Below are 72,089 nucleotides of genomic sequence, written 5' to 3' on the forward strand. Positions count from 1 at the left end.
TGGCAGCAGCATGAGGAGTCGGTACAGGGGCCCATGACAGATTACGGACCTGGCAGCAGCATGAGGAGTCGGTACGGGGGCCCATGACAGATTACAGGCCTGGCAGCAGCAATGGGATGCCCGTAATCTGCCAGCACCCTATGACAAAATGGAACCCACCAGCAGTGTGAGGAGACCTGAAAGTGGCACATGGCAGAGTGTGGCAATGGAGACAGCAGCAATAGGAGGCCGTACAGGGACCCATGAGACACTCTGGACCTGGCAGCAGCATGAGGAGGCGGTACAGGGGCCCATGACAGATTACGGGCCTGGCAGCAGCATGCGGAGTCGGTACGGGGGCCCATGACAGATTACAGGCCTGGCAGCAGCAATGGGATGCCCGTAATCTGCCAGCACCCTATGACAAAATGGAACCCACCAGCAGTGTGAGGAGACCTGAAAGTGACACATGGCAGAGTGTGGCGATGGAGACAGCAGCAATGGGAGGCCGTACAGGGACCCATGAGACAATCTGGACCTGGCAGCAGCATGAGGAGTCGGTACGGGGGCCCATGGCAGATTACGGGCCTGGCAGCAGCAATGGGAGGCCCGTAATCTGCCAGCACCCTATGACAAAATGGAACCCACCAGCAGTGTGAGGAGACCTGAAAGTGGCACATGGCAGAGTGTGGCGATGGAGACAGCAGCAATGGGAGGCCGTACAGGGACCCATGAGACACTCTGGACCTGGCAGCAGCATGAGCAGGCGGTACGGGGGCCCATGGCAGATTTCGGGCCTGGCAGCAGCAATGGGAGGCCCGTAATCTGCCAGCACCCTATGACAAAATGGAACCCACCAGCAGTGTGAGGAGACCTGAAAGTGGCACATGGCAGAGTGTGGCGATGGAGACAGCAGCAATGGGAGGCCGTACAGGGACCCATGAGACACTCTGGAATTGGCAGCAGCATGAGGAGGTGGTACAGGGGCCCATGACAGATTACGGGCCTGGCAGCAGCATGAGGAGTCGGTACGGGGGCCCATGGCAGATTACAGGCCTGGCAGCAGCAATGGGAGGCCCGTAATCTGCCAGCACCCTATGACAAAATGGAACCCACCAGCAGTGTGAGGAGACCTGAAAGTGGCACATGGCAGAGTGTGGCGATGGAGACAGCAGCAATGGGAGGCCGTACAGGGACCCATGAGACACTATGGACCTGGCAGCAGCATGAGGAGGCGGTACGGGGGCCCATGGCAGATTACGGGCCTAGCAGCAGCAATGGGAGGCCCGTAATCTGCCAGCACCCTATGACAAAATGGTACCCACCAGAAGTGTGAGGAGACCTGAAAGTGGCACATGGCAGAGTGTGGCGATGGAGACAGCAGCAATGGGAGGCCGTACAGGGACCCATGAGACACTCTGGACCTGGCAGCAGCATGAGGAGTCGGTACGGGGGCCCATGGCAGATTACGGGCCTGGCAGCAGCAATGGGAGGCCCGTAATCTGCCAGCACCCTATGACAAAATGGAACCCAGCAGCAGTGTGAGGAGACCTGAAAGTGGCACATGGCAGAGTGTGGCGATGGAGACAGCAGCAATGGGAGGCCACACAGGGACCCATGAGACACTCTGGACCTGGCAGCAGCATGAGGAGGCGGTACGGGGGCCCATGGCAGATTACGGGCCTGGCAGCAGCAATGGAAGGCCCGTAATCTGCCAGCACCCTATGACAAAATGGAACCCACCAGCAGTGTGAGGAGACCTGAAAGTGGCACATGGCAGAGTGTGGCAATGGAGACAGCAGCAATGGGAGGCCGTACAGGGACCCATGAGACACTCTGGACCTGGCAGCAGCATGAGGAGGCGGTACAGGGGCCCATGACAGATTACGGACCTGGCAGCAGCATGAGGAGTCGGTACGGGGGCCCATGACAGATTACAGGCCTGGCAGCAGCAATGGGATGCCCGTAATCTGCCAGCACCCTATGACAAAATGGAACCCACCAGCAGTGTGAGGAGACCTGAAAGTGGCACATGGCAGAGTGTGGCAATGGAGACAGCAGCAATAGGAGGCCGTACAGGGACCCATGAGACACTCTGGACCTGGCAGCAGCATGAGGAGGCGGTACGGGGGCCCATCGCAGATTACGGGCCTGGCAGCAGCAATGGGAGGCCCGTAATCTGCCAGCACCCTATGACAAAATGGAACCCACCAGCAGTGTGAGGAGACCTGAAAGTGGCACATGGCAGAGTGTGGCGATGGAGACAGCAGCAATGGGAGGCCGTACAGGGACCCATAAGACACTCTGGACCTGGCAGCAGCATGAGGAGTCGGTACGGGGGCCCATGGCAGATTACGGGTCTGGCAGCAGCAATGGGAGGCCCGTAATCTGCCAGCACCCTATGACAAAATGGAACCCACCAGCAGTGTGAGGAGACCTGAAAGTGGCACATGGCAGAGTGTGGCGATGGAGACAGCAGCAATGGGAGGCCGTACAGGGACCCATGAGACACTCTGGAATTGGCAGCAGCATGAGGAGGCGGTACAGGGGCCCATGACAGATTATGGGCCTGGCAGCAGCATGAGGAGTCGGTACGGGGGCCCATGGCAGATTATGGGCCTGGCAGCAGCAATGGGAGGCCCGTAATCTGCCAGCACCCTATGACAAAATGGAACCCACCAGCAGTGTGAGGAGACCTGAAAGTGGCACATGGCAGAGTGTGGCGATGGAGACAGCAGCAATGGGAGGCCGTACAGGGACCCATGAGACACTCTGGACCTGGCAGCAGCATGAGGAGGCGGTACGGGGGCCCATGGCAGATTACGGGCCTGGCAGCAGCAATGGGAGTCCCGTAATCTGCCAGCACCCTATGACAAAATGGAACCCACCAGCAGTGTGAGGAGACCTGAAAGTGGCACATGGCAGAGTGTTGCGATGGAGACAGCAGCAATGGGAGGCCGTACAGGGACCCATGAGACACTCTGGACCTGGCAGCAGCATGAGGAGGCGGTACGGGGGACCATGGCAGATTACGGGCCTGGCAGCAGCAATGGAAGGCCCGTAATCTGCCAGCACCCTATGACAAAATGGAACCCACCAGCAGTGTGAGGAGACCTGAAAGTGGCACATGGCAGAGTGTGGCAATGGAGACAGCAGCAATGGGAGGCCGTACAGGGACCCATGAGACACTCTGGACCTGGCAGCAGCATGAGGAGGCGGTACAGGGGCCCATGACAGATTACGGGCCTGGCAGCAGCATGAGGAGTCGGTACGGGGGCCCATGACAGATTACAGGCCTGGCAGCAGCAATGGGATGCCCGTAATCTGTCAGCACCCTATGACAAAATGGAACCCACCAGCAGTGTGAGGAGTCCTGAAAGTGGCACATGGCAGAGTGTGGCGATGGAGACAGCAGCAATGGAAGGCCGTACAGGGACCCATGAGACACAATGCACCTGGCAGCAGCATGAGGAGGCGGTACGGGGGCCCATGGCAGATTACGGGCCTGGCAGCAGCAATGGGAGGCCCGTAATCTGCCAGCACCCTATGACAAAATGGAACCCACCAGCAGTGTGAGGAGACCTGAAAGTGGCACATGGCAGAGTGTGGCGATGGAGACAGCAGCAATGGGAGGCCGTACAGGGACCCATGAGACACTCTGGACCTGGCAGCAGCATGAGGAGGCGGTACGGGGGCCCATGGCAGATTACGGGCCTGGCAGCAGCAATGGGAGGCCCGTAATCTGCCAGCACCCTATGACAAAATGGAACCCACCAGCAGTGTGAGGAGACCTGAAAGTGGCACATGGCAGAGTGTGGCGATGGAGACAGCAGCAATGGGAGGCCGTACAGGGACCCATGAGACACTCTGGACCTGGCAGCAGCATGAGGAGGCGGTACGGGGGCCCATGGCAGATTACGGTCCTGGCAGCAGCAATGGGAGTCCCGTAATCTGCCAGCACCCTATGACAAAATGGAACCCACCAGCAGTGTGAGGAGACCTGAAAGTGGCACATGGCAGAGTGTTGCGATGGAGACAGCAGCAATGGGAGGCCGTACAGGGACCCATGAGACACTCTGGACCTGGCAGCAGCATGAGGAGGCGGTACGGGGGCCCATGGCAGATTACGGGCCTGGCAGCAGCAATGGAAGGCCCGTAATCTGCCAGCACCCTATGACAAAATGGAACCCACCAGCAGTGTGAGGAGACCTGAAAGTGGCACATGGCAGAGTGTGGCAATGGAGACAGCAGCAATGGGAGGCCGTACAGGGACCCATGAGCACACTGGACCTGGCAGCAGCATGAGGAGGCGGTACAGGGGCCCATGACAGATTACGGGCCTGGCAGCAGCATGAGGAGTCGGTACGGGGGCCCATGGCAGATTACGGGCCTATCAGCAGCAATGGGAGGCCCGTAATCTGCCAGCACCCTATGACAAAATGGAACCCACCAGCAGTGTGAGGAGACCTGAAAGTGGCACATGGCAGAGTGTGGCGATGGAGACAGCAGCAATGGGAGGCCGTACAGGGACCCATGAGACACTCTGGACCTGGCAGCAGCATGAGGAGGCGGTACGGGGGCCCATGGCAGATTACGGGCCTGGCAGCAGCAATGGGAGGCCCATAATCTGCCAGCACCCTATGACAAAATGGAACCCACCAGCAGTGTGAGGAGACCTGAAAGTGGCACATGGCAGAGTGTGGCAATGGAGACAGCAGCAATGGGAGGCCGTACAGGGACCCATGAGACACTCTGGACCTGGCAGCAGCATGAGGAGGCGGTACAGGGGCCCATGACAGATTACGGGCCTGGCAGCAGCATGAGGAGTCGGTACGGGGGCCCATGGCAGATTACGGGCCTGGCAGCAGCAATCGGAGTCCCGTAATCTGCCAGCACCCTATGACAAAATGGAACCCACCAGCAGTGTGAGGAGACCTGAAAGTGGCACATGGCAGAGTGTTGCGATGGAGACAGCAGCAATGGGAGGCCGTACAGGGACCCATGAGACACTCTGGACCTGGCAGCAGCATGAGGAGGCGGTACGGGGGCCCATGGCAGATTACGGGCCTGGCAGCAGCAATGGAAGGCCCGTAATCTGCCAGCACCCTATGACAAAATGGAACCCACCAGCAGTGTGAGGAGACCTGAAAGTGGCACATGGCAGAGTGTGGCAATGGAGACAGCAGCAATGGGAGGCCGTACAGGGACCCATGAGACACTCTGGACCTGGCAGCAGCATGAGGAGGCGGTACAGGGGCCCATGACAGATTACGGGCCTGGCAGCAGCATGAGGAGTCGGTACGGGGGCCCATGGCAGATTACGGGCCTGGCAGCAGCAATGGGAGTCCCGTAATCTGCCAGCACCCTATGACAAAATGGAACCCACCAGCAGTGTGAGGAGACCTGAAAGTGGCACATGGCAGAGTGTTGCGATGGAGACAGCAGCAATGGGAGGCCGTACAGGGACCCATGAGACACTCTGGACCTGGCAGCAGCATGAGGAGGCGGTACGGGGGCCCATGGCAGATTACGGGCCTGGCAGCAGCAATGGAAGGCCCGTAATCTGCCAGCACCCTATGACAAAATGGAACCCACCAGCAGTGTAAGGAGACCTGAAAGTGGCACATGGCAGAGTGTGGCAATGGAGACAGCAGCAATGGGAGGCCGTACAGGGACCCATGAGACACTCTGGACCTGGCAGCAGCATGAGGAGGCGGTACAGGGGCCCATGACAGATTACGGGCCTGGCAGCAGCATGAGGAGTCGGTACGGGGGCCCATGACAGATTACAGGCCTGGCAGCAGCAATGGGATGCCCGTAATCTGCCAGCACCCTATGACAAAATGGAACCCACCAGCAGTGTGAGGAGTCCTGAAAGTGGCACATGGCAGAGTGTGGCGATGGAGACAGCAGCAATGGAAGGCCGTACAGGGACCCATGAGACACAATGCACCTGGCAGCAGCATGAGGAGGCGGTACGGGGGCCCATGGCAGATTACGGGCCTGGCAGCAGCAATGAGAGGCCCGTAATCTGCCAGCACCCTATGACAAAATGGAACCCACCAGCAGTGTGAGGAGACCTGAAAGTGGCACATGGCAGAGTGTGGCGATGGAGACAGCAGCAATGGGAGGCCGTACAGGGACCCATGAGACACTCTGGACCTGGCAGCAGCATGAGGAGGCGGTACGGGGGCCCATGGCAGATTACGGGCCTGGCAGCAGCAATGGGAGGCCCGTAATCTGCCAGCACCCTATGACAAAATGGAACCCACCAGCAGTGTGAGGAGACCTGAAAGTGGCACATGGCAGAGTGTGGCGATGGAGACAGCAGCAATGGGAGGCCGTACAGGGACCCATGAGACACTCTGGACCTGGCAGCAGCATGAGGAGGCGGTACTGGGGCCCATGGCAGATTACGGTCCTGGCAGCAGCAATGGGAAGCCCGTAATCTGCCAGCACCCTATGGCAAAATGAAACCCACCAGCAGTGTGAGGAGACCTGAAAGTGGCACATGGCAGAGTGTGGCAATGGAGACAGCAGCAATGGGAGGCCGTACAGGGACCCATGAGACACTCTGGACCTGGCAGCAACATGAGGAGGCGGTACAGGGGCCCATGACAGATTACGGGCCTGGCAGCAGCATGAGGAGTCGGTACGGGGGCCCATGGCAGATTACGGGCCTATCAGCAGCAATGGGAGGCCCGTAATCTGCCAGCACCCTATGACAAAATGGAACCCACCAGCAGTGTGAGGAGACCTGAAAGTGGCACATGGCAGAGTGTGGCGATGGAGACAGCAGCAATGGGAGGCCGTACAGGGACCCATGAGACACTCTGGACCTGGCAGCAGCATGAGGAGGCGGTACGGGGGCCCATGGCAGATTACGGGCCTGGCAGCAGCAATGGGAGGCCCGTAATCTGCCAGCACCCTATGACAAAATGGAACCCACCAGCAGTGTGAGGAGACCTGAAAGTGGCACATGGCAGAGTGTGGCAATGGAGACAGCAGCAATGGGAGGCCGTACAGGGACCCATGAGACACTCTGGACCTGGCAGCAGCATGAGGAGGCGGTACAGGGGCCCATGACAGATTACGGGCCTGGCAGCAGCATGAGGAGTCGGTACGGGGGCCCATGGCAGATTACGGGCCTGGCAGCAGCAATGGGAGTCCCGTAATCTGCCAGCACCCTATGTCAAAATGGAACCCACCAGCAGTGTGAGGAGACCTGAAAGTGGCACATGGCAGAGTGTGGCGATGGAGACAGCAGCAATGGGAGGCCGTACAGGGACCCATGAGACACTCTGGACCTGGCAGCAGCATGAGGAGGCGGTACGGGGGCCCATGGCAGATTACGGGCCTGGCAGCAGCAATGGGAGGCCCGTAATCTGCCAGCACCCTATGACAAAATGGAACCCACCAGCAGTGTGAGGAGACCTGAAAGTGGCACATGGCAGAGTGTGGCGATGGAGACAGCAGCAATGGGAGGCCGTACAGGGACCCATGAGACACTCTGGACCTGGCAGCAGCATGAGGAGGCGGTACAGGGGCCCATGACAGATTACGGGCCTGGCAGCAGCATGAGGAGTCGGTACGGGGGCCCATTGCAGATTACGGGCCTGGCAGCAGCAATGGGAGGCCCGTAATCTGCCAGCACCCTATGACAAAATGGAACCCACCAGCAGTGTGAGGAGACCTGAAAGTGGCACATGGCAGAGTGTGGCGATGGAGACAGCAGCAATGGGAGGCCGTACAGGGACCCATGAGACACTCTGGACCTGGCAGCAGCAAGAGGAGGCGGTACAGGGGCCCATGGCAGAGTGGCGAAGCGTAATCAGCTTAAATTGAAGGCCATACAGAGGCCTATGTTAAAAATAATAAGATGTTTGGGGCATGATTCATGGCGGATTTAGTCAGTTGTGTCAGGAACTGGTGGTTTGAAATCCAGACTAATCCATGCCTGATTCATTTTCACAAACGTGAGTCTCTCCACACTTTGGGTGGAAAGTCGTGTCCTCCGCGGAGTTACAATACCTCCTGCCACTAAACACGCGCTCCGATGCCACGCTACTGGCCGGGCATGACAGCCTTTCAAGGGCAAATTCAGCTAGTTGGGGCCAAAGGTCAAGTTTCGTTGCCCAGTAGTCAAGGGGATTGTCTACCTCGGTTGGCAGGGTGCTGTCCAAGTAGGCCCAAGCCTGTTGTTTGAGGTCCTGCTCCAGGTCCACCTGCTGCTGCTGCTGCTGCTGCGGCTGGTTAGTAGTTTCCTCACTGCGCTGGTGAAGAAAGCTACTCATCATCGACTGCAGACTGAGGCAGCCGCTGCTGGTGGAGCTGCCACTGCTCCTACCACCCCACCCCTCCCCTGCTGCCATGGCAGCGGAACGCGAGCGCACAGGGCCCACAGTGTCTGAGGATGGACGTTGGCGCAGAAAGGCAGAGACCAACTGACTACATAGGTGGTTTTTATAGTACGTTATTTTGGCCTCCCTCTCAGCAGGTGTGAAAAAGGCCACCATTTTTGAACGGTAGCGAGGGTCCAACAAGGTGGACAGCCAAAAGTCATCCCTCTGTCTGATGGTTATTATTCGGCTGTCGCTACGCAAGCAACCGAGCATGCTATGGGCCATTTGTGCCAAGGAATGCGAGGGACTCCCTGCCTCCATCTCCACAGCATACTGCCACGGTGCGTCTGGGTCCTCTGTCTCCTCCTCCTCCTCTACCAGATGCTCCTGCTCCTCCACTCCTGTCCGCTGAGTGGAAAAACCACCCATTTCACTCAATAATTCCTGAGCACCAATGTCCTCCTCTACCTCCTCCTCTTCTTCCTGTCCTGCCCCCACAGGGGTCATGTGGCATTGAGATCTGTGCGCCACGTCTACCGCACCCTGACCAGCCATTGTTAACAGCATTTGTTCCAGGACGTGCAACAGAGGAATGACGTCGTTCATCCCATAGTCCTGCCGACTCACGAATAGCGTGGCCTCCTCAAAGGGCCTGAGCAAGCGGCAGGTGTCACGCATGAGCTGCCAATGGCTGACATCTAAGTTACACAGGGGAGTACCTTTATCCGGTTGTAACATCAGGAAATCGGTGATGGCCTTTCGCTGTTCGTAAAGGCGGTCTAACATATGTAGGGTTGAATTCCACCTTGTTGCAACGTCGCAGATCAGGCGATGCTGTGGAATTCCGTTCTGCCGCTGCAGCTCAAGGAGGGTGTGCTTTGCGGTGTAGGAATGGCTGAAATGCATGCAAAGTTTACGTGACATTTTAAGGATGTCTTGCAGTGGGATGGTGGATTTTAGGAACCGCTTGACAACCAGATTGAACACGTGAGCCATGCATGGCGCATGGCACAACCTTCCTTGACGCAGAGCAGACACCATGTTCTTTCCGTTGTCGGTCAACATGGTTCCGATTTTCAGTTTGCGCGGAGACAGCCATCTGTCGATTTCTCTGTTCATTACACTCAGAAGTTCCTCCCCTGTGTGACTACGTTCGCCAAGGCATACCAGGTGCAACACAGCGTGACACCGTTGCGCCCTGCACATGTGATATGCCGGTCGGGTAATGGGACTTGGCACGGGGGTGGCGGCTGAGGACACGGCGGAAGAAGAGGTGGTAGAGGCGGACATCTTTTCTGGACCAAGGACGTGCAAACGTGGAGGCAAAAGTGGCGTGACCTGTCCAAGTTGCTGGTGCGGCTGTGCCGGCACCACGTTCACCCAGTGGGCCGTAAATGACATGTACTGTCCCTGACCGTAGTTACAGCTCCACACGTTGGCGCTGCCGTGCACTTTGGCAGAGACCGACATGCTCAAAGACTGGCCCACCATCTCTTCTACATGTGAATGCAGGGCTGGCACTGCCTTTTTGGCGAAGAAATGCCGGCTTGGCACTCTCCACCGCGGCGCGGCACAAGCCATCATTTCTCGGAAAGGTGCTGAGTCCACCACTTGGAAAGGGAGGGACTGCAGCACCAGCAACTTGGACAGGAGGACGTTCAGCTTTTGCACCGTCGGGTGCGTGCTCGCAAACTGTTGTCTCTTGGAAACGGATTCCAAGAAAGACTGCTGACGGAATCCGTGAAGAGGAGTAGCAGGAGAAGGAGCATCTGAACGAGCGGAAGATGCCAACGAGCGACAACTCCCCTCAGCAGAGGTGTTGGAGCCTTGACTGGCTGATAGAGGGCGATTGACGTCGGGTGACGGAGCAAGTAACGGAGCGGGTGATGGAGCGGAGGCTGGGGCAGGCAGAGCCGCCGTATCTTTATCACGGTTTTCCCAGGCCACCAAATGGCGACGCTGCATATGCTGACGCAACGCTGTAGTCCCAACATGGGCCCCCTGGCCACGCTTGACTTTCTGGCCACATAGTCGACATATGGCTACGTTTACTTCCTCGGGCGGCTTGACGAAAAATTGCCACACCGCCGAGTAGGAAACTTTGCCCCCGCTACTCCTCACTGGCTGACTGCTACTTCCTCCGTGCACACCGGCACCACTACTGGCCGTGGTGGTAGGCTGCAGTGGAGCTGGTGCTCTACTCCGTGGCCGTTTGCCTCCACTGATACTGCTGTGACCCTGCTGCCTCCTGGGCAACCCACCGACTGTTTTGCTCGCTGGCAAGCTGGCACCCTCTTCTCGTGATCATGCGGAAGCAATAGCCTGATGACGACGAGGCTGCCAAGTGCGATCAGCCTCATCATCATCAATTAGGGTCTCCGCCTCACTACTAGCCCCCTCGGCTGCGTGTGGGTCAGGAGACAGACCTGTCTCTAGACCGGCTACCGAGCCACTCTCCTCGCCAGTACTTCTTTGCCTGGCTGCTGAAGAGGCGGATGTCTCCCCCCGTTCCTGACCGCCCTCTGTTAGCTCTTCCTCACTGTACAGTGGGGCTGAGCCCACAGCATGCGATACTTCGCTTGGTGAGGGAACACCAAAGGACAGGGGCAGGTAGAGGACACGTGAATTCAGTGGGCTTGCTCCCGGGCCATGCCAACTAACGGTTGTGTCTGACGTACCCACCGACCGTTGGCTGTAGGTGTCAGAGGTGACCTGGGAAGAGGAAGACGACCGAGCCAACCAATCGATGATGGCAGGGTTGTCGGTGGAGACACGACCGCTGGATGACACCGGGAGCACTGGCCTCTGGCTGCGACTAGTGCTGCCTCGATCCCTTCCTCTGCTGCCACGTCTGCTCGCTCCTGAAACATTGCCTCCTCTGCCACTCCTCTGCGTGTTGTCTGACATTCTCTTTAATTCAACGATTCTGTGTCCCTGAGTAACGATTCTGTGTCCCTGAGTAACAATTCTGTGTCTGTCCCTGAGTAACAATTCTGTGTCCCTCAGTAACAATTCTGTGTCCCTGAGTAACAATTCTGTGTCTGTCCCTGAGTAACAATTCTGTGTCCCTCAGTAACAATTCTGTGTCCCTCAGTAACAATTCTGTGTCTGTCCCTGAGTAACAATTCTGTGTCCCTGAGTAACAGTTCTGTGTCCCTGAGTAACAATTCTGTGTCCCTGAGTAACAGTTCTGTGTCCCTGAGTAACAATTCTGTGTCCCTCAGTAACAATTCTGTGTCCCTCAGTAACAATTCTGTGTCTGTCCCTGAGTAACAATTCTGTGTCCCTGAGTAACAGTTCTGTGTCCCTGAGTAACAATTCTGTGTCCCTGAGTAACAATTCTGTGTCTGTCCCTGAGTTACAATTCTATGTCCCTCAGTAACAATTCTGTGTCCCTCAGTAACAATTCTGTGTCTGTCCCTGAGTAACAATTCTGTGTCCCTGAGTAACAGTTCTGTGTCCCTGAGTAACAATGCTGTGTCCCTGAGTAACAGTTCTGTGTCCCTGAGTAACAATTCTGTGTCCCTCAGTAACAATTCTGTGTCCCTCAGTAACAATTCTGTGTCTGTCCCTGAGTAACAATTCTGTGTCCCTGAGTAACAGTTCTGTGTCCCTGAGTAACAATTCTGTGTCCCTGAGTAACAGTTCTGTGTCCCTGAGTAACAATTCTGTGTCCCTGAGAAACAATTCTGTGTCCCTCAGTAACAATTCTGTGTCCCTCAGTAACAATTCTGTGTCCCTCAGTAACAATTCTGTGTCTGTCCCTGAGTAACAATTCTGTGTCCCTGAGTAACAATTCTGTGTCCCTGAGTAACAATTCTGTGTCCCTCAGTAACAATTCTGTGTCCCTCAGTAACAATTCTGTGTCCCTCAGTAACAATTCTGTGTCTGTCCCTGAGTAACAATTCTGTGTCCCTGAGTAACAGTTCTGTGTCCCTGAGTAACAATTCTGTGTCCCTCAGTAACAATTCTGTGTCCCTCAGTAACAATTCTGTGTCCCTCAGTAACAATTCTGTGTCTGTCCCTGAGTAACAATTCTGTGTCCCTCAGTAACAATTCTGTGTCCCTCAGTAACAATTCTGTGTCTGTCCCTGAGTAACAATTCTGTGTCCCTGAGTAACAGTTCTGTGTCCCTGAGTAACAGTTCTGTGTCCCTGAGTAACAATTCTGTGTCCCTGAGTAACAATTCTGTGTCCCTCAGTAACAATTCTGTGTCCCTCAGTAACAATTCTGTGTCCCTCAGTAACAATTCTGTGTCTGTCCCTGAGTAACAATTCTGTGTCCCTGAGTAACAATTCTGTGTCCCTCAGTAGTAACAATTCTGTGTCCCTCAGTAACAATTCTGTGTCTGTCCCTGAGTAACAATTCTGTGTCCCTGATTAACAGTTCTGTGTCCCTGAGTAACAATTCTGTGTCCCTGAGTAACAATTATGTGTCCCTGAGTAACAATTCTGTGTCCCTCAGTAACAATTCTGTGTCTGTCCCTGAGTAACAGTTCTGTGTCCCTGAGTAACAATTCTGTGTCCCTGAGTAACAATTATGTGTCCCTGAGTAACAATTCTGTGTCCCTCAGTAACAATTCTGTGTCTGTCCCTGAGTAACAGTTCTGTGTCCCTGAGTAACAATTCTGTGTCCCTCAGTAGTAACAATTCTGTGTCCCTCAGTAACAATTCTGTGTCTGTCCCTGAGTAACAATTCTGTGTCCCTGAGTAACAGTTCTGTGTCCCTGAGTAACAATTCTGTGTCCCTGAGTAACAATTATGTGTCCCTGAGTAACAATTCTGTGTCCCTCAGTAACAATTCTGTGTCTGTCCCTGAGTAACAATTCTGTGTCCCTCAGTAACAATTCTGTGTCCCTCAGTAACAATTCTGTGTCCCTCAGTAACAATTCTGTGTCTGTCCCTCAGTAACAATTCTGTGTCCCTGAGTAACAGTTCTGTGTCCCTGAGTAACAATTCTGTGTCCCTGAGTAACAATTCTGTGTCCCTCAGTAACAATTCTGTGTCCCTTAGTAACAATTCTGTGTCTGTCCCTGAGTAACAATTCTGTGTCCCTGAGTAACAGTTCTGTGTCCCTGAGTAACAATTCTGTGTCCCTGAGTAACAGTTCTGTGTCCCTCAGTAACAATTCTGTGTCCCTGAGTAACAATTCTGTGTCCCTCAGTAACAATTCTGTGTCCCTCAGTAACAATTCTGTGTCTGTCCCTGAGTAACAATTCTGTGTCCCTCAGTAAAAATTCTGTGTCCCTCAGTAACAATTCTGTGTCCCTCAGTAACAATTCTGTGTCTGTCCCTGAGTAACAATTCTGTGTCCCTGAGTAACAGTTCTGTGTCCCTGAGTAACAATTCTGTGTCCCTGAGTAACAGTTCTGTGTCCCTGAGTAACAATTCTGTGTCCCTCAGTAACAATTCTGTGTCCCTGAGTAACAATTCTGTGTCCCTCAGTAACAATTCTGTTTCCCTCAGTAACAATTCTGTGTCCCTCAGTAACAATTCTGTGTCTGTCCCTGAGTAACAATTCTGTGTCCCTCAGTAACAATTCTGTGTCCCTCAGTAACAATTCTGTGTCTGTCCCTGAGTAACAGTTCTGTGTCCCTGAGTAACAGTTCTGTGTCCCTGAGTAACAATTCTGTGTCCCTGAGTAACAATTCTGTGTCCCTCAGTAACAATTCTGTGTCCCTCAGTAACAATTCTGTGTCTGTCCCTGAGTAACAATTCTGTGTCCCTCAGTAAAAATTCTGTGTCTGTCCCTGAGTAACAATTCTGTGTCCCTGAGTAACAGTTCTGTGTCCCTGAGTAACAGTTCTGTGTCCCTGAGTAACAATTCTGTGTCCCTGAGTAACAATTCTGTGTCCCTCAGTAACAATTCTGTGTCTGTCCCTGAGTAACAATTCTGTGTCCCTCAGTAACAATTCTGTGTCCCTCAGTAACAATTCTGTGTCTGTCCCTGAGTAACAATTCTGTGTCCCTGAGTAACAGTTCTGTGTCCCTGAGTAACAATTCTGTGTCCCTGAGTAACAGTTCTGTGTCCCTGAGTAACAATTCTGTGTCCCTGAGTAACAATTCTGTGTCCCTCAGTAACAATTCTGTGTCCCTCAGTAACAATTCTGTGTTCCTCAGTAACAATTCTGTGTCTGTCCCTGAGTAACAATTCTGTGTCCCTCAGTAACAATTCTGTGTCTGTCCCTGAGTAACAATTCTGTATCCCTGAGTAACAGTTCTGTGTCCCTGAGTAACAATTCTGTGTCCCTGAGTAACAGTTCTCTGTCCCTGAGTAACAATTCTGTGTCCCTGAGTAACAATTCTGTGTCCCTCAGTAACAATTCTGTGTCCCTCAGTAACAATTCTGTGTCTGTCCCTGAGTAACAATTCTGTTTCCCTCAGTAACAATTCTGTGTCCCTCAGTAACAATTCTGTGTCTGTCCCTGAGTAACAATTCTGTGTCCCTGAGTAACAGTTCTGTGTCCCTGAGTAACAATTCTGTGTCCCTGAGTAACAGTTCTGTGTCCCTGAGTAACAATTCTGTGTCCCTCAGTAACAATTCTGTGTCCCTGAGTAACAATTCTGTGTCCCTCAGTAACAATTCTGTGTCCCTCAGTAACAATTCTGTGTCTGTCCCTGAGTAACAATTCTGTGTCCCTCAGTAACAATTCTGTGTCCCTCAGTAACAATTCTGTGTCTGTCCCTGAGTAACAATTCTGTGTCCCTCAGTAACAGTTCTGTGTCCCTGAGTAACAGTTCTGTGTCCCTGAGTAACAAGTCTGTGTCCCTGAGTAACAATTCTGTGTCCCTGAGTAACAATTCTGTGTCCCTCAGTAACAATTCTGTGTCCCTCAGTAACAATTCTGTGTCTGTCCCTGAGTAACAATTCTGTGTCCCTCAGTAACAATTCTGTGTCCCTCAGTAACAATTCTGTGTCTGTCCCTGAGTAACAATTCTGTGTCCCTGAGTAACAGTTCTGTGTCCCTGAGTAACAATTCTGTGTCCCTGAGTAACAGTTCTGTGTCCCTGAGTAACAATTCTGTGTCCCTGAGTAACAATTCTGTGTCCCTGAGTAACAATTCTGTGTCCCTCAGTAACAATTCTGTGTCCCTCAGTAACAATTCTGTGTCTGTCCCTGAGTAACAATTCTGTGTCCCTCAGTAACAATTCTGTGTCCCTGAGTAACAGTTCTGTGTCCCTTAGTAACAATTCTGTGTCCCTGAGTAACAGTTCTGTGTCCCTGAGTAACAATTCTGTGTCCCTGAGTAACAATTCTGTGTCCCTCAGTAACAATTCTGTGTCCCTCAGTAACAATTCTGTGTCTGTCCCTGAGTAACAATTCTGTGTCCCTCAGTAACAATTCTGTGTCCCTCAGTAACAATTCTGTGTCTGTTCCTGAGTAACAATTCTGTGTCCCTGAGTAACAGTTCTGTGTCCCTGAGTAACAATTCTGTGTCCCTGAGTAACAGTTCTCTGTCCCTGAGTAACAATTCTGTGTCCCTGAGTAACAATTCTGTGTCCCTCAGTAACAATTCTGTGTCCCTCTGTAACAATTCTGTGTCCCTCAGTAACAATTCTGTGTCTGTCCCTGAGTAACAATTCTGTTTCCCTCAGTAACAATTCTGTGTCCCTCAGTAACAATTCTGTGTCTGTCCCTGAGTAACAATTCTGTGTCCCTGAGTAACAGTTCTGTGTCCCTGAGTAACAATTCTGTGTCCCTGAGTAACACTTCTGTGTCTCTGAGTAACAATTCTGTGTCCCTGAGTAACAGTTCTGTGTCCCTGAGTAACAATTCTGTGTCCCTCAGTAACAATTATGTGTCCCTGAGTAACAATTCGGTGTCCCTCAGTAACAATTCTGTGTCTGTCCCTGAGTAACAATTCTGTGTCCCTCAGTAACAATTCTGTGTCCCTCAGTAACAATTCTGTGTCTGTCCCTGAGTAACAATTCTGTGTCCCTGAGTAACAGTTCTGTGTCCCTGAGTAACAATTCTGTGTCCCTGAGTAACAGTTCTGTGTCCCTGAGTAACAATTCTGTGTCCCTGAGTAACAATTCTGTGTCCCTAAGTAACAATTCTGTGTCCCTCAGTAACAATTCTGTGTCCCTCAGAAACAATTCTGTGTCTGTCCCTGAGTAACAATTCTGTGTCCCTCAGTAACAATTCTGTGTCCCTCAGTATCAATTCTGTGTCTGTCCCTGAGTAACAATTCTGTGTCCCTGAGTAACAGTTCTGTGTCCCTGAGTAACAATTCTGTGTCCCTGAGTAACAGTTCTGTGTCCCTGAGTAACAATTCTGTGTCCCTGAGTAACAATTCTGTGTCCCTCAGTAACAATTCTGTGTCCCTCAGTAACAATTCTGTGTCCCTCAGTAACAATTCTGTGTCTGTCCCTGAGTAACAATTCTGTGTCCCTGAGTAACAGTTCTGTGTCCCTGAGTAAGAATTCTGTGTCCCTGAGTAACAATTCTGTCCCTAAGTAACGATTCTGTGGCCCTAAAGTCTCTTTGGCCCTAACTCTGTCCCTAATACAGACAGGTCTGTCTCTCTTGAATGACCGGAGGCTAATGGAGAATTCTAAGATGGCCGCAATTTATAGCTCAACCATTACACAGTGCTGGCTGGCTGGCTGGCTGCTGATTGGCTAATGCGATCACATGTCATGAATGAATGCATTATGGGTCAGCGCGCCTTGTCTGCGCGCCTTCCCAGAGATCCCCGCTCCGTCGCCACACATGTCGCCGCCATTTTTGGAAAATTTCGATTCGCGCATCCGAAGTCTGCTAATTTTCGGATTAAAATTTTTCCTAATCTTCGAAAACGAATTCCACTTCGCCAAGTTCGATTCGCTCATCTCTAGATACAATGTTGGAAGCTATGATTATTGTGCCTTACTTCTTCGCATCTTTTCTAACTTTTCAAATAAAAATGTATGGTAAATAAGAACCATTCAGACTGAAGGGAGAAGAAAGCAAAGGGCATTGTCTGGCAACTAAGATATTAAGGAACTAAATTGCAAGCATACCATCCAAATGCAAGAGCCTGTGACCAATGGGGACTAGGAGGAGTCTGAGGTATGGTCACATTGCCTGGAAAACAGGGTGTCAATTGGTGCAGCTGCATGTGTCACTAGTACTGAGATGTCAGATGGGTGGACCAGCATGGGACGTAAGATTGTTGAAAGCCCCTCGAAAAGGGTAAGGCTTCACAGCAGGGAGAGCACAAGTAGTGCAGGACCTGGTTATGCTCTCTGCCTAAATCACAGCACTGGTTATACAAAATTGCAAACCCTTTGACAAGGAAAGCCGTTCCCATGTACCATATATATCTTTCAGTCCTCATTCTACCAAAGAAATCTGTCATAAAATGATTTTAATTGAATAATTGATAATTATTTTGATATATCTGCCTCCAAAAGGATAGGCATGACTGCCAGGAGAATAGCATTTTCAGAAGGAGGTCAGCCTATATATTTTTTCTCATTGCAGGTGTCCTTGAAGAGATTTTGGGGTTGGTGTGCTAAAGGCAAATAGACTGTGCACTTTTCAAGTGCAGTTGCAGAAAGTGGCAAAAAGTATTACCACTAATACAACGAGGATCTAGGAACATATGACTGCAATAAATTCAAATTAAAAATGTGAAGGTTAAGTATGATGCGGGGATGGGGGCAGAGAGATCGGAACCTCCATTTTCCCATAGTCCATATACAGATATGGAGTCCATGATGCTGTAGATCACAGACAATAGATTGCTATGACCAGCGCGAAAATTAAAATGGCGTTGCGATTCTGCGCATGCGTGAACAGCGCTATTTATACCTCTTCACTGGCTAATGGCAGGTCCCTTTGAAAATGTGCTATTGCACGTAATGCATCAGGGAGAAGCCAAAGCCAGTTATTTATACACTGCCTGAGCCACGAGGGAGGCTGGCGGCCATCTTGGTCCCGGATTACATTTCATATTCCTGTACACCATAATTGCATTATGGTCCAGATGTGAGTTCACTTTGTTTTCATCTACAATTTCTTCTGTTCATTCAATAAACCTACTACACTATATAGCACTTTCTTCTCTGGCTCATTTATTTTGAGCCACTAAGGTGGAGTGCCTACCAGTGGGTGCGTATTAGTGAAGCGAATCTTCCCATTAATCCAGAGAGTGTCAGTGGAGGAGAGGCTGTATGCAGACCTGGTGCCAGTGATGTTCCATGCATTCCAGGATGATGATGACCAGGAGTGGTGATGATCAGGGGCGGACTGACCATGTGGGAATTCGGGCACTGCCCAAGGGCCCGGGGTCAGTAGGGGGCCCCATGAGATGCCTCTGGTACCTTTTATAGGCTTTTTTGGGTATGGTTTGAGTGTGGGCGAGGACACGGGGGCCCCAATGGTCCCCTATTGCCCGGGGACCCCATGAGTTGTCAGTCAATCCCTGGTCCTGTTTACTCAAAAGCGCTATAATTTGCGCCATCTGGTTAGTGCAACTTACTCTCTTTTCCACGTACACCTGAGACACGGATTTGCACCTTTAGAAGATTTATTGTGTCACTAATACACTTCTGGACGTTTTTACACGCATTTGCACTTTATGTAATGTTTTTTATGATTTCTTTCAGATATTGACGTGATTTTTATTGGACTGATCATTAATCATATTTTCATATGCGTTTCTAATACGCCATGCGTTGATGCACTTATGTTTGTGTGATGATATTGTTATATTGTTTTATTTGAGCGCTGCATTTTTGTGTAATATTGTTTAAGAGGGTTGGAGGTTTAACCTATTTATGCAAGCTGCTATCTACAGTATACGTCTATTTCTAGTGCTCGTTTACCATTTTTTCTTATTGTGGTCAGAGATAGAGAAATTTTCTTTCCTGCAACCACGTGTTGCAGGAAAGGAAATTGCTCAATTCCTCCATCAATATAGTCAGTGTTAATGGGGGAATCCCTCCAAACCGGGAGAACACAGTGATTACTGCTAGTGGCTATAATAGCCACTGGCAATAACCGCATGTAGAATCCAACAGACTGATTGTACCAAAGATGATCAATCAATCAACTTGGGTACATTCAGCCTGCCCATATATGGTTTGAATCTCGGCCGGTCCCTGCATAAATGGCCAAGATTCGAATTGTCTGTGGTCGGCTTAAGTTCTGCCTGCCAGAAAATGTAAAATGGCAGTGAAAACAAATTTAATCTATCCGCCAAACATTCATCTTTAAACTGCAGATCATGTCTCATTGATTCTCTATAAATACTGTACAGTGGAATACAGCAATAGTTCATGAGAGACACCCCATTCTGTTATCCTAATCATGTTCCTCTGTGCTCCAGCATGCCTGTTGCTCTTTTGTGATTTATGTTATTACAAGTGGCAGTGTTCACGTTAACCACTTCCCGTCTGCCCTATAGCAGATATACTGCTACAGGGCAGCACGGGTGCACAAAATCACGTATATATGTGATTTTGCACTTCTGGGTAGGTGGCGTGTGGCTGTCAATCACCGGGTCCCAGCCATTACTCCCCAGCGCCTGGTGATTGCCAAGGATCTCTGACAAGGGGGAGAACTGTTAGTAAACAAAACAGTTCTCCTCCCTTTCATCTCCTGCACACTGCTTTGAATGGCTGTGCACAGCACAGCCATGCAAAGACATGTGCTTACTGTGAAGCACAGAGACACAGCCCCATAGTAAAGCACACCCAGCACACAGTTAACTCTTTGATCACCCCAGATATTAACTCCTTCCTGTCCAGTGCCATTAGTACAGTTTCAGTGCTTTTTATTAGCATTGATCACAGTGTTGGTGTCACTGGGGATGTCAGTGGCACCAAGTCAGTTCCCCCCAGTGTCAGAATGCCTGCCGCAGTCCTGCTATAAGTCGCTGATCGCCGCCATAACTAGTAAAAATGAAAAAATAAATCCCAGTATATATACCACCATTTGTAAATGCTATAACGTTCACATAAACCAATTAATTTATGTGTATTGGGGTTTTATTTAGCAAAGACATGTTGCAGAATACATTTTGGCCAAAATGTATGATGAAATTTGATTTTTAATTTTTTTTACTGGACATGTTTTATTGCAAGAAGTCAAAAATATTGTTTTTTTCTCAAAATTGTCAGTCTTTTTTTCAGTTTTTTTTTTTTTTAGTACAAAAAATAAAAAACACACAGGAAATCAAATACCACCAAAAGAAAGCTGAATTTGTGGGGAAAAAAAGATGGAAATTTCATTTGGGTGCAGCATTGCATGACTGTGCAATTGTCAGTCAAAATATTGCAGCGCAGTAATGCAAAAAATGGCCTGGTCAGGAAGGGGGGTAAATCCTCTGGAGGGCAAGTGGTTAATTTGGAATAAGGCGTGCAATATACATTTGCAGTGCATTCTCATTACCAGCTATGCCTAGAAAATGTCAGCCAATGTAGCAGTAAGCAAATTCTATGAAAAGTAAAACGTTTTTGGAGGATCCAATAAACAATTTAACTACTGTACTAGAGACCCTTTCAAAATTATTTAAAAATGTAATTTAAAAGCAAATGTTGACTACCTATTGTTAGACACTGCCTTGCAGGGTTGTGGACATTGTATATGTGTAACCCAAGTTTCTCACCTATTCATAGTGAATGACCCCAGGGTTTATGACTGATGGAGAAAATAAACTATGGTGCACAAAGAATCTGGTGCAACTGTGCATAGTAACCAATCAGCTTCTAACTTCAGCTTGTTCAATTAAGCTTTGATGCTAAAACCTGGAAGCTGTGGTTACTATGCACAGCTGCACCAGATTATGTGTGTGTGCCACATTTTAGTAAATCCCACCTATTTGTTCACTCAGGATCTTAATACATTCTGGTCTGGGTCCTGAATCCTGGAGGTTTTGTAGAGCTTTAGGCAGGATAAAGCCTCCATTCTTAGACCCACATCTTACTTGGTAGCCAGACCACATTAGTTAGTCTTAGCTGCACACAGGCCTTTATATATGTGGACTGAATGATGCTCATGTCCTCGTTACACTCAGGCTCTCTGCTGTGGGAGTCTGCTGCAGGGTGAAAAAGCTGCTTACAGACAGAATACTAAAACTGGTACAAGTTCTGCCTGATTATTTTGGGGAACCAAGAGCTGACCCACTTATTCAGTAGTTTGAAGCAGATGTTTTGTTTGTTTTGTACTCTATACTTTCTGTACAAAACCTTTCTGCCTTGAAATTATGTTTGTTTACTGCCTTTATAAATAAAAGTGCAGGACAAACCTGCTTTAACTGTCTCTGGGTGTCCCTGTCTCATGGATGGCTTGCCAAGACTTGGGAGTAGAATACTCAGACTTAGGTAAGTTAATGGGCATTTATGTAGGTTTTTTTTCCAGAGATTAGTTAAAAGGGTGTTGGGGGTGGGGCAGCTGCCAGTCTGAAGAGTAGTTTTAACAGATGGTTTTCTTTTAAGGTGACCTCTCCTTAATGTATGCTCAATATGGATTCTCAAGGTTTATGGCAGGTTTATGTTATTGGTACACTCCTACTCCTACTAAAGTCCAGCTTTGGTTGACTAATTCTTTCCCATTGTTTTTATTAGTAAGTTGAAGGTCCTGGAACATGTCTGCTTGTACTAAAATATTTCCTACAGTCACAGGTCAATTTTGGATCTGTCTTGGAAATTGAAATGTGATTAATAGTGCTGAAAGAATAGATGGAGGTAACCTACACAACACATGCTTTATGAAGTACTTTTCTAGTGCCCTCCTACTGACCTGTAAGAAGCTGTACTGTAGATTGGATCTGAGGGTTACACAGAACTCATATTAAGGCTAACAATGTAAACTTTATGACTTTAGCTCAGGCTGCATTGTTTACCATTAATGCAGTCCAGTTAGACAAGTTTTTTACCTGCCATTTCAGCAACTTTGCCAGGGTCTTCTGCTACTGGTGTTTACTATAATACTCTAGTATAGACAACTGTCATTTAACCATGATCCATATGTAAAATGCACCATAGTAATATGTTAATTATATAATTTAACCCTTTCATGCTATGTCTAAAACTAAAAATAGACAAACCGATCCTCAATGTGCTAATAAACTCCTCAGCAGCTATGCTATAATACCCCAAACAATGTTTTATATGAGGATTGTGAAAAACCACAATCACCCACAAGTACAGCGCTAGATATCAATACAAATACAGTGCACCTTGAAGGTGTAAACAGTTTTCCAATGCTCCAGACTCAAAATAACCAATATAATATACATGTGAAATATTTATAACTTCAGATAACCCTAGATAGGTAGATGGATACCATAAAGAGATCCTCTTGACAAAGTCCATAGAGGATGAAACCCATAGGAGCAGAGCCTTAATGCTGTAAGCAGATCTAGAAGCAGTACCTTGTGAGCATCTGTAAACAGAGTGAGCCAGAGGTGTAGAGTGGCCGGTGGTGCCCTCATCTTTATGTCTAAAAAAATCTGAGGTTTTTGTGGAGCTGTGAGAAATTAGCTGTGGAGGATTTCTGTTGCTTCTGATGACTTGTGGGAGGATTTTTTTTAACCAGGATACAGAGATACAAGCTATGTTAGCCTAATCTGTAATAAGATAGACTCCATATTTTTGGTAAGTGCAATTGCAATCATTTCATGAAGGGATCATTGTTAGAAATTACCCTTTATTGAAGATCCACTGAGTATCATATGACATTGAAGATTACTTTTTACTTGTTTTTTCAAGTTTATGATCACAAAGAATGTGAAGGAGACTTTAATTTTGTTTTTCATTCATGAACACTCTTCAACATGGGACTGGATGTTATAAATATTTATCATATGTTATAAGTGTAGTATATATATTATTTTATTTATTTTGAGTCTGGAACATTGCAACGTTTATTTCACCTTCATGGTGGACTGTGTTTGTATTAATATCTAGCGCTGTACTTTTGGATTATTGTGGTTTTTCACTATCCTCATATGTTTTCACATTAGTACACAAGAAATGTGCACAAGGTTCAGTCTGAACACAAGACCAGACCAAACCTTATCTATTCAGGTGTTTGGATGAATGCTCAACGATTTACCCATTCAGTAGGAGCTGAACCTCATGTATAATAACACCTGTAATATACACAAAAGCGCCACATATCAAAGGTTTTAAAGCATGCTGGAGGGAGCATATGTGCCATCAAGTCCTTAACAACCAGTGACGTCACTGGCCCTATTCACTTACGTGACCAGGAAACCCCAGCACTTTTTATGGTGGTTGAGTAAATGAGAATCGTTTGTGAAAAGGGTACAATGTGCCTCTTATTCATTCATGTAGGGGTGGTGGATATCCTGAAGCTTCCTTATCCTGGGCCTGTCAGATTGTATATTCAGATTAAGGGCCTGGCATGAATTTTAAGGGGGACCTCACTCCTTTTTTTGCATGAGGTTCACTGTTAAAATCAGTACAAGAGCCAAAGGTTCCTTTGGGGGTCCTCATGTAATTGTTTTTGTTTTTTGGTCAGGTTTTCCCCTTAAAATGTATACCAGGTTCAAAGGGTCTGGTATTATTCTGGGGGACCCTATGCCTTTTTTTTTTTTTTTTTGTGCATGGCCCCCCCCCCCTAAATCCATACCAAAAAAATACATTGGGAGGAACCATGTAATTTTTTAACATCTATAGAAAAAGAATATTTTATTTTATAATTATGTATATTATATAATACATATATTATATCAGGGCTCAAAATTTCAAGTCCTGAGCTATTAGCCAGGACTTAAGAGTTACTCACCACCAGTTGCTCCTCCCAACCCCTACCGTGCCCCACCCTTAATTCCACCCCTAAACATGCCCTCGTAAATTATATAATGAGATGGTACTGTTAAATGTTATAAGCAGAATGAAGGAAGGGAAGTAAAGGAAGGAAGCAAGCAAATGGAAGGAAGGGAGAAAGGGAGGGAGGGGCGGAAGTAAGAAAGAGAGAAAAGGAGGGAGGGGTGGAAGGAAGGGAGAAAAGGAGGGAGGGGTGGAAGGAAGGGAGGATGGGGTGGAAGGAAGGGAGAAAGGGAGGGAGGGGTAGAAGGAAGGGAGAAAGGGAGGGAGGGGTAGAAGGAAGGGAAGGAGAAATGGAAGGGAGGGAGGGGTGGGTGGGTGGAAGTAAGGAAGTGAGGGGTTGGTGTAAGGAAGGAGGGGAGGGGTGGATGTAAGGAAGGAGGGGAGGGGTGGGTGGAAGAAAGGAAGGGAGGGGTAGGTGGAAGGAAGGAGGAAGGGAGAGGTAGGTGGAAGGATCGGAGGTCGGACTCACATGCTCAGTCAGTAGCATCAGAGCTGTCGGTTGCTCTGTGTACAATTTCCTGCCCACACATCCTCTTCTGAGGAGCTACAGGGACTGGAGTGTGGGTGAGCACAGGGGGAGGCAGAGCAGATCAGCCTCTCTCCCCTCTTCTCCTATTGGTGCAGAGGATGTGGGGAGGGGCTGGGCACTGAGGAGCACACAGGGGGGGCCAGGAAAGAAATTGAGTGATCGGGGATGATCGGTGCAGCGGCGGGGGTAGTGACAAGCAGCGACCTCCTGCATGTCTTTCGATGAAGCAGCTGGAAGCTGCTTCTCCTTCTCTCCCTTCTGCGGCTTTCAGCTGCTTCATTGAAAGACATACAGGAGATTGCTAAACATATATAAAGTGGTGTAGCGCTAATACATAAATCATATAATGATGATAAAAACATGAAATAGTGATATATACAAAATCATAAATAGTGATACATAAATATATAGTGTGACCTGATCCTCTCTGGGATCTTAAAGTGACCTGCAAATCGTGCAATGAAAACCGTGGTCCTAATAGGAACCAATGTAGTGAACACACACACACAAAATAATATCCAATTACCCAAATCCCTAATTGGGATCAGTGGCTAATCACAGCCTAAAAAAACCAAAAACAAAAAAAACAAACAAGTGACACTTGTATGTGAATCCCTACAAAGGAGATAAACCTCCTATATAAAGTGACTTAGTGCTGAGTGACAAAAAAAACACAAAAAAACCTCTAAAACTATGCACAAAAACACGCAAGGCCTAATTGTCACAACAATCGCCCCCACTAATAGATTACAAAAAAGTTGCCTCAAAATATTAGTGTAGTGAAATATACTTATAAATCAAAAACCAAAAATAAATAAAAAAGTCCAAAATGATGTGCATAAATGCCAAGTGTTTCACTAATTCTTCCAAAACATGCAGGTGGTACAGTGGATGTGCATTACAGTCGCTGGTGACAAATCCAAAAAATGGCTGAATTGCCTCCTCACCTCCTTATCGTGACCCAATGGGCCAAACCGCTTTTGGGATCCTCCACAACTGGATCCTCCACGAACAGATTTCCCTTTGTGGTATCCTTCCAAGTTGTAGTAAAGGCAGTGTAATGCGTTTAGCATCTCAGATCACCTTCAAGTTCCCTTCAGATATACGTACCCGTAACATAGCCAATTCTCATATGGATTATAGTAATGAGCATTCAGCCAAGCTGGATCCTATTGTGCATCAAATCCTCCAGCAAACACATTTAGCATAATGAAGTCACTAGTGATTTTTGATTTTTCATGGTTTGCAGATCAAATCAAGCACGGAACCAGTGTTTACATGTACTTTCAATGTAGTCAATGGGATTTAACTTTTTCAGCCATGCAGACATCATCCTCCTTTCTAAAGCTGGTTCCTTAAACCTGTTAATCACACAGTATTGTTTGGTTGCTCCCTAGTCTGTCCTGCACAGCGAACTGGTTCCAGGGTTTTTTTTTGTGTTGTTTTTTGTCACGATCCCAGAGAGGATCAGGTCACACTATTTATTTATGTATCACTATTTATGATTTTGTATATATCACTCTTTCATGTTTTTATCATCATTATATGATTTATGTATTAGCGCTACACCACTTTCTATATGTTTAGCAATATTCACTTATAGGTATTAAGTTGCGGGTGTTAGCAGCTGTATAACTATTATTGATTCACATTCCACTTCATAGCGCAGGAGGTCTATATTATTACTTGTACATACAGGAGATTGCTGCTTGTCACTCCCCCCACCACCGCCCCTCCCACACACCCCCAGTCCTAGCGCTGCTCGACCCACCTTATTTCCAGTTACCCAATGCAAGTGGGTGAGTGGAAATTTTGAGGGCTGTATTATATAATTATATTTATATAATTTTTTTTATATATTATTATAAAACAAATCTTCCTATTCGCTTTCCCTTGCAAGATTCTTTTATTTTGTAAATAATGAAATAATGCAATGGGGACCTCCTCCCCCATAGTATATACTAGACCCTCATCCTACTTTTTTAAAAAGGTATAGATGATCCCTTTCACAGACAGTTTTCAAGGAGGAAAACAGGATGTGGACTGTAAGGAGTGTGGGAGGTATAGTTCTGACAGACTGAGCTGGCTTGGTCAGCTTGACAGGGTAAACTGCAAATCCCACAGGACACAAGGTCAAAGAGGAGAAGTGGTTCCCTGCTAGTTTCCTAGGCTGAGGAGAAGTGTGGAGGCTTTTATGAAATGACTGAGTGCACTTCGGGCTCACCCTGCACCTGAGGGGGAGAGCAGCACAGTGACAGTCATTTTGGGGCATCAGAGGGTGACATGGGTGCTAATAGAACTTGCTGCCTGATCAAGGAGGAAGGACACTGCAGACACAGGCCAGCTGTGTTTCACCCAATATACAGAGGGAGATCATCTACTAACACAAAAAGTTGGTGTGAGTTTGCTGGCAAAATCCACAATACATTTTGATAAAACTTTTAAAAATTTCCTTGCATGTGATTGGGTAGTCTTTGTAAAGTGAAGCTTCATCTCATTTACTAAGCTCTGGAGCAACTGCACTTGCAAAGTGTACAGTCTATTTGCCTTTACTAAATCAACCCTATTGTCTCATCTGCCCATCAAAGCATCTAGCGGAGATGCTTGGCTACTTGCTTCTCTGTGTCAGCCAGGGGAATAATGACTCTGAAACTGGAAGTGATTAAACCATTGTTGCTACCAGTTTCATTCTGAGAAGAGGAGATCAAGGAATGCATGTTTCTCTGTTTCCTCCTGCCTGCCATTTTGAAGCCCTCTACACATAAAGGGGGTAGGTACTATTGCCCGCACTGTGCTTGTGCATAAACCTTTACTCTTTGCAGTATAAATCTTTTAACTGTTCACCTATTTGTTGTTCACCAAATTGTTCACTGTATAATTGCTGTTGTGTCATATTGTGTTGCTAAAGGGGTACTGCATGTACATCTGCAATAAATAATGCCCATCAAGCTGGGTGTATCAGAGTGTTTGGTGCTAATTGCAGAGTCAGTGGTTCAGAAACAAGGGACCCAATACATCCAGTGGCTCCTCTGGGGTATTACTTGTATCTATGCCCAACAAGGACCAGCAACATACTGGTACGTTGCTGCACTTGGTTATACCAGGATGGGGCCTGCAGCTACAGGCGTCATCCTGGTACCATTTTTTTCAGCTGGTGGTCATGTAAAAGCAGTCCTAGGGACTAAGAAAACCGGAAGCTACAAGCATTTCATAAATTTTGTTCTGCCTGGTATAAACAGAGCCATTTTTAAACTGGGAAAGCATCTGATAGCACAGATCTTGGTGTGATCGGATGCTTTAATGGCAGAGGAGAGATCTAAAGTCTAATAGACCCCAGATTTTTCAAAAAAGAGTACCTGTCACTGTCTATTGCTATCACAAGGGATATTTACATTCCTTATGATAACAATAAAAGTGATCCAAAAAAATAAAAGGGACAGTGTAAAAAAATTTTTTAAAATTAAAAATCACCCCGAGTCCTCCTTCCCATGCTTGCGCGCAAAGGCGAACGCAAGCATCTGCCCCTTTGTCAGTATGTAAACAGATATTGCACCATGCATGTGAGGCATCACTGTGAACACCAGATCAAGGGAAGTAATTCTAGCACTAGACCTCCAATATAAATATAAAGTGGTGACCCGTAAAGGCTTTTAAAGCCTTACCTATCGATATTAAAAATGTATTTAGTTTGTCACCTTTGCACAGGTACACTCAATTTTAGAGCATGTCATGTTTGTATATATTTACTCTGGGTTACATAATATTTTATAGTCTATTAAACGATTGGGCAAAATACTTTGTTTTTGTGAATTAAAAAAGTGTATTTTCTCCCAAAAATTTTAATTTAAAAAATCACTGTGCAAATACTGTGTGACATAGAAAATTGCAACAAACACTGTTGTATTCTCTAGGGCCTCTGCTTTAAAACAATATATAATGTTTGTGGGTTGAAAGTAATTTTCTAGCCAAAAAAATGTTTTTTCATGTAAACAAAAATTGTCTGAAAATGCTTGGTCTTCAAGTGGCTGGAAGCGTGGGTGATGTGTGGCATAAGCCTCTAATGTTGGCCCTGAAATGCCTGGATAGTAGACTCACCCCCCCCCCCCCCCATGAACCCTTTTTTGAAAATAGACACTGCAAGGTAATTGCTAAGGGGCATGGTAATTATTTTACAGTTCTCATTCATTGTCACAAGTTTTTTTGGAAAATGAAAAAAGAAAATGAAAATTATTTTTTTTTTCTTTTTCAAAACCCTGTGACAAAGAATGATATCTGAAAAATACTCACCATGCCTCTTATAAAATTCCTTGGGGTGTCTACTTTCCAAAAAGGGTCTTTAGGAAGGGGGGGGGGTTGTTTGCACTATCCTGGCATTTTAGGGCCTCCAAAACTATGAAATGTAGCAAATGTGTTTTGGGGTGTTATTCCACATATACCGATGGCATGCGTGAGCAATATACCATTAAATAACAACGTTGTATAAAAAAAAAATAATAATTTTCCAAAAATTTGTTGCAAAAAATAAAATTTTCCATACACTCAACATGCCTCTCAGCAAATTCCTTAGGTGTCTATTTTCCATAAAGGGGTCATTTGGCATTTGGGGGGTTTTTGTACTGCCCTGGTATTTTAACACCTCAAGAAATGTGATAGGCAGTCAGAAAGTGAAAACTGTGTAAATTCCAGTATATATACACCATAGTCTGTAGATGCTATACCTTTACCACAAACCAATTAATATGCACGTATTGGGATTTTTTTTTACCAAAGACATGTAGCAGAATACATTTTCGCCTAAATTAATGACTAACTTTGAGTTTATTGGATATTTTCTATAATCGAAAGTAGAAAATATTGCTCTTTTTTTAATTTACTGTATTTTCTGTTTATATCACAAAAAAAATGAAAAACCCATTAGTGATAATATAAAGCAAGTGTATATACATATATAGGGAGCAGCATGGCAGCATCGGAGCTTTACACAAAGTGCATGTGATCAGTACAAGGCCAATCAGTCCAGACAGAAGCAGCATCATAGGGGAGAATGAAAACGCCTGCTACAAGCTTTAACATGTGCTCTGCTGGACACTGATAGATGTCACAAGACTGCTTTAACTGCTGATTAGAAAAGGCGTATGGAATTTCCACATTTGAATTTGGCTACATTGCTGGGCTCTCCATGAGCGCCACCCTTTCACAGCACCAAGTCTTAAGGAGGGACTCCAGAGGTGTATAAGTGTCGGATGTACCATTGAACCTAACCAGGATTGATGACCGGTGAGAACTAGTGAGCGCAGCTTTATCTGAGTGGGGAGAACCTAGATGCACCAGGAGAGAGGATACTTCTTTCATGTGTATTTTAAACGCACTTCTGGTGAGTGCGCACTTTACTTATATCCTGCTCATTTTTGGATCATTCACCTTGATAAGGGGACCTGGCAGAATTGGCACATTGCACCCTATCACATGTTTTTGGACATTTGATTGAACATCGAACTTATATGTAGGACGTATATACGATTTTTATGTCCTCACCTGTTCTATTCTTATAATTGAATGTATGCTGATGTTTCACCTTTTCCATTACTAGCGCTGCACCTTTTTGTTTTTATATATATATCTGTGCAGCGCTACACATCAATTATAAGTGCATAAAAATATGTGAATATATTAAATAAATATGAAAAAGTCCCATTGAATTTCTTCTGAAAAATCTTTCCTCCTGTGACCACCAGAGCTGCAATTACAGAGATAGTGCACAATTCCTCAATTCTTCCACCAGATATCTGCTCACCTCCAGCAGTGTGACCTCACAACATATAATGTTTGGTCTAACTGCACTTTTGGTCCCAATAATTGGACTCTGAAGATCAACTTGATGAGTAGTAGCTGCAAATAGCTCACTCCAAAGGACACCTTTGATTGGTAGTAATCCTCATGAACGAAAAACTTAACATAGTGTTTACCCTTTAAAAACTTTATTAATCACAAAGACTTCCACAGATGCACTCACATGTGACAGTTTCCAGATCGCACCAAGTGTAACAAGCATCAACTGAGAATCTCCATAGACCCAAGAACCTGTGCTTATCCAAGTCAGCTGATAACAGTAACTTAGGTATATGCTCCAGCCAATCACAAGAACATGAAATACAATAGCAACTGCAGCCCAAAAATAGTTAGCAAAGTGCCTCATGATCTGGAGAGTCCTGGAGCAATGTACACCCCTGCTGTATTGAACGTCGACCTTCCGTTGCATCGTGACCTGATACGCAAGGTCCTCCCCGATGCGTTTTGTCACCAATCATGTGACTTTATCAAGGGGACCTAGAGAGAACCAGTAGTGATAAAATACCACCAAAAGAAATCTTTGTTTGTGTGGAAAAAAAGGACATAAATTTAATTTGGGTACAGCGTTGCATGACCACACAATTACCAATTGAAATAGTGCAGTGCTGAAAAGCAAAAATGGCCTGGTCAGGAAGGGGGGAAAGTATGCTGTTACCCTTTGAGGAAAGTATCAGCAATAATATAAACCAAAACAGAAATCACAATATATCTCCAGACTCTTTACATGTTGGTAAAAAGATATATTAGCACAGTTTTCAAACTTTTCCTTTAACTTAGCCACTCTCCTCCTGCCCACAGTAGTTTCACTGCAGGCAGGAGACAGCTGCAGGCCAGGCAATGTACCTGTGCATTGCCTGGCACATAGGGCTGGTTCTTCCACTAAGCAAACTAGGCAGCCACCTAGGGTGCACTGCCACCAAGGGGATCCTGGGCATAGCACAGGCCGGCACTTTCTCTGTGTGGGACACCGCCACATCATGAATGATCCTTCAGCTGAGGATAGGGATGGTAAAGGGGACAAAGAAAGAACAGAGGAAGATGCCGGGTGTCTGGGGCCAGTGTAGAGGCCTTCCTCTCAGACTCAGAGGAAGGTAATGTCTGACTGTCTCATGCCTGTGTGAGCGTGACTTGGCCGGCCGGCCATCCATCACATGTGCTTGTGAGTGATGACATTATCACGATCCCACAGCCTGCTCTTCTAGTGCCTGCTGGGCCTGCTGATCTGTGTCAGTGGTGGTGTGTCGTATCGGATCTGTCACTGTGTGGGATCGCTCAGTTTAGGTGTTCTGTGTGTGTGTGTGTGGGCTGGGCTGTCTGCTATTTTACCTCCCCCCTTTGCCTGGGGTATTCCAGCCTGGGATTTGTCAGAGTGTGGATCCATTATCCTCCACTCACTGCAACTGTCAGCCTGCCACTGCCAGCCACAAATACAGTCCTTCCGTGACCCTGATTTTGTCTTTAATTTTATTTCTGGTGGCATGCTATGGAACTTATTTTTTCAAATTAAAAGGAATTTAGCAGTTTCATGTTTTGTTGATTTAATAATTTCTACTGTTTTTTTAAAGTTTTTTTTTTGGAGGAGGGAGCGCGCAAGTAGCTAATCTTGCCTACGGCTCAAAATAGTCTAGCACCGGCCCTGCTGGAACATGGGAAATAGTGCACCGCCTGGGGCATGCAGTGCATCACTTTTGGGACTGCGGTGTCCATCAGACACAGTGGATTGCCGATAAGGGTAACCAGCCGCTTTAAACAGCCGGATTATCACTTGATCGATATGCAATCCTATGATCTCAGTGTCAACACAACTATTATAAATTGGTTTCATTCATAGCAGTTGTGCTTAGTATTGTGATGCTGTGGTTGGAGCATAGCTATTACATGGTACCTAGGTCAGTCACAGCACCCTGTACCATGTGATTAGCTGTAGCCAATCACAAATCACTAATAATCACAGCTGTTATGAATATTACCCATACAGTGAGAATCACTGTAACAGCAATCAAAGTGTAAGAAATTATCACCCTCCCCATAGTAGTATAGTGTCACTTTGGAGACACTGAACTACTCTAATGGAAGTATCTAAAAAAATTTGTAAAAACAAAAAAAAAATGTATTAAAAAAAGAAAAAGGTTTTTAAAATTTGGATAAAAAGTTATTTATTTTAATTATTTTTTAACATACTGTTACCAGCCAGTATCCCTGATCACCACCACACTAGTCATATGTTGGTGCTGTACTGCAGTGCCGATTAGCAAAAAATGGTCTGGTCATGAAGGGGGTAAACCCTTCCGTAGGTCAAGTGGTTAAAGTGTATTATCTGTTTCTACAGCATTTAAATCTTGGATGCCACTGTAATGCATGCACAGTGGGAAAATACACTGTACTATATACTGTATAATGTACTATAGAGTAAATGAATGGATACATGGTGGGTTGCTGTATAACTGAGAATGATTCATTTAATAATTTTGAATTTATACCTGAATAAGCTAGAAGCCTACGCTCTATTAAAGTGCTTAATTTAATTAACACTTTGTAATTGAATTGGCATATTATTCCTAATCCTCCTACCTTTTGCTTGTTCTTTTTAATGCTTCATATTTAGTTTGTTCATTCCCATTTCCCAAAACAGTAAACTTTATTTATTTATTTGATTTTTTCATGGTTGCTATTTTTCTACCGCAGGATACATTGTACATACATACAGGTGAAATACTGTAGTATTATGCGATAAGTCCAATGCAAACTGGAAACTCATTTACATAGTATAATTACACCACTTCATAACACCTGCATTGCTGGCTCTGAGACTGTTTATATGATTTTGGAAAGTGTTTAGAACATCATTCTGACATTTTCATTGATGACTACATCTGCTCTTGTTTATGATCAATCAATCACAAGTACTAAAACTTTCAAGATTGTGTTTTTCTAAGAATAACATCAGTATTCTAGTTTATTAATATTATATTGTGGAACAGCAACTTCAAATGCACATGATTTTAAAGGTCTAAAAAATTGGGTCTTATTGGGTGTGATAAATTCATTTTCGATGTAAACTGTGGCTCCAAAACTACTATAGCATTACTATACTAAATCTAGAAAATAAATATGGCATCTTCTTCCAAGTTTTCTTCATTTTCCCCCACTTATTTTTTTTAACTGAGTTGCTATCTTTCTGGTGTAGTGCCAGGTATTTTTTTTATTACTTAATAGACATGTTTTTATGTTTGCTGTATTTAAAGGTGGACACCTACAATAATATAATGGAAACCACTCTCTGTATTCCAAAACTTAGTTTGGAATTATTCCCCAGTCCATTGGAAGTACTGATGCTCATATGTATTTTAGTATGCTATAGCTTTTGTACAGCAAACATTTACCCATGATAATATGGCACTAAATCAATAGCAAAAAAGAAAAGGAGTTTTGTTATTATATTATTAATTGCGTGGGATTGTTTTCCATTCTGTAAATGATTACTCATTTCTATACTAAAATCAACAATGCCATATGATTATTTTGCATTTCTTTTAAGTGGATTCCCATTTAAAATGAAGATGCTGTAATTTTTCCAGATTTTGCTCCTTTAAAAACATTTTTGTAACCCTTAAAAAATGTAACAACCTCCTTTGTAATTGACATAACCTGTATCTCAGCTGCAGCTTCTGATCAGTGACAGGGATACGGGACTACCCCTCCTCACATCATTGCACACTGATCATCCAAATAATACTGATTTTGTGACTTCTGTTTTCATAAGGCACACAAATGGATCTGCATAACAATATCTTACTGCTTGCTTATCCCTGAAAATTTAAATGTGCCACACAAAATGGCATGTCAAAAAAGCCTATATGCTATGTTATCAAAACAAGTGTACTGGAACCTCTATTTTAAGCAAAATATTTTTTTAAGCAGTGCACTTGTTAGGTGATGTTAGGCATATCTACACATAACTATTGTGAAATCCTTTGTGCACTATGCACTAGGGCATTTTGACCGTTGCTTGCTTATATTCCCCTTAAATGATATCAGTAAGCACTTCATGTGGTTTTGTCCCTACATGAAATGCACGTGGAAAGTCACTAACAGCAGTTATATAGATCCAAAAACATTATGACATTTGTATTTCAACAAGTTCAACACCAGATTGATTCACCCCCTTCACATTCAAAAGGCATATCACATTTTTTGAAAAATAAAAATGTTTTTTTTTTACACAAAGTTGTCAATTTATAAGATATTTCTAATGCACAGCATAGGTATATTTAGAATTAAACTGAAAACACATTCTGCTACTCCTTCTAAGTATGATGATGCCACATTTATATGAGTTTTTTATAGGCTAGCTCCATAGAGTGGCCCAACATCCAAAAGACATCCTTAGGCATTCTAGGAGCATAAATGCCACATCTAATTTCCTCACTACCTGTCACATTTTGGAGGCCGTGAAACACCAGGACACCCACAAAATGACCACATTTTTGAAGGCAAACACCCCAAGTTATTTTCTAAGAGGCATAATGTCTTTTGAAAAAGTAATTTCTTTGCCACAAGTTTTGGAAAATGGGGAAAGAAGATTAAAACGTCTGAAAATACATTCTGCCACATAGAGTGACCCAACATCCAAGGAGCACCTTCAGATATTCTAGGGACATAAATTACACACCTAAGTTCCTGACTAACTATCATATTTTTGGAGGCCTTAGAGCTCCAGCAGAATGCAACATTCACAAAATGATCACATTTTGGAAAGCAAACACTTCAATATATTTTTTAGGAGGCGTAATGAGTCTTTTGAAAATATGTTTAGAAATTTTTTTAAAAATGTGACATTAAAATGAAAACATATTTTTTAATACAAAGTTGTCAATTTACAAGATATTTCTTACCTCAAAAAACATTCTGCTGCCCCTCCAGAGTATAGGGATACCACATGTGAAAGACTTTTTCCATGTTTGGACTAATTTTGTACCCGACATTACAACCTGTGTATCATAAAACCAACCAACACTGTAGAGAAAACAATGTACTTGTTAGGGATCCTACAGCGGTAGCCTTTAGCGCTCCACAGACCGGAATTCCCTAAGGCGCGGAATCTAAGCCCCAACCTGCTTGTTCACCAGGGCCCCTGATGGTGGGGATGGACTTGGAGCAGGCCGAGACCAGGTTGCGGCCCCTGGGTTCACCCAGCTGTGTTAGAAGCACCGCTGGAGGTGTGTAGCAGGTGAGAGCCTGATGTGAGGAGGTAACAAGAGCAGCATCAGGCAGGCCGGGTCGGTAACGGAGGTGGCGGCGTGGTACAAAATCAGCAGGCAGAGGGATAAACAGGTCATAAGCCGGGTTCGGTAACAGGAGATCAGAACGTGCAGGGTTAAGCAGGAGAATGGTCAGACAAGCCAGGGATCAGAACAGGAGACAGACAGCAAATCAGGGTCAGGCAGGGTCGGCAACAAGACAATCTACTATGCAGGAACTCAGGATACAGGCAAGACCATACGGCAACTAAACACAGTCCTAACCTGTTTTAAATAGGGCGCCCTGCACCCTGATTGGTGCCAGGCTCGCGTCCATGATTGTAAGTGCGCATGCGCGAGTGCCGCTGCAATCGCGGGTGCCCTGATCCCAATGCTCGGACGCTAGTGCGGCCGGGCACACCTAGTACTGTAATGGTGGCCTCTATATGAGTGGTCAGTAAATATAGCATAGTGTAGCTTCACCTATAGCAGTCCCTGTTCCTAAAAGCTAAGCAGGCCTAGCCTACTATACAAGGCTGCCCCACAGCACAATGCTATGTTCACTTCCTATGAAGTACAGGAGGCTGAACAAAGGGTAAATAAAAGAGTACTTTTAATGCTAGTAATTTCAGTCGTGCGGTTGTCCATAGATGGGTGGGACTGGTGTCTCTCAGGAACATAGCCAGTGGGACTTGCAAATAGATAAACACTGGTGCCAGGCAGAGATGTGGTCAGCAAACAAGCAAAGGATGGTACAGAAAGAAGGCAGAAACATGGTCCAAAAACAGGCTGGGGTTAGTACAGACAGCAGGCAGAGACATGGGCAGCAAATAGCCAAAGGATTGGTCCAGGCAGCAGGCAAAAACATGAGGCTTAGGCAGGGGTGGACTGACAACTCATGGGGCCCCCGGGCAATAGGGGATCATGGGGCCCCTGTGTCCTTGCCCAAACTCAAAAAAGCCTATGAAAAATGTACCAGGGGCATCTCATGGGGCCCCCTACTGACCCCGGGCCCTCGGCAGTGCCCGAGTTTACAAATGGTCAGTCCGCCCCTGGGCTTAGGACTTCAGTCAGGTAAGACCTGGACAGAGGGGTAGAAGCTTCTTGGTCGATCCAGGCAGCAAACAGCAATATGAATGAGAAAACAGGCAAATTGTTGGTAGACATGACATCAGATACAAGGAAATAGCAGGTAGTCAGACACATGAGAAATATCTTCGCCATACCTTCACTAATATTGTAGTGAGGTATAGTAGCAACATAAGAAGTCTCCTATACATTGGCCACTGGTACCCGCTGCTTTGTACCGCACCGACCCCACTGTTACCGACCCGGCTTGTCTGACCTTGCACCTGCTCATCCATCCATCCATCCCACCGGGGTCTCCCGACCTCCTCACATCAGGCTCTTCCCCGTGGGAGCCCCTGGCGAATACCCCTACCACTGACAGGCGCTCCCAGGGCACGGAGTCTAAGCCCCAGGGTACTTGTTCACCAGAGCCCCTGATGGTGGGGATGGACTTGGAGTACTCGGAGACCAGGTCGTGGCTCTTTAGTACGCCTGTCAGTGGTAGGGGTATTCGCCAGGGGCTCCCACGGGGAAGAGCCTGATGTGAGGAGGTCGGGAGACCCCGGTGGGATGGATGGATGAGCAGGTGCAAGGTCAGACAAGCCGGGTCGGTAACAGTGGGGTCGGTGCGGTACAAAGCAGCGGGCAGAGAATAGTCGGGTCACATGCCAGGTCAGCAACAGGAGGTCAGATCTAGTAAGGGGCATCCAGGAGAGAGGTCAGGCAAGCCAGGGGTCAGAGTGGGAGAATACAGCAAGGGTCAGGTCCAATCCGGGTCAGCAACTTACAGGAAACAGGATCACAGGTACAGGTATGCAGAAGAGACCAGAAGGCACTGAATGACAGCTCAGGGCCGTTTAAATATCGCGCCCTGCGCTGTCATTGGTGCCCGGCGCACGACCGCGGTTCCTACTGTGCATGCGCAAGCCTGAATTCCGCGGTCGGCCAGGAACTGGTGCCCGCGTCCCTGCAGAGAGCGGCGCACTGCCCCTGCACCGGGACCAGCGCCGCGGGGATCCCTGACACATTGTGTCATGGTCGAGGGATCGCCACCCTCAACATGAGACGATCGCACGACCACGACCACCAATACGTCACGCCCGCGACGTCAGACCCCAGACCTTCCCACCAAACTCGTGACCAAAGGACCGGCCAATCTAAAACCGCTAGGTGACGTGCGTAACAATGCCACACTCAGCTGCGTCCTGCACAACGATTGTCCAGCTAATGGAACGCAATCAACGCACAGGCAGCCTGAATGTGCTTGTTACTCGGTCGGGTTAATTACGCAACTAACCTTTCACTGCCACCACCCCTTTTTGTACAGAGAAAGGGGAAACTCTCTTTATCCAATATACACTGTAATGGTTGAAAAGTCGCCTGTCCAATACGGTCACCGCAGGCCGATTGGGCAGAGGAATAAACAAACACAGTAGCGTCTCTTCAAAAGGCATTAATTCGTGAATTGCAAGTAAGCACTTAGAAACAGTTTAACACTTTCAGAAAGAAATATTTATTACTAAAAGAGTCAAACAGGCGCAATAAAATATTTAAAGAAAGAAAATGTAACTAAGATATTTATATATATATATATATATATGTATATATATATATACACACACACACATATACATAGAAAACAGCACAGCAAAGAGATAACAGGGAGAAGTTAAAAGGTTAAGTTACTTGCCATGTTCAGCCTTAAGGTAAGCAGATCCAAGTTGCAGAGCAAAGGGTCTTTGATCTCCTGCTGTTACGGTGTTAAAATTGGGAGATGTGTTTAGCTTAACTTTTTAGGCTTGCCAGCCTGTCCTTCTGTCACCTGGCTGGTAGGATTTATGAGGTTCCAACTTCTTTCAAGTCCTGAGAAAAAACTACCTTATCTTGGTTAGGAGGTGTGAGTTTACACAGGCCTTGGGACAAAGCGTCTGCTATCTCTATGGGGGGGCTTTGTAGCGCTGGGCCCCCTGCTGCTCCAGCCTGCCAGCAACTTTTAACACTTACACATCTGTCCCTGTGCCTCTCAGGAAGGGAGGGGGTAGGGAATAAAGGATTGAGGAATACTTCTAATAAAAAAAGGGGAACTCTGCGTCCATCTCCGATGAGCAAGTTTGCTACACATTGAGCATCTGGAGGCTCCAGCTGGTTGTCTTTTCCTTCACAAACCTGTAAGTCACATGTGTACCCTGTGACCATCTCACAGAGTTTGTATCACTTCACCCCATATTTGGCCCATTTACTAATTTTGTACAGCTTGTCATATGCAGGATGATTTTGGGGAGGGCACTGGGAATTGTCATAAAGTGTAGAGACCTCATGATCATTGTATAGCGTGTCTTAGGCATAATGGAGGAATAGAGTGGCATATAGTGAATGGGGTACACACACCAATAGGAGTGGATTTTTTTGTGAGTCCCATATTTAGAGTAGGTCCAAGAGAAATTGTTTAACTGTGACAGGTTTCTACAGAAATGGACAGACAATAAGATGAATTTGGATTATTGGCAATATATTACTGGGCATACAGATTGCATTGCTCCACAATTAATTTCAATAGATCATTGGTTAAAAAAAACACAGTGTGAAAAAGTAAATGGGCTTAAAATTTTTGGTTACCTCATTAGAGGGAAGCCATATGTGATCTGAAAGCACCTCTGGGCCCTAATCCTTTGCAGCTGATGTGACACCCCACTCCTTGGCTTTTCTTTAGGGTGTACTGAGCTGCCGGTGCTCACCACTTCACTGGGATGTACTTCGCTGCTGGTGGTCATCTGCTGCTGTTCAGATCACTTGATTCTCTTTGTTGGGAACATTTTCTCCACTGAGTTGGTTACTGAACTGCTGCCCACCACAACGTCATTTACAGAAACTGAATCAAACAGTGAGAAATTTCCTGCAAGTTGCATTTGCCATAATCAGTCTGGACGGCTTCCTCCCTTGTGTACAATTTTTTGAACATGGTGTTTAGGTTTTTGCTGGCTCTGGTGACACTATACTGGTTTGATGGTAATCAGATATTGGTGTGTCATTGACACACTTGCACAGATATTGGTGCTGCACTGATGGCACGATGACAGATGGTGATGGTGCACTGGAGAAACTATGACAGATATCAATTGTGCACTGAGCAAATGACAAATGTTGATGGTGCACTGAGGACACTCACATATGATGATGGCATACTAGTGTGTGTTAAGCAGGGCATACACATTCTACACATTCAGGTCGGTGAACACTATGCTTCCCACTAGTGTGGCTGCAATCATGGCTCTATAAATGTCCTCTCGGTGTCTGAAGTAACCTTACAGCACATTAACATTACTGAAAGCTCTCAGTAACTCACAGAATGGCACTCCTTCTTGCACAAAAATTTCAAACATTAACAATAACAGACTGTAAGCTCTAACAAGCAGGGTCCTCTGTTTCCTCTTGTACCAAATTGTATTGTAACTGTAATGTTTACCTTCATTTTGTAAAGAACTACACAAACTGTTGGCACTATATAAATCCTGTATAATAATAAAAATAATAATAACATATAAAGCTATTTACAATATCGTCCTAAACTACATCACTAATCTTGTCTCCAAATATCACTCAAACCTTCCTCTCCGCTCCTCCCAAGACCTCCTGCTTTCTAGCTCCCTTGTCTCCTCCTCTCATGCTTGTGTCTAGGACTTCTCCAGAGCCTTGCCAATGCTCTAGAACTCTATACCCCAATGTGTCCGACTATTTCCTACTCTGTCCACTGTTAGGCAATCCCCGAAAACTTATCTCTTCAGGGAAGCCTATCTTGCCGTCAGCTAATAACCAAATCTTCTTTTTCACCCGTCAGTTCATCCCCCACAATTATTACCTTTTGTTCCACCAGCCTCTCCCTATTGCATTGTAAGCTTCCAGGAGCAGGGCCCTCCTAACCCTCTTGTATTGAACTGTACCATTGCTGTATTGTCTCCCTTTATAATGTAAAACACTGAGCAAACGGTAGGCTCTATAAAAACCCTGTATCATAATAATAATAAGAGTAACACAGCTAAAGTAGAAGGTATTGTGGTTTAGAAAGTAGTGTCACATTCACTAGCATTGGTTGCTGCTGCATCTGGTGTCTAAAGTCTGGTACACATATTAAGTTATTTTTCATTCAACCCAGGGGGCTGAATGAAAAACAAAATGGAGAGATCACTCTACTAAACAAGTGGTGTTAGCGCAGCAATCTGTCCCGCTGTGCCTTTGTGTTCTGACAAGGGGACTACCCCCCCCCCTACCCCCCGCAAGATCAGATGCTGATTTTTCAGCATGTCACTTCGACAACAGCCGGTCCTTAGACCAGGTTATCTTGGAAGGACATCTGTTCACATGGTCCGCATGTCAGCCAGTTCCTGCTGAACTGGTCAATATTCAGACCATGTGTACCCAGCTTAACTCGTAATTGTGGCTGGTTTTGGGTTACCAGGTATGAGTAGTCATGCTGCATGCTGTCAATAAGTCTCAATATACCATCTAAATGCTTACTAAGACATCTTTTTAATGCTGCATGCAGTTTGATGCCGTGAACCTGGAGACTACCTGCAATTCCCACTCCCACAGAAGGAATGGGTGCTACACAAGGATTATATCCATGATATGGAATCCATTATGCATTATAAACTTGACAAACTGGTCCACATGTGGCAGGCAAGAATGGAATCCCAGTTGTCAGATATCTACAAAGTGATTTAAGATAATGAGGCATTAATATCCAACTACGTATATTCCTTGGATATGTGAGTACTTCAGTTGCTAACTGCTTATTCAATATTCTTCTCCTTTTCTCTATACTCACTTAATCTCTCTCTCTTTCCCCTATCACACTGAGCCTCCTCCCTCATTCTTCCTCCCTACTGACATAGGGTCACCCCCTTTGGCCTTTATTTTGATTTGCATCATGAGTCTGATTTCCCCTTTGAGTATGCCCTCATCATCCTGACATCTCATATTAGTCAGCTTTTGAGCCCTGAAATTTATTTTTGTGCCACCTTCACTTTCAGCACACTGGATGGGGATGAGACTGGCCTCTGGACAATGTTGTAGGAGATTAGTTTAAAGTTATTCTTTGTTCTCTTTTCTTTATGTTTCTATGCCCTTTCTCATAAATCCTTTTTCTTTCCCAGTGAAGGAGATTCCTTACTTTCCCCCTCATTTTGCTTCCCTTCCATTATAGTGCTTTTTCCCTCCTTTCCCTTCCTCATTACTTCATACCTGGTTATACTGTATACTCATTATTCACAACTACAATTACACCCACAAAGAGTTTTAAATATAATCAGAACCATCCTTTTTGGGAAACAGTTCCTTTCATATTCGAGTACATTGTAGCTCTCTTTCTCAGATGGGCTTTCTCTTTACTGATAGACAGTGTATAGTTGTCTACACGGTATGGCAAGTTATGTGTACAGTAACCTGTTGTTTCTTTTTTCTTTTCAACATGTTATAGGGTCTGGAATACACCTATTTACCACAACTATGTTAAGATACATTAACATACATGGAAATTTTACGTACGCTCTAATTTCTGTAAATGCTTTTTTTTCTAATTATAATAAAATAAAGAATGTTTTAAAAAAAAGTAGCTCTAAGTCAGGATATAAAACAGGAAAAATCTTACCATTATATTACATTCTATTTGGCCACCAATGCTGAAGTGCGTTTATGCTCACATTGGTGTTATGGACTTAAAGGTGCCCCAGGCATATGACCTGTTTTACCAGCCCTAAAATGGTCCTGCTCATCAGAAATTTGGCTAACATAAGTATTGCACTGTAGTTTGCCATTGGCAATTTGCATTGGAAATTGATTTTAAATTAAATTTGTATTCAGTGTTTGAAGAGTCAGGCAACACTTTTCTTTGTAATTCTGCTACTTTTTTATGTTTATATTACATACAATTAATATAATCAATCCAAAATACTGTTTTACTTTTAAAAAGAAATGTATAAAGAAGCCTAGTTCAGTTAATAGAATACTGCTTTGGCAAATAACAAAACCAATTTCTTATATAAGAGTAAAAAAGGAAACCCTTTGCCATTATATTGAAGCAGCAAATTTATCTTTAGATTTCAGGCAGCAGTGTTATCTTCCAGAGTTCATCACAATTGAAATGACATTTAAAAGGCATGCATTATAAAAACGTGAGTGTCATAATAACAGCATAATAAGCATGTTAAATATTATTCTTTTTTTCTCTGAAATATAGCAAAAAATCATGGGTTCAGCACGGTAAAATGTTAAAATATACATACATCTTTTTTTTGTGAGCAATGTGGTGAATTTGCAATAAGGAGCTGCAGACAGACTGGTGGCTCACACTGCAGGAAGGTCAGATTTTTTTTTTATTCATTAATAGTGGAAAGAGATCTTATGACTGTTATTTTTAATAATACATAAACAATTTGTAGGATCAAATTATTAAAAAATAACTGAAATCCAGTTAGCCAGTTACTATAAATACTGTCCAGACACAATAACAAGGCCTGTGAGTGTTGGTTAACTGCAGCAGGGAAAAACATGTCTCCTGCCCTGACAGATAGGGCCATGATATGTCATAGAAATACAAAAACAGAAAGGAGCATCAGACCAAAATTGGATAAAAGAGTCCAAGATAAATTTTAATTGTTCATAAGAAGTCATATAAAATGAGCCACCTGTTTCAGGGGCATCACCACTCTCCCTTCATCAGGGCTACAAGCAAAAACTATAGTCATGATGATAAAAAAATGATGTCTAAATATGCATATATACCACACAATTTTGAATATCACATATTACCCACAATTACATGAATGTCATTCATCTTGAGTGGATTTGAAAATGTTAAAAGATACAAGCGATAGCAAAAACGTCCAAAAAAGAAAGTTGATAAATAATGTATTACATTGCATCAAAAACAAAATATGCAAAAAAAGTAATGAAAAATCAAGCTGCTGAAACAGGTATTTGACTGCTAGAACAAGTACTAAGAAGGTAAGTACTGCTGCTGAAATAAAACTAGCTGACTCCTAAAATAATTTAAAAAAACAAGAGACCAAGCTACTGAGGGGTGTGCTATGAGACAGAGCTGTGTAAAAGTCAGAACTGACTTAACATAAGTACAAATCCTATGTGAGGTAATACAGCTCCTGTCTATGTATTTATCCTGGGTATTTAGCTGTTCACCTATAGTTCAGCTGTAATGATAGAAGAGACAGCTATTTTGAAAAATGATATTGTGTATTGTGACGTGTGCAGGAGGCCAGTGTCTTAGCAACCACTACCCTGTTGCCTGATGGGTAAGCAAACCAGTTGACATCCCAGGAAGCATCCCAGGACATCCTATAATTGGTTAATTGGTCAGACAGCTTCTTGTGCCTTTGTTTCCATTCAACTGTGAGCTGTCATGTGCTACAAGGATTGCTTTGGGTGCAGATTTTCTCTGATGGCTGCATCTTTTTTTTTGCACGGGGCCCATCCCATCCTTAACATTTATACAGGCTCCTTATTTCCTTATCTAAGAAAAGGGTTTTGTATAGATGAAAGGAATCTCAAGCCTCTTTATATGAAAACAGAACAAAGCAGGTGTGACATGTAATTTGCCAGCAAATGTTTTTTTTTAGTAAATGCCACTTTTGCTGTAGTACATTGTATATATTGTACAGGTGCAATACTTCACAGACTAGTTTGGGGCACCCCTAAAGCAAGTTGTTTAACATTTCAATTTAAGCATTATATTAAGATCTGCTCTCTGATGAATGGAATTAAAAAAAAGTTGCATTGGCACATTTTTAATGTTTCACTGATTAAATAATTGTTGTTTCAATTATTAAAATATTACATTTGTTTTTACATTAGTACATGTCCCCCAAAGAGATTTTCACAGCTCACATGTTATTTGACAATGCCTTGCCTGGAAAATGGCTAGAACTGGTTTTAAGATTGAGTTCCTATTGACTTCAGTGGTGATTTGGATGTTCAGAACTTTGGTGCAGTTAGGCAAACCTCCCACAACCCGAACCTGGCTACATACAGCTCATCAGTAACGAATAGAATATTTTCATCTTAATCGACCATGCATATACAGTCTATATGCTTGCTGCTGTGTTGGCTTGCAGTTAAAACTTTTGCGAATGGAGATTGTGATGGTGATTACGGATAGAATAACATGTAAATGTGTGGAATTATATACAGAATGTATGCATTAAAAATTCACAAACTGCATGATCTACTCAAGCTGTATATCTTAAACAACAAAGAGTTAATTTCATATCTATATGAGCAACAGTGAACGTATGATTTTATTTAACATAAACCTTAAAATACAAGTATATGCTAAAAAAACTAGCTGACAATTGACTTGAATTTAAATTAATATTTTCTGTTGGTAGATTCATGAAAAGAACGTTCTAACAAGGGATGTTATAAAGTCTCTGCTTAACCTCCCTAGCGGTCTGATTATGTCCAGATTTCTGTGCTCACAGCAGTACTTTTTTTGCATGGAAATATGTATTTTTTTTATTGTAGGCCTGTAATTTTTAGGAATAACTCACTGAAATCTGTCTGAGCAAGAGTCTAGTAACCATCCCGGGTATGATAAAATTTGAAACACAAAATCATAAATTATAATTTAATAATCATAATGAATAATATAATAATAATACATTTAATTAAATAATATAATCAAACCAAAAACACTGAAATTTGAAATATAGCGCCAAGTTCGCACATCACTGAGCAAAGTCGCAAAATCATTTTCAGTGTCTGATGACGAATTTCACCACGAATCATTATCACTCAATTCTGCAAGTGATTCTAATTTACTATCGCTGTTCTCTAGCTGGTCTGAAACCACAGGACAAGGTAAGTGAAGAAGAGATCCCGGAGCAGCGCTGCAAGGTATTCCAGAGTGTAGCTCGGGGTTACCGCTTGTGGTACTGAAACTTTACCCCGAGCTACACTTGGGAATACCGCCAGGGAGGTTAACATTTTACTAAACCCACAACAGGAAAATCAGCCTGTATCTGCAGTAAAGCATGCTTTTTATACTCACTGTGGAACCTAAGGGGTTAATACTCTGCATTGTGTAAAAAGGCCGTTTGATCCTTTCTTTTCTGTTCCTCCCCTTTTCTCAAGCGACCGCCTCTTATTTCCTGATAAGACATACTGAACAGTAGGCATTTTGCACATGCTCAGTTTGATGTGTATTGCTAGAGTTTTTTTTTCTTGGGAGAATGATCAGCATAGGTCAGGGGTTTTGCATCCTCCTAGAACAGAAAGAAAATTCCTCCTACAAGCTTTAGCTACTGCTGGGCTAGACAATGATAGAAGTCACAAAAACTGAGCTAACTTCTGATGAGAAAAGGTATTTAGCAGTTTATAGCTGCTAAAATAATTGCATTCCATGTTGTGTGTACTGTGGGAGACCAGATATAGTGGATGCAGGGTCCTGGGTTCAGTAACACTTTAAGTTACTGCTATCAAACAATTATAGGTCAATTACTGTGTCTGTTCTCCCTTTCTGCAGATGTAATTTATTGTTGTCATTGCCATAGTTTATAAAACATATTATTAGTATGCAAGCTTTAAGCTCATAAAAAAACTTTATTAGTAAAAGCAGGCTGTGAAAAATATGTAATTGTATTGTTTTTTTGTAGTTGTAAAATGGCTGAGATTGTCTGAGATTGAGCCCTGCAGTCACTTTTGCAGAAGTTGTTTTCCTGTTTCAGGTCATATCCCTGCTCAATGTCCTTTTGTCTCTTTCAGTCAGTTGGCCATGTTGACCATGCTTATGCTTATCAGACAACGGTTTGCCGGGAAACTGTATATGCCGTCATATCCTTTAATACTGTACCTCGCAACATAGCAAATACATTATTATTATTGTTATTATTATTATTATACAGTATTTATAAAGCACCAATAGTTCGCTCAGCGCTGTACATTACAGAGGGGGACAGAACATCTGACAGAACAATACCAATACAATGCAAAACATGAGGGGGATCGAGGGCCCTGCTCTTTCGAGCTTACAATCTAGGATTGGCAACTTCAGTCACAGAGGCACCAGCAAAGTGGGCACCAACAATTTGCTCTCTTTGAAGCTTGGTAAGCTCTGACATAACTCCGTATTACTAGCAGTGCATGCAGTAAATGACAAAAGTGAGGATTCAGCACCTGTTAGCTAGGTGTCTCATCACACAGCAGAAACAAAAGAAAGTTACATCACTTTCTGCTTTTAAATATGTAGTCATTTTCACACCTGAAAATCATGTAGTGTTTCCATTTGTTTGTCCAACCCCTGTGTGTGTATATGTATATATATATATATATATATATATACATATACATATATATATATATACATATACATATACATACACACACACACATACATACAGTTGTGTTCAAAATAATAGCAGTCAGACATCACTAACCTGATCAATCACTGTTTTTGGTAGAACTGATATTTCTACATGGCAAATAATTTACTAGCAGGTGTAGTAGAGTAATAGAAATCCAACAGACCCAACAGTCATGATATGCATGCTGCTGATTCTGTGTAATTGAATCACTAATTGAAAGGGGCATGTTCAAAATAATAGCAGTGTGGAGTTCTATTAGTGAGGTCATTCATTCTTTGAAAAACAGGTGGCAATTATTGCCCTTATTTAAGGAAGGAAGGCAGCAAATGTTGTACATGCTGGTTACAGTGCATTTCTCTCTGAAATTCTGAGGAAAATGGGTCGCTCCAGACATTGTTCAGAAGAACAGCGTACCTTGATTAAAAAGTTGATTGGAGAGAGGAAAACATATAAGGAAGTGCAGAAAATGATAGGCTGCTCAGCTAAAATGATCACAAATGCTTTAAAATGGCAACCAAAACCTTAAAGACGTGGAAGAAAGCGAAAAACTACCATTCGAATGGATAGAAGAATAGCCAAAATGGCAAGGACTCAGCCAACAATCAGCTCCAGGAAGATCAAAGAAGGTCTAAAGTTACCTGTGAGTACTGTTACAATTAGAAGACGCCTATGTGAAGCCAAGCTATCTGCAAGAAGCCCCCGGCAAAGTCCCACTGTTGAAAAAAAGACGTGCTGAAGAGGTTACAATTTGCCAAAGAGCACATTGACTGGCCTAAAGAGAAATGGCGCAACATTTTGTGGACTGATGAAAGTAAGATTGTTCTTTTTGGGTCTAGTGGCCGGAGACAGTTTGTCAGACGACCCCCAAGCACTAAATTCAAGCCACAGTACACTGTGAAGACAGTGAAGCATGGTTGCGCAACAGAGGCGGACTGACAATTCATGGGGCCCCCGGGCAATAGGGGATCATGGGGCCCCTGTGTCCTTGCCCAAACTCAAAAAAGCCTATGAAAAAGGTACCAGGAGCATCTCATGGAGCCCCCTACTGACCCCGGGCCCTCGGGAAGTGCCCGAGTTTCCAAATGGTCAGTCCGCCCCTGTTGCGCAAGCATCATGATATGGGGATGTTTCTCATACTACGGTGTTGGGCCTATTTATCTCATACCAGGGATCATGGATCAGTTTGAATACATCAGAATATTTGAAGAGGTCATGCTGAAGAGGAAATGCCCTTGAAATGGGTGTTCCAACAAGACAACGACCCCAAACACACCAGTAAACGTGCAACATCTTGCTTCCAGACCAACAAGATTGACGGTATGGAGTGGCCAGCCCAATCCCTGGATCTTAATCCAATAGAAAACTTGTGGGGTAACATCAAAAATGCAGTTTCTGAGGCAAAACCAAGAAATAGAGAAGAACTGTGGAATCTAGTCCAATCATCCTGGGCTGGAATACCTGTTCTCAGGTGCCAGAAGTTGGTTGACTCCATGCAACACAGATGTACAGCAGTTCTCAGAAACAGTGCTTATACAACTAAATATTAATTAAGTGATTCAAAGGAAAGCAAAATCTTCAAAACATTTTTCAGTTTATATAGTGAATGTTTGAGTTTGTAAAGAAGAATACAAACACTGCTATTTTTTTGAACAGTCTAATATTCACTTTTCTTCAATTTTTTTAGAGGAACAACACATATTTGATATATTTTTCTTCATGTTTTGATTTGTAATAGAATGTGTAGTGTTCCCAATGCATTTGTGTGTATGGAAATAAAAGCTATTAGAAGGATTTTGAGCTTTATTCACTTTTTTCAACACAGTGCTTGTGCTGTTCTCCTCATATTTGTTATTTAACTGTGCATTGTATCACCAATTCTTATTTCACCACGTTTGTTTCTATGTCTTGATCTGTTGCTGCCATCTGCTGGCCAGAATTTGCATGCTGCATGCCTCTGTTCTTGCTAGTAAAGTTTTTTCTCTGCTGGGCGTGGTTTTAGGCAAGCCTTGGTTCTGGTCACTTCCTGCAGCTATTTTATGTGCTTTATAGCTGTGGGACAGGACATTCAATACCCTGGGCTTGTGAAGGCATCAGTTTTTGACCAGCAGTTAGCTTCAGGAAAGATATCACAGGACAGCATCAATACCTCTACTACCTTACAGTATTGTATCACTGTTTGTCGCTGTACTTGGATCAAATAAACCCACGCTGATTTCATTCCCGTGTATACGTTTGGATCCGTCTAACCTGAGCATCTGCCGGTCCGGTCTGCTCCACTGCTTAGATACGAAGGTAGGAAGTTACACAGCCATTATCAGTTATACCTTCATTCGCCTTCATGTGGGGACAGAACAGTGCTATTATTTTGAACACAACTCTATATCTTACAAAATATAGCTATTCAGGTTCAGAGTATTAACATAATTTACTGGTTTTCATTAAAAGGAAATCTGATAAGTATAAAATGTTAATTTCCCAGTGAAAGGATTCTATGTAAGGACTGCATTTAATATTATGATTTATTACTATCTAGTGTTATTTAAATAGAAAGATTCTGATAGCATTTTGAATTGGTAAATGAGGCACCAAGTCTCAGCACAACACATCTGGTAGCATGGTTTTGGACTTTATGGAGGCCCACCACTTTACAACGTCGTACATGAATTAATTTGCATAGAAATAATGTAGCTTTTGCTCTTTGCCTTATTTTTAACCCGATGAGACCTTTCCTTATGATTCACAGAAGGGACTTTTGCCATTTTTACCATATAAAGTGTTTCACAAAGACAGAGTAATGCAAACAACAATTAGCACAAAAATTCTGAAAAAACAGGAATTTACGTGTACACTATTTGTTCATACAGTGGTCAACACAATAGCAAACTGTAAATCTCAAGTGCAAATAGTATGCCATACAAACATTTGGATGCACAGTTGTGAATGAGAAAAAGTAGCCCTGTGCCTTAATATTAACTATACCACTGGCCCTCAGAAACCTCTATTTAAAATAATGTAGAAAAGGGAAAAAAATAGGGGAAGAAAAGAAAGAAGACACACAGCCACACAGTGATGTTGGAGAAAAAGTGTTTCAATCTTAACCTGCATGAGGGGTTCTTTACTGTTAGAATGAAAAAGTGCAGAACTCTCTTCCACAGTTAGTGGCAGCAAAGATTGTAGTTAATTTTAGATGTGTATACATAGATACAGTAATTCATATTGACATACTCACACACAGACACACACATACATACATACACATGAGCTGAACTGGATGGACCAGTGTCTTTATTAAACCTACCAACTACTGTATGTAACAAAAGGATCTGTTAGAGCTACTTGAGTAGCAAGTTTCTGATTTACACTATACAGCTAGAAGAAACAGCATGATGATACATGGCTAAGACAGGTAGACTTTTTATATCACTTATGTAGCATACATTTACTGGTGTGACTATTAAAGCAGGAACTTCACCCAAATGGGGTAATTCCACTTGTTTGTATCCCCCCCCCTCCACTGCCACATCTGGCACTTTTTGTGGGGAAGGTGGAAGCGGGTACCTGGTTTTGAAAGGTACTTGCTCCCACTTAAGGTCATTCTGGGACACTTCAGTGCAGTGTGTGCAGTAGGTAGCTGACTGTGAAGCCACAAGGCTTTACTTCCGGTTTCCCTTACTGAAGATTCAGGCTCCTGCACCCAAAGCCAATTGAAGAATCAGCTTGGGTGAGGACATTGCTGCATCCCTGGACAGGTAAGTGTCTTTATATTAAAAGTCAGCAGCTACAGTATTTGTAGCTGTTGACTTTTAATTTTTAGGGGGAGCCTGGAGCTCCACTTTAACCATTGAACAAATTGATTTTCCAACTTAGTGGACAATCATCACTGCAGACATTCATTTTTGTGAAATATGATCAAAGCAAACTTATCTAGAATACCAGACAATAATTGTTTTAAAAATATGATAATCTTAAGTAAAGTGGTCAGAAATGAGGACTGGTTACCTTGAAATCATGAATTACATAAATTATTAAAATACATATTTTCATACTGTTAATGCTCATAATAATTATAATAGTCTCTGATCTTTGAAAATTATGACCACCCATACAAATATTGGCTATATAGTTTTACATTTTCTTCATTGTTAAAGAGTTTTATGAAAGGACTTTTTAAATGTAAAATAAGTAATCTTCCCTATTTTTTACTTAAATTTCTGCCTGTGTCATTTGTCACATCAAATGGCTGTTTAAGTGATTTCTACAATCCATTTACAGCACAGCACATTTAAATCCTTCCATCAATATGACAGGCAACAATGCCTTTGTAAGAATGGAGTGCAGAGCTGTTGAAAATGATATGAAAGTTCATTCTTTTACAGAGGTGCACATATGACAATTTGGTACTTAATTGAAACGCACAAGAATGTTTTTCTTCCCTTCATTATCTTTGTTCATTTCTAGCAGTAGCCTGTCACAACAGACTCCTCATTCCGAATACACATTCCAACTAGATCAACCTTTCAGTTACAAAAGCTGGTATGCTTCTGAGAGATACCGATGGATTCAAACAGCATAAATGACAATGGTTTTTTATCAAATTGATGACAATTGTTACAAGATCCAAAAATGCATGGCTCAGTCAATGCAAACATTTGAAGCCCTGAATTCTTCTGTTCTCATATGACATAGATTTCACATAAATATCAAAAGCTATGAAGAAAATGTAGTATATGTTTGCCTTGCACCTTTTTAAAACTTAACAGCTAAAGTTTCTTTTAATTAAAAGATCTTGACTCCTCTTCTTAGTGTGTCCCGCAGTGGTGTATTTAGGATTTGTGCTGCCCCATGTGGCAGTCAATCACCTACACCCCCCCATCCCCCCGCCGAGAGAGCCATTCACTAACAACCTCTAAAAACTCCCCCCGGCCAAGAGAGACTTCCACTAATACACCCCCCCGGCCAGGAGAGCCTTCCACTACCACCAGCCTTCTCCCCCCCCTCCAGCGAGGGAGAGAGAGAGACACGTACCTTCACAGCTCTGGACATCTCCTGGAATGAGAATCGGGCTCTGAATACACTTGTCAAGTAGCCTCTCTTTTTTATGTCACCTGGTTCCCATGCTGAGTTTGTCCCTTCCCCTGAAAAATGCCACCCTAGGCAAATGCCTTGTTTACCTTGTTATAAATATGCCCATAGCTGTTTGCTATGGAAGCACACAGTGTCTGCTCACTCCCTAGCTGCTTGTCTATGGCTCACTGGCTCACACTGCGGGGCTTAGTCCCGCCCCCACTTTCTCCTCACTGGCTCACTGGCTCTTGCTGCTAGAATCCTGTGTGAAGAGGAAGAAAGGGGAGAAGAGAAGCAGCCATGCACAGCACTGAATCTCTTTTCCCATCTCTTCCCCTTCACACAGGAAATGGGGAGGACAGAGAAATATAAAACATTTTTTACCTTAATGCAAGCAATGCATTAAGGTAAAAAAATGCTTTTAGCATTAGTATCACTTTAAGACACAGCAAAAATGGTGTCCAGATGAAAATGCTATGGATAAATTGTGTTTTGTGAAGAGACTTGTTAAAGGATAAGTACACCTTTTGAGCAAAAATAATAAATGCACAATTTTTTTTCAGGTAAAAAAATATGCATTTATTATTTTTAGTTGCAGGAGTCTGTAATGCAATGCACCAGCAAATTGCTGCTGCCATGCAGTTCTCCTGCAGGTCTGTCAGTATATCTGCTTGCCCGTGCAGGATGTACTGACAGGAAGATTCAATGAACTACCACGGCGCTCCACAGTGCTGTGGTAGTTCATTGAAAACTACAAGTTGACAGCGGCTAAAGGCTGTCGGGATTTGTAGTTCATTCACAAAACACTGTGTGGGAGGACCCCTTCTAGTATGGGGAACTTCTCCTTGTACGTCTGTCACAACGAGGGGGGGGGGATTGGGCAGCGGCTGCAGGATTGGGAACATGTTACATGTTCCACCCTAAAAACAGGGGAAGGGGGATATGTAACATGTTCCCAGAGGTGAAGTTATCCTTTAAATACTGGCAACAGTAGGTATTAAAGCAGCTAATGGTAAGGAATTTAATTTTCAAGCAGCATTCATAGGTGTCAATAACATAGAATACAGGGACAGGGGAAAAAATGATTCTTGGTATGGCATAAAGATAGCAAAAGCTCTAGCTAGGGAGTATAGGTTGATACTAACTTTTTTTTTGTGGAATATAGTACATTACCTGAAACAATGTCCTAGAGAATGGGGCAATAGGCTACAAGGCACTAATGGAAAAATAAATATGAACACAGTCAATGCAGGTGGGAGGTACACATAGCAGTAGTGCAGTAGCAAAGGTGTTTAAATTGCATGCTTGCCTTTGAATGCGTCGTTAGACAAACCATATTGTATTTGTGTATTATGATGTTTGACTGGTGTTCCACTTTATTATATTATCATCGTTGCTTATGGATATTCAACTCTTTCCACATGCATGTTCTACAATTTTTAGTAAACAGTGGACATCTCTGTTTTTTGTAGTTAGGAAATCAATCACAAAGTAGGAATCAAACCAACGATTACTACAATTAAACTTTCTGCATATATAATGTCAAACCAACTCTATCTCAACCTGTGTGGACTAATGTAAGCCTTCTGCTGATGTAAACAGAGACTTTCAAAAACAAATTGCTATTTAACCACTTGCCCTCCAGAGGATTTACCCCCCTTCCTGACCAGGCCATTTTCTGTGATGCGCCACAACATTATTTTAACTGACAATTGACTGGTCATGCAACGCTGAGTGACGGGCGCAGCGTCAGACCCCTGGTCTTCTCACCAAACTTGTGACTGAAGGACTAGCCAATCTAACACCGCGATGCCACGTGCGTAACAATGCCACGCCCAGCTGCACCCTGCACACCGATTTTCCAGCTAATTGGACCGCAATCGATGTACCTGCAGCCTGGGAGCAATTGTTACTGGGTCAGGTTAATTACGCAATTAACCCTTCACACTGCCACCACCTCCTTGTTGTACAGAGAAAGAGGAAACTCGGCGATATCAGCTATAACACTATGATGGGTGAGATAATCGTCTGTATAACACTGTCAATGCAGACCGGTTATACAGAGGGTTAAACAAACAAAGTAGCGCTCTTTTAGAGGCAGGAATACGTAAGTTGCAGTAACGAGCTATAGAAACAGTTCAACACTTTCAGAAAGTAATATTTATTACTAAAAGGTCAAAAGGGTGCAATAAAAATTTTTACAGGAAAAAGATGTAACCAATATATATATATATATATATATATATATACACACACATATACATATATACATACACACACACACACACACACACACACACACACACACACACAGATATATATACATACACAGAGCACAACAGCACAGCAAACAGATAACAGAAAGAAGTTTAGGTAGATAAGTACTTGCCAAAAAAATGCCTGGGGGTAAGCAGTTTCAAGTCTGATGAGCTCAAAAAGGATTTCTGGTCTCCACTCAGTTTCGATGTTACAGTGAGACTCGGCTTTCTCTCTCACTGCTAGATGTTAAAATGCAGGGGATCCTCACTTCTCTCACCACACACAAAGCATAACAGCCTATTATATAAAAATCAATTGGTGTCTTCTTACAACAGACAAACCAATTACCTTATTTGGGAAGAGGATTGTACAGACAGCGAACTTAGCAACGTACGCTGAACGCATTCCTGAGGGAGGGGGAAATGAGGGGATAACATGAAGAAATGAGGATCGTGTCTGGCTCTGGTGTGCACAATTGCAACACCTCCCCCCCTCAGGTGGTTGCATAGGAGTTTAAGAGAAATACCAAAATGCAGAAGTTTGGAGCAAAATGGAGAACCGCACCCCTCCCTGTGTACATGATTGTTACACGCTGCACCCAAATTAAATTACATTTTCTCCCCACAAATAGAGCTTTCTTTTGGTGGTATTTGATTGCCTGTGCATTTTTAATTTTTTGTGCTATAAACAATTTTGAGAAAAAAAACTATATTTTTGACTTTTTGCTATTAAACATGTCCAGCAAAAAAATAGAAAAATCTAAATTTGTCATAAATGTAAGCCAAAATTTATTCTGCTACGTCTTTGCTAAAGAAATCCCAATATGTGTAAATTAATTGGTTTACGTGAAAGTTATAGCATTTACAAATGGCGGTATATACAGTATACTGGGATTTTTTTTTTACTAGTAATGGTGGCGATCAGTGACTTAAAGTGGGACTGCAGTGGGCATTCTGACACTGGGGGGAACTGACCTGGTGTCACTGACATCCCCAGTGACACCATTACAGTGATCAGTGCTAATAAAAAGCACTGACACTGTACTAATGGCACTGGGCATTAACCAAAAGACGCCCGGCCAATAGTCATTTGGCAGCCGGCAAAATGCTGTAGATTTCCGGGGTGGACGCCAAATGGCGTCCTCCCGAGCATGCGCAGTTTTCCAGCTTGCAGAGCCACGCATGACACATGACAGTTGTATACAATGGATGGCTTCATTCCTGCCATCCATTGTATACTAGTGTCTAGCTGTGAATGGTCACAGCGATCACATGCACATGTCATGTGATTAGCTGTGGCCAAATCACAGCTAAGCACAAAAAAAAAAAACCCTGAATGAATCGATGTCATTCAGGTAAAGGCTTGCTTATAGCAAAGTAATTCTTTGCTATAAGCAAATTGTGTATAAAAAAAAATACTGATCACTTCCCCAAAGTAGTACAATATTACTATGGTAACATTGTACTACTTTGGTCATAGTAAAATATGAAAAAAAAAGAAAAAATATAATAAAAATGTAAAATGAATAAACATTTTTTTTAAAAATTAAAAAAAAATTATATATATTTTTTTTCAATACTGTCAGTGTCCCTGATCACCGCCATGCCAGTTATATGATGACGCTGTACTGCACTGGTGACAGTATGTAAAAAAAAAAAAAAAAATAGTGAAAATAATTTTATTAATTTTTTAATTTTCCGAAAAATGACAAAAAAATACAACTTCAAAAAACTCACCATGCCTCTTATGAAGTACGTCGGACTGTCTACTTTGCAAAAAGTGGTCATTTGGGGGATATCTGTACTCTTCTGACATTCTTGGACCTCAAGAAATTAGACTGGCCGTCAGTACTTCAGGACTGATCAATTTTCAGATCTATACCATAGTTTGTGAACTCTAGAACTTTCCTACAAACTAAAAAATACATCCTAATTTGGGTTATTTTCACCAAAGACATGTAGCAGAATACATCTTGGCCTAAATTTATGAAGAACAATTATTTATTTGCAAACTTTTATAACAGAAACAAAGAAAAACGTGTTTTTTTTTCTTCTAAATTTTCGGTCTTTTTTTGTTAATTTAGCAAAAAATAAAAATCCCAGCGGTGATTAAATACCACCAAAAGAAAGCTCTGGTTGTGTGAAGAAAATGATAACATTTTAGTTTGGGTACAATGTTGTATGACCACGCAATTGTCTTTCAAAATGTGAGAACGCTGAAACCTAAAAAATGGCCTGGGCAGGAAGGGGTAAAAGTGCCCGGTATTGAAATGGTTAACATGTGGGGCAATCAACGGGTGAACTGTGTGCTGTTTCACTGTGTTAGTGCTTTACACTGTAAATACACTGCTTTGTATGGCTCTGCTATTCCTGCACTTAAAGTGTTACTAAACCCAGTTAAATCAGTATGTATATGCAGTAAAGCATGCTTGTTATACTCACTGTGGAACTTAAGGGGTTAATTCTCTGCTTTGTGTAAAAAGGATGTTTGATCTTGTCTTCTCTGATCCTCCCCTTCTTCCACGTTCCCCATTTCATCTCCTGATAGAACACAGCCTTGGGGACACTCTGTACATGTTCAGTTTGGTGTGTACTGCTAGAATTTTTTTGTTTTTTAGGAGGTGCATTTGATCACCACAGGGTCAATCAGCACTGTTCACACAGATGGTCAAGGGTTATGCAATCTCATAGGGCAGTGAGAGGAGAATGAAAACTCCTCCTACAAGCTTTAACCAGTGCTCAGATGGACACTGATAGAAGTCACAAGACTGCTGTATACTGCTGAGAAAAGGTATTTAGCAGTTTATATTTGCTAAAATAATTGCATTTCTATGTTCTGTGTACTGTGGGAGACCATATATAGAGCATGCAGGGTCCTGGCTTTAGTAACACTTTAAAATAGCCTTGGTAAACTTCACTTAATTAGCCATCAATGTTACAAAATGTAATATACAGGCTCCATCAAATAGGTCATTCTCTCATTCTCTACCAATTCTTATTGGGGATTTTTGGACACGCAGCTCCTGTACTGGAGAATCCTTTCCCTCCAAGAATGCACACCGATTCCTTTCTTCACTTGCTTCAAGTTAACTCTCCCTATATACCCAACCCTACAAATTGACTCTTTAAAGCCTTTGGCAACCTACAGTCTATAAAAGGTTCTCTCTCACAGGAACTGGCTTTCTAATTTTCATTGAAGGAATGTAGCCCTTTCTAGAGGCCTCACACTGCTTTTCAGAAATTATGCCAGAGAACACACAGTCCTCCCTATACAACCACTTTATGATATAAACTCTTACTGAAGGCAAAATATATATATCACCCATATCTCATCACTGCCTGGGAAACAGAACTACAAACCAAACTATCCCAGCTTTATGTAAATAAAGCCTTCATAAGTTTCATGATATACATCCATTGTTTATCACTTTGTCCAGCAATGCAGATTCATGTTGCTCATGATAAATTATGCCCACTGAAAGAAAAAAAATCCTGCCGACTGATGGACATGTCTGATCCCATCGCTGAATCATGTTGAATGCCATCTCATGGGGCTCCATTAATGAAAGGGAAGAAAGGGGTGGGGTTTCTTGCAGGCGCTGTCATTGGGAAAAAAGAGCCATGGCATTGGCCAAACATGGACCTGTAGCCATATTTTATCAGTGATGTCACACTAATCCATCCCTTTGTTTTTTTGGCCTGAAATTCCTAACCAGTAAATGAGTAGGGACAGAATGACTTCACTGGCTGCCATACACTCACCAGCTAGTAGTACCAGGTTGGACCCTCTTTTGCCTTGAGGACTGCCTTAATTCTTTGTGGCATAGATTCAACAAGGTGTTGAAAACATTCCTCAGAGATTTTGGTCCATGCTGACATAAGTATTTAAAAAACTGCTGATCTACTGGGATTTTCATGCACATCTCTAGGGTTTACAGGGAATTGTTGGAATAAGAGAAAATATCCAGTGAGTGACAGTTGTGTGGATGAAAATGCCTTGTTAATGGCAAAGGTCAGAGGAGAATGGGCAGACTAGTTTGAAATGGTAGAAAGAGAACAGTAACTCATGTCAATATGGAACAATATCGCCAAGGAATGTTTCCAACACCTTGCTGAATCTATGCCACAAATAATTAAGGCAGTTCTGAAGGCAAAAGGAGGTTCAACCTGGTACTAGCAAAGTGTACATAATAAAGTGGCCAGAGAGTGTATGTGGAAAGTTCCTGTGCAAACATCTCAGTGGTATAGGGTGTGAAAATGTGTTTCATGAACTCAAATTATGCGCTATGCTGCTGTATGACTTCTTTCCATTCTTTCCATTTATTATTGAGTCATTTGGCATCAAAGAAATAAAATGATTTTAATTACCATGGAGGTCTAGAAAGTGATTTGAATCCAAGTAGTGGTGAGCATTAATTGATAAAGACATTTACCTCATGCTGGCAGTCCACAGGATAGAAAAAAGCAATTCCTGAATATCACATTGGGATGTATTTTAGGGGAGAAATGGAAGAAGGCAAATCATATACAGGAGTTCTGACTTGAAAAAAATGCAAGAATAATAAATCTATCACCAAAAATAAAACATAGGTAGAAATATTTAACAGTCACATGACCTCTAGGGACAACATAATGCTTCCACTGTAGATTTGCAGAGATTAAATGTGTAATGTGCATAGACTTCTCCTTTTCATGTAAAAAGTGAATTATGGGAAGCACATCATTGGCTACATAATGGGATATAGTGACAGCCTGCATACTGTGTCTACCACTAAGGAGAAGTAGAAGATAGTATAGAGCATATCACTTATATTTATTGTCTGAGTTTAGCAGGAGGAATATATTCAGCTATGCTCCTGAATTGAATGTTTCTACATGATCTTTTCTAAATATTTGTTTCAGCTTAAATTTCTAAAAATCATCCTCTATTTCATTATAAACGTCGACTCAATGTGGTTTTCAGCAAATTCTGTATACTTGTAATAAATAAAATGGTTATTCTTTAACTATTGATCTGTATTAGGAATATTTTGAGTTACCAAAACAAAAAGTTACAGTTGTGACAGAATCAGGTAACATACATTACAGAGGTCATAGTTGTGACGATCGTGGCATCAGACCCCAGCCCTTCTCACCAAACTCGTGTCTGAAGGACTAGCCAATCTAAAACCGCGCTATCACGTGCATAACAATGCCACGCCCAGCTGCACCCTGCACAAAGATTTTCCAGCTAATGCACCACAATCTGTGTACCTGCAGCCTGGGAGCGATTGTTACTGGGTCAGGTTAATTACACAATTAACCCTTCACACTGCCACCACCTCCTTTTTGTACAGAGAAAGAGGAAACTCTGCAATATTAGCAATACACTATGATGTTTGAATAATCGTTTGTATACACAATGTCACGGCAGACAGATGTATGCAGACGTTTAAAACACACAGTAGCGCTCTTCAGAGACAGGGGTTCTTAGTTTGCATTAAAGAGCTTTAGAAACAGTTCAAAACTTCTCAAATAGGATTTATTACTAAAAAGGTCAAAAGGGTGCAATAACAATATTTTCTGAAAAAGATGTAGCATATATATATATATATATATATATATATATATAAATACAGAGAGTAATAACACAGCAAAGAGAGAACAGAAAGGAATTTAGAGAGGTAAAGTACTTGCCAAAAGTCCTGGGTTAAACAGCTTTCAAGTTTCAGAGCAAAAGGGTCCCTTATCTCCCAAAGTTGGTTCCGATGTTAAAAGGGAGAATTCTTCAACTTCCACTCAACTCAGCTCACTTAACTCTCTGCTCCAAGCATAACAGCCTTTCTAGGAACTCAGCAGGGAGTCTCCCTGAAGCAGAGATTCAATTGCCTCATTTGGGGAGGGTGTTGCAGGTGGAGACCCAAGCTAGAACCAAAATCCCTCCCAGTTTATATCATGACCCATAACTTACTCTCAGTGCATGTAGCAGCCTTGCCACTAGTAGATTAATATGCATAAGCTTCTGCTGAATGTCTAGATATGAAATATGACATACCTGCTTGAGACGGTTCAGGAGATATCATTTTCTGCTGTCCTGTAGATGTCAGCTAGGGGTTGTAATATACCAAGTGACTTGTATTAAAGTGGCCGATCTGAATATATGCCTGGTCTCCTTGTAAGTCTTCCATATTCCAAGATATGAAATCATAGGGGAAAGCAGATTTTGAATGTGATGTCTGTTTTACGGCTGGAATGTCTTTGAAGCTCAGTGAAGGACTTGGTTTATGGCTTTACGATATCTCAGATTGAGAAGCTAACAGACGTCTGGGCACCAGCTAGTGGGATTTATAACCATTAAGCTCTCCCGCTGAGCCTGTGATCTCATCCAGACCACATTCCTGAGGGAGGGGGGAAATTGGAGGGATGCTGGTTTGGGAGTAGAAATTATACAAGATGGAGGATCCTTAGCAAAATGGCTGACCGTGTCCATCTCTGTATGCACAATTGCTACAATAGTTATTAATATTTATCAGTTATTATGATGCTTGATATCTACACCTGTGACAACAAGGAACAAAGAATAGCAATGGGTAGGTCTCATCAAACATGTTCTTCAAAGAAATAAATGATTGAATGAAATGCTATATACAATGAAGGAAATAAGTATTTGATCCCTGCTGATTTTGAATGTTTGCCCACTCAAAAAGAAATGATCAGTCTAAAAATTGAATGGTAGGTGTATTGTACCACTGAAAGACAGAATATCAACAAAAAATTCAAAAGAAATGCATGTCTAACAAATTATGCACTGATTTGCATGTTCATGAGGGAGGTGTTTGATCCCCTTCACAAAACATGACTTAGTACTTGGTGACAAATCCCTTGTTGTAAATCAGAGGTCAGACGTTTCCTGTAGTTGGCCACCAGGTTTGCACACATCTCAGGAGGGATTTTGACCCACTCCTCTTGGCAGATCCTCTCCAAGTCATTAAGGTTTGGTGGCTGACATTTGGCAACTTGAACTTTCAGCTCCCTCCACAGATTTTCAATCGGATTAAGGTCTGGAAACTGGTTAGGCCACTCCAGGATCTTAATGTGCTTCTTCTAGAGCCACTCCTTTGTTGCCTTGGCCAGTGTGTTTTGGGTCATTGTCATGCTTGAACACCGATCCAAGACCCATTTACAATGCCCTGGCTGAGGGAAGAAGGTTCTTACCCAAGATTTATTTATTTCAGGTACATATATAGCGCCATCAATTTATGCAGCGCTTTACATATATATTGTACATTCACATCAGTCCCTAACCCTCAAGGGGTGTACAATCTAAGGTCCCCAACTCACATTCATACATACACATACTAGGGCCAATTTAGACAGGAGCCATTTAACCTACCAGCATGTCTTTGGAGTGTGGGAGGAAATCAGAGTACCTGGAAGAAACCCACGCAGGCACAGGGAGAACATGCAAACTCCAGGCAGGTGGTGCCGTGGTTGGGATTTGAACCGGCAACCCTAGTACTGCGAGGCAGACGTGCTAACCACTAAGCCACTGTGCCGCGTCATTGCCCCGCATACATTGCCCCGTCCATCGTCCCTTTGATGCGATGCAGTTGTCCTGTCCCCTTATCAGAAAGACACTACCAAAGCAGAATGTTTCCACTATGTTTGACAGTTGGGAAGGTGTTCTTGGGGTCATAGGCAGCATTCCTCCTCCTCCAAACATGGCAAGTTGAGTTGATGCCAAAGAGCTTGATTGTGGTCTCATCTGACCAAAACACTTTCAACCAGTCCTCCTCTGCATTATTCACATGTTCACTGGCAATCTTCAGATGGGCCTGGACATGTGCTTTCTTGAGCAGAGGGACCTTGTGGCACTGCAGGATTTCAATCCTTGTCGGCATAGTGTGTTACCAATTGTTTTCTTGGTGACTGTGGTCCCAGCTCCCTGGAAATCATTGACAAGATCCTCACATGTGGTTCTTGGATGATTCCTCACTGTTCTCATGATCATTGACACTCCATGAAGTGAGATCTTGCATGGTGCACCAGACCTAGGAAGACTGACAGTTGTTTTGTGTTTCTTCCATTTGTGATTGATTGCACCAACTGTTGTCACCTTCTCACCAAGCTTGGCGATAGTTTGGTAGCTCAGTCCATCCTTGTGTAGGTCTACAATCTTGTCCCTTACATCCTTGGACAGCTCTTTGGTCTTTGCCATGGTGGAGAGTTTGGAATATGATTGTTTGATTGCTCCTGTGGACAGGTGTCTTTTATACAAGTAACAAAATGAGATTAGCAGCACTCCCTTTAAGAGACTGCTTCTAATCTCAGCTTGTTACCTGTATGAAAGAAACCTGGTAGCCAGAAATCCTGCTGAATGATAGGGGATCAAATTTCCCTCATGAACATGCAAATCAGTGCATAATTTATTAGACATGCATTTTGTTTGATTTTTTGTTGCTATTCTGTCTCTCAGTGTTACAATACACCTACCATTTGATTTTTAGACTGATCTTTTCTTTGTGAGTGGGCATTCAAAATCAGCAAGGGATCAAATACTTATTTCCTTCACTGTATCATACAGTGTCATGGACCAGGTGAAAAAGGTGATATTAGAAAATGTTATTCAATAAGATTACATACAGTAGAATCTTAACAAGAAATTCAAATACTGAAGGGAAGGCAAAATCCCTAAGAGGCTGTGTAATTTAGACTGAACATCTAGGGTCCCCTAGCCAGCATTTCCAGTTGTTGAATTGTTGCATTTCCAGTTGTTGGAGTTAGGCCACTCCAGGATCTTAATGTGCTTCTTCTAGAGCCACTCCTTTGTTGCCTTGGCCGGTGTGTTTTGGGTCATTGTCATGCTTGAACACCGATCCAAGACCCATTTACAATGCCCTGGCTGAGGGAAGAAGGTTCTTACCCAAGATTTATTTATTTCAGGTACATATATAGCGCCATCAATTTATGCAGCGCTTTACATATATATTGTACATTCACATCAGTCCCTAACCCTCAAGGGGTGTACAATCTAAGGTCCCCAACTCACATTCATACATACACATACTAGGGCCAATTTAGACAGGAGCCATTTAACCTACCAGCATGTCTTTGGAGTGTGGGAGGAAATCAGAGTACCTGGAAGAAACCCACGCAGGCACAGGGAGAACATGCAAACTCCAGGCAGGTGGTGCCGTGGTTGGGATTTGAACCGGCAACCCTAGTACTGCGAGGCAGACGTGCTAACCACTAAGCCACTGTGCCGCGTCATTGCCCCGCATACATTGCCCCGTCCATCGTCCCTTTGATGCGATGCAGTTGTCCTGTCCCCTTATCAGAAAGACACTACCAAAGCAGAATGTTTCCACTATGTTTGACAGTTGGGAAGGTGTTCTTGGGGTCATAGGCAGCATTCCTCCTCCTCCAAACATGGCAAGTTGAGTTGATGCCAAAGAGCTTGATTGTGGTCTCATCTGACCAAAACACTTTCAACCAGTCCTCCTCTGCATTATTCACATGTTCACTGGCAATCTTCAGATGGGCCTGGACATGTGCTTTCTTGAGCAGAGGGACCTTGTGGCACTGCAGGATTTCAATCCTTGTCGGCATAGTGTGTTACCAATTGTTTTCTTGGTGACTGTGGTCCCAGCTCCCTGGAAATCATTGACAAGATCCTCACATGTGGTTCTTGGATGATTCCTCACTGTTCTCATGATCATTGACACTCCATGAAGTGAGATCTTGCATGGTGCACCAGACCTAGGAAGACTGACAGTTGTTTTGTGTTTCTTCCATTTGTGATTGATTGCACCAACTGTTGTCACCTTCTCACCAAGCTTGGCGATAGTTTGGTAGCTCAGTCCATCCTTGTGTAGGTCTACAATCTTGTCCCTTACATCCTTGGACAGCTCTTTGGTCTTTGCCATGGTGGAGAGTTTGGAATATGATTGTTTGATTGCTCCTGTGGACAGGTGTCTTTTATACAAGTAACAAAATGAGATTAGCAGCACTCCCTTTAAGAGACTGCTTCTAATCTCAGCTTGTTACCTGTATGAAAGAAACCTGGTAGCCAGAAATCCTGCTGAATGATAGGGGATCAAATTTCCCTCATGAACATGCAAATCAGTGCATAATTTATTAGACATGCATTTTGTTTGATTTTTTGTTGCTATTCTGTCTCTCAGTGTTACAATACACCTACCATTTGATTTTTAGACTGATCTTTTCTTTGTGAGTGGGCATTCAAAATCAGCAAGGGATCAAATACTTATTTCCTTCACTGTATCATACAGTGTCATGGACCAGGTGAAAAAGGTGATATTAGAAAATGTTATTCAATAAGATTACATACAGTAGAATCTTAACAAGAAATTCAAATACTGAAGGGAAGGCAAAATCCCTAAGAGGCTGTGTAATTTAGACTGAACATCTAGGGTCCCCTAGCCAGCATTTCCAGTTGTTGAATTTTTGCCAAGCATTGTGTGTGCAGGCAATAATACCTTCAAAAGATCTGTGTATTTTAACCCCTTCACGCCTAAGGGTAAAACAAATCTAAAGGCCTAAGCACAATTCTGCACCGTTGACATGTGATAGCAAAACCGTACATATCATCACAACTACTTTGCACATCCAGGTGGATTATACCTTGATTTTTTCAGGACAAATTGGGCTTTCATTTGGTGGTAAATGGTAATGGATATCTCCTGATTTTTTTTATTATCAAAGGAAAACTGGCCCAAAATAGTAAAAAAAAATCCTTTTTTTTTTATTTAGCTATGTGTTTCTTGTTATGACCATAACCTACCACCAAAGTGCAACCCAAAATAAATTCTCCAGCTCTTGACGATACCATATATGTGTATGTTATTTGTTGTTTGTACCCGTAGTACAGCCCAGAAACAACAGTGCGCATTTTGTTTTTGTCTTTTTTTTTTTTTTACCTAAAACATACTAACACTAACTGACACTGATACCAATTTTATTTTAAATCTTGACCTTTGACCTTGACGTAAACACTAACCCTGGCACGGAACTAGATCAAACCTTGATCTAGGTATTTTTTTTTATTTTTTTAATATTTATTTATCTTTTTTTTTTTTTTACAAACTTTTTTTTTCTCTCTGACAGGAGTTCGAGAGATACAATGTATCTCTCTTCTCCATTCATAGAGAGAGAGAGAAAAAAAAACAAGGGGGCCGGGCTGCACAGTGACTGATCACTGTGATAGCCAATCAGAGGCTATCACAGCGATCATGTGACCCGGGACCGGGAGTCCCGGGTCCCGATCGTTAGAACGGGACCCGGTGCTCTCAGTGACACCGCGGTCTCGGTGCTGGGAGCGCGCTGAGGGGCGCGCTCCCAACACAAAGACAGGTACGCAAATATGCGGCCCCGCGGAAAAAAGCCCAGGTCCGTGAGGCCGCATATTTGTGTTACGTCGGCGTCAAGGGGTTAAGAGTGTTCACAACTGAAGATAATGATGGGTCCACCTTCGGTTTCCAAGCTCTAGACAATGTCAGACTTGCAGCGATCAAGGAACACAAATAAAATCAACACTGGGTCCGGAGAGCAGGATGTAAGGGTAATGACATTTTTTTAATTTTTAAGAGAACCTGTATCATAACAAAGGCACATTTAAGAAAGCCTGTAAAGAAGAGACTGAATACTTCCACCCTCATGGCAGATTCATTACAGAGAACTGTTTTCCAATGTTGGGAGACCAATACGTCTAAGAAAGTATATGTGGTCCCCTGCAGCTCTCTCTTGTTCCTCACTCTGACCTCAGGTCTCTACTGTATCCAACATCACATTTCTCTGCAAGGGAGAAGTGCTAAGAGGTGCAGGTGGCAGTACAATAAAGTGTTCAGCTTCTTCTTTACATGACTAAAGGATTTGCCAACTTCAGTCCTTAAACCTTTAATATTGACACCAAACTGTGTGACATTGATTTAAATGACCACAGCAACCCTTTTATTAACAAATGAATTAATAACATAACTTAAAACAATCTTAAACAATGAAAAATTTTCAATGTAACTAGGAGGGGGTCTTTGGGTGTCCCCAAGGCACACTTTATGACTAAAATTGCCCATGTCCTAAGCCGAACCCCAACCAGTTCAAAGACATTACAACTCACACACTTAGATTTTCCCCCAGGGGACCTAGTTACTGTGAGAACCACCAGTAACCACAAAGTGGGAGCACCACACCCTAGATGGGCCCCAAATTTTAACAAATATTGTTAATCACTGACCCCCCAAAAGACCCCCCAGACCCGCCATGAGATTCTGAGTGACACCACACTCGAGTCCCTTCACATCCGCAGAGCCCTCCTGTATGCCCAAAGACCAGACAGCTGTGCCTATGGCATTCAAGTTAACACCATCGTCCCTCCAGTAGTGGACAGTCTGATCCTCCAATTCCAGATGCCGGACCACAATACCCCCAATGTGGGACACAAACTTTCCTATCTCCCTGTTGACCTTAATCCGGGCTTTATTCAGATACTCCACAACGCGTGCAGGAACTCCCACATCAAATGTAAAACATCAGGGGGCCTATCAACTCTGGAATAATAATGGAATTCAGGCAAAACATGGGCCCACATCATGCCCCTAATACCCAACCATTTCAAGACAGCCTTGCTCCATGGAACGCTAAGTTGTCTCCCTTCAGGCCACACATCTGCTTGGATTGCCCCCCAAAAAACATAAGTCTCCCAAGATCCAAACAAGGCCCTGAGGGAAGCCTGCAACAAAAAAAAAAAAAAGACAAAAACAGAAAACAGAGAACCCAAAGGAAAAAAAAAAAATCAGAGAAACAGACAAAGAACAATGAACAACATGGGCGGACATAAATTTTGAAATGGTCTGACTCCCACCTCCCAATACGTTTTACAACCTGAGGACTCAAACCCCTGCGAGCCAACTCTGTAGCTGCCCCCACTGGGAAGGAATGAGTGTTAAACTGTGCAACATTTCTGCCTGTCTCAGCCAGGCAACACTTGAAAACTGCCACAAACTGAAAGCGTGAAAATGAAGAGCCATCCAGATGTTGCAACAGAGGCCCCTGCATGGTCCCCCTAACCTCCATTAAGCACCGCACAGCAAGAACTGGGGCACAATGACTCCGGAAGAACTTTGAATAATGTCACAGCCTCAAAGTACACAACAAAACCAAGCAAACCTTGGAATCTGGGGGGACGATACAAACAAAATCAAGGTAATGAAAAAACGAGCGTACCTGCGATTCCTCTTGCACCACCCATTCCAGAAAAGGTACTGAATGTCTCGAAATAGGAGCAAGAGACTGAACAGCCCATTTGGAGACAGTGATCAATAAAAAAACTGCACATCCCAAACTCAACCTAGCAAAGGCTGGCTCTCCAGATGCACTGGCAACAGTCGAAAAGTGGATTCGATATCCGTCTTCGCCAGCAAAGCCCCCCGGCCATAACGCTGAACCCAACTGACTGCTGAATCAAAAGATGTGTAAGACACCGAAGTCAAGTCAGGCGCAATCACATCATTCACTGAAGCTCCCTTCAGGTACGACAAATGATGTATCAGCTGAAATTTGTTTGGTTCCTTTTTAGGAAACACCCCCAATGGGGACACATGCAAAAAAGGAATGGGTGGGGGTGGTTGATCGAAAGGGCCGGCCATCCTGCCCATTTCAACCTCAAACTGAAATGGCATTTTTAAATTCTTAGGTAACAAAGGGTGAGCCATAGGCAAAGAGCAAGGAATGTGAAAGCCATTGGCAAAGCCATCGACAAGGAAAGCCGGCACCTCCCTCCAGGGATATCTACTTTGATATGGCAGCATTGCAGGAAGGTTTACTGGCGCCCTCTCCTTTGTGGACTCACTGGATTGGGGCCTTCCCTTCTTAAAGCATCTGCCATAACCGTGTGAGCCCCACAACCAGAACACTTGTGGCAGAAACGCCAGGTTGCGCCAAAACAGCATGTTCCCTCGTTGAACTGCCAACAATAGCCTTTTTAATGTGCGAGCAACTGTCCGGCGGCACCCAAGCTGCAGACCCCACCAAGAAAGGGTTGTCCCGGAACCCTTGACTGCACCATGAGTTTCATCCAAAGCCCAATATTGTTATGATCCCAATGCAGGTGAGGCTGCATGTCCTTACTCTGATGGAACTGCTCCTCATAGCGAAGCCAAGCAGTACCACCGTAGACCATATGTGCCTTCCCAATAGCGTCCATGTAGCAAAAAACAGTTCTCTGGGGCCTTCTCACCAATGATGCTTGCTAAGATGGTAAAGGCCTGGAGTCAACTGGTAAAAGTGCGAAGAATAAGCCACCAGGGATGTTTCTCCTCTTCCTTTTTCTTGCCATCATCTGCCTTCCCTTTCTCAATATTAAACTTTTTCAAGGGCAAGAGGGAGAATATCTCCACCTATTTACCCCACAAAAACTTTTTCCTGATATCTTGCTTGAGATGAACCCCCCAAAAGTGTCCTTAAAGCACACAGACATCTCACATTTTGCTGAATCAGCCAACTGAACACCATTGTCCCCTGACTCCTTACCCTTGTGAGTCAGAGCAATTACCTTCTCAGTCTGGGATGTCGACTCAGCTATGGCAGTGGAAGGCAGAGAGCCCACAGCAACCTCTTTCCACCCACGATCACCAGTCTGCACCATGGTGCAAATCACTGCTGCTGACTGCCTGAAGCAGATGTCTGAGGGGCCCATGCCTTCACGGGCCCAGAGGGTTTGGGTTGGGGCAAGGTTCGAACAGTTCCCTAAAACCAGCCAAAAAATCCGCTAAATCCGACCCACCATCAGAGGCACCAACCGCAAGACCTGAACTAAGCGGCAAATCCCAGGGCTCCAAAACAACCTGCAGCCCCACCACTTCACCAAGAACCCCATCCTGACCTCTTGAGCCAACTACCTCACTCTGCATGGGAGAAGTAAATGAAAAAAAAAAAGTCTTATCAGGCTGCCTCTGCGTCACACTGCGATCAGTCGCATGTCCGGAACCCAGGAGACTCAGCAGGGCAGAACGCACACCTTCAGACTGCCCATCACTGGAGATCTCCCCAGGTACGCAGGAAGACTTCCATGGAGGTGGCATCGCTGGTGCCTTGAGTGCTTGAGACTCCAGCTCAGGGTGCTCCAAAGCTTCCCCGTGCACCCCCGCCACAGAGGTAAAGGATGGCGAGCTGCGGGGTCCCCGTGCACCCCCAGCCATTGAAGGTCAGCAACCCTTTAAGGAGGCGGGACCACTCCCCTGTGACGCTGTCACTGGTCTCTGAACTGGAAGGCTGCAGCAGTGCTAGAGAACCATTAGAGGGCGCCCGTTCCCCTCTGCTGTACGCAGCTGCTCTGTTCACGTTGAGCTCCTCACAGCCACAGATGAGGAAGCTGATAGCTGCGGATACCTGGAGAGCCGCTCGGACTGGGGGACGGACGGCGCACCGGACACCTGTAGAGCCGCTCGGACTGGGGGATGGACGGCTCTCCGGACACCTGTAGAGCCGCTCGGACTGGGGGACGGACTGCGCTCCGGACACCTGTAGAGCCGCTCGGACTGGGGGACGGACTGCGCTCCGGACACCTGTAGAGCCGCTCGGACTGGGGGATGGACGGCTCTCCGGACACCTGTAGAGCCGCTCGGACTGGGGGACAGACTGCGCTCCGGACACCTGGGGCGCCGCTCGGACTGGGCATGACACTAAAGGGTCCCCAAGTGGGTCTCCTGTGTGGACGCCAGACCCTGGGGGTGTGAGAGGGGCTCAGGGGGACGAATCCTACTAGCATGTGTAGACAAGGGGGAGAATCCGACAGATTGCCCCCAGACCCCCCCTAGCATGCCCATCAACTACTGCAGAGCCACTGACCAGGGGCGGACTGACAACTCATGCGGCCCCCGCGCAATAGGGGATCATGGGGCCCCTGTGTCCTTGCCCCAACTCAAAAAAGCCTATGAAAAAGGTACCAGGGGCATCTCATGGGGCCCCCTACTGACCCCGGGCCGTGCCGAGTTTCCAAATGGTCAGTCCGCCCCTGCCTGTACCTGCGGCTCTAACCTGCTCCAACAAGGCTGCCGCCTCCAGGTCACTCATTCCAAATCTTTCTCTCCGCAGGGGAACAGCAGGGAGAAGTCTCCTCCTGACCTGAACTTTCGGGAGTGAATACCCAGCAACCCTTGCAATGGACCAGCAACCCAGCCCATCTGACCCTCAGCGTCCAGTCCGGTAAGGACTACTGCCCCCGTGACACCCTGTTATATGCTATAGGGTGGAGGGGAAGCGGTTAAACACAAAACGTTGTGTTTTTGGTTCTATAAACTTCAGTGGAAATGCTGCAGAAAAGCATGTAATGCATTTTTTGTGGTGTTTTGCATTTTAAAGTTCCTAGTAACAAGGGAAAAAACTGCGTCAAACGCATTTGCAATAACCGCACCGCAAAAAGCACTGCAGAAACAGATGAAACGCAAACTGCATAGGTGTGAACCAAGCCTTAGTCATGCCAACCCTGCATCCATTTTTCTTCTCTGGGTCGCACTGGTATGTGCTTTTTTAACCACTTGCCCACCATGCACTTTTACCCCCTTCCTGCCCAGACCAATTTTAACCACTTGAGCCCCAGAGGATTTACCCCCCTTAATGACCAGGCCTTTTTTTGCTGTTTGGCGCTGCACTAATTCAAATGATAATTGCGCGGTCAAGCAATGCTGTACCCAAACAAAATTTACGTCCTTTTTTTCACACAAATAGAGCTTTCTTTTGGTATTTTATCACCTGTGCGCTGTTGATTTTTTGCGCTATAAACAAAACACGAAAATTTTGAAAAAAAACAATATTTTTTACTATCAGCTATAAAAAATATATAGTAAACTCAAAGTTAGTTATAAATTTAGGCCAAAATGTATTCTGCTACATGTTTTTGGTAAAAAAAAATCCCAATAAGTGTATATTGATTGTTTTGTGTGCATGTTATAGCGTCTACAAACTATGGTATAGATACTGTAATGTATGCCTTTTTTTTGCTATACAGCTCTGCACTAATTCAATGATAATTGCGCGGTCATGGAATGCTGTACCCAAACGAAATTTACGTCCTTTTTTTTTCACACAAATAGAGCTTTCTTTGGGTGGTATTTTATCACCTGTGCGCTTTTTATTTTTTGCGCTATAAACAAAAAAAACACATTTTGAAAAAAAAAACCAAATATTTTCTACTTTCAGCTATAAAAAATATATTGTAAACACAAAGTTAGGGGGGGCGTTCAAGGGGTTAAACGGGGTTACTGGTGTACTAGCGGGCAAACTGGCGCTATCTGGGAGGGGCGCTAACACTATTGGAAGTCGCCAGCGACACTGATACAGTGATCAGTAAAAATCTGTTCACTGATCAATGACACTGGTGACGGCAGTGAAGGGGTTAACGGGGGGGGGCGCAATCAGGGGGTTAAATGTGTCCTAGAGTGTTCTGTCTGTGTAGTGCTTTTGTGCTCAGTTTTTCTGTCTTCTCTCTCTGAGACAAATGTGTCCAGGCAGAGAAGAATGACATCATATCCTGTCCTGTGTAAATGTCAACACAGGACAGGATAGGACAGGGACCGATCATCTGATTTCAGCCGGACATCACTGGCTGAA

The sequence above is a fragment of the Staurois parvus genome, unplaced genomic scaffold (assembly GCF_062004578.1).
Source record: "Staurois parvus isolate SC_StPar_1 unplaced genomic scaffold, SC_StPar_1.0 ptg000318l, whole genome shotgun sequence".
Lineage (NCBI taxonomy): Eukaryota > Metazoa > Chordata > Amphibia > Anura > Ranidae > Staurois > Staurois parvus.